Source organism: Gossypium raimondii, chromosome 1 (assembly GCF_025698545.1).
Source record: "Gossypium raimondii isolate GPD5lz chromosome 1, ASM2569854v1, whole genome shotgun sequence".
Lineage (NCBI taxonomy): Eukaryota > Viridiplantae > Streptophyta > Magnoliopsida > Malvales > Malvaceae > Gossypium > Gossypium raimondii.
In genome coordinates, this window is record NC_068565.1 from 20,027,168 (window position 1) to 20,099,256 (window position 72,089).

The following is a 72,089-nucleotide window of genomic DNA, read 5'->3' on the forward strand; positions in this document are numbered from 1 at the left end:
GAAAAATGTTTAGCATGTTATAAAACATAAGAATAAGAGATGAAGTTTAATTTTTGAGCTTTGGGGCAAAAGTGTAATTATGTAAAAGTTTAGGGGTAAAATCGTAATTTTGAAAAATTTAGAGTCGATAGATGTTTTGGTAAATGTGAGTATTAAATAAACAAAATTTTCTATCATAGATCAAGAAGAACAGAATCCGAGGTTAGACAAAGGAAAGAATAAGGTTGAAAACTAAGTGGGTGGATTTGGCTATATTTTTTACCGAGGTAAGTTTACAGTAAATAAATGCAATATTTCAATATTTATTATTAATTCTGTTATTTTCCAACAATTATATATTTATTTCATGAATTTATTTGATGTTGACTCAAGTATTAGACGATAGAGAATTAGAATTAAAAAGTCCCGTTGAAACTTTTGGAATGTATCGGATACAAATGTCATGACATTTGGGTGATGAGATCCCATGTAAGACCATGTTTGGAACATGGCATTGGCATCATTGAGATTATGAGAGGTCTCATGTAAGACCATGTCTGGGACATGGCGTTGGCACCGAGATGAGAGGTCCCCCGTAAGACCATGTCTGGGACATGGCATGGGCACCGATATGAGAACTCCCATGTAAGACCATATCTGGGATATGACATTGGCAGTACAAGAAACATCCCATGTAATACCATGTCTAGGACATGGATTTGGGATGTTATTATCAAAAAAGAGACCCAATTATCCTTATTATTCCAATGTGGCTCAACGGGCTAGTAAACAAATTATGTTCCATGAAAGTTCAAGTAAAAGCATAAATAGCAAATTTAGGTGAGTTATAAGAGTTAAGATCATATTATGTTATCAATTGAGAATCAAAATTTCAGCAAGAGAAGAGTAAGTTATAATCATGAGTTAGCTAAGTAAACAAGCAAGAGAACGAGTAAGAGATTAAGTAAAGAGGAAATTAGGGATCATGTTACTTGAGTATAATTATTTGTGTTAAGTGTTGTTATTTATTTACTTGTAACCTTACTAAGCTTTATTCTTACTTCTTTTATTTTTCTTTCTTTTATATTATTCCAAAGCTTCTTTAGGGATCTTAAAGACGTCGGAGAGCGTTCACACTATCAACCACAACAACTCGGTATTTTATGATGATCAATGTTGAACTATGGCATGTATAGGGACTTAATAATTTTGAATGTATGTCGTTATGATAATGCTAAAGGATGATGTGTAAATATGTGGTAATGTTTAGCTATTAAAATGGCTAAGAATATGTTTGGTATTATGTATGCCTAGGTGATAGTTTATACCTAGAAATTGTGAAAAAGTAAAAATTTGCAATGAAACAGATTTCAGACAGCAGCAGTGACGTGACTTTGAAAAATCACCAAGGATAGTATAAAATGAATTATAGGGTTAATGATATATAGAATTAAATCTTATTGAGTATATTTTCATAGAAAAATAACGGTGTAGAAAAAGGAATTTTATATTCTGAGATATGTGGATTTTAATTAGATATGGTCGAACTGTTTTTGAGTCCCTATTCTAACTTTAGAAAATCATTAAAATTGTGAAAAATATTTATGAGTTGTAATTTATATTTCTAGATTATTTAATGGGTCTATTTTTTGTATAAATAAGTGAGAACACCATATTAAAATCATACAATGAGAAAATTGAATTTTAGTGACAAGAGGTCAGGACAGTCGAATAGTGAAATAGGGAATACTTTAACTAATAAACTGTACTAATTGACTAAACTAAAAATTCTGAAAAATTTATGGTAAGAAGATATATGAGTCTAGTTTCAGGGAAAATTTACGGATCTAAATTTTGAGTTTCGTATCTCGAGTTATAATTAATTTAGTAACTGCTACGTGATTGGACAGCTTTGTTGTAAATAGTGAAATTAATTTTAAAAGCAAATTTTTATGCCTCAAACTAGTAAGTTAAGTCAAGTAACGCCTCGTGCTTAACTCCGACAACGGTCTCGGGTAAGGGGTGTTACATAGGAAATTTTGGTTTTAGGGAGCAATTTTCGGCACTACCTTTGTTGAGCAAACCTTTGAAACTCGAACAAGTTTTGAGAGATAGAAGATTGCTGATAACTAAAGTATATATTGTTCTTTGAATGGGCTGGCAGTACAAGGTGGTTATGTGCGTAGGTAAAAATTGTTGCATTCATGCATTCATGTATATTTTGCTTGAGAACAAGCATTAACTCAAGTTTGGGGGTGTGATAACTTTTGAAAAGAGTTATATTTCATGCCTTTAGATCTAGCTAATTGTCTATACTTAGGTACATTTAATTGCATTTTAGGACATTCCATTAGTAATTTTCTTGTTTTAACATTACATTAGAAGCTTGGACTGTACTTAAATTATAGTTATTTTTAATTGCTTGTGGAAGGGTTGTGTGCGGTGGTAGATTGGCAGGTGCAAGATGAGGAACAAAAAGTAAATGAGTGAAGATTTGTCGGGGCAAAGGGTTGGACAATTTGGCAACACGAATGTCGTGGCAATGCTGGGAAGATGTTTAGTCAACACTTAAAGCGTACTGGTCTTAGGCCCAGTTGAACTTGTACCAGATATATCTAATGAAAAAGAGGGAAGAAAATTATGGGCGGTTGGATTTACCCTAGGGAAAATTATTATAAAAGCCAAAGGAGGAAACCCTAAAGGGGGCGAAAAAATAAACGAGAAAAAATAAAGGGTAGCGACTAAGCAGAGATGGGAAGAGAAAGAAAAAGGTAATCCCTCTCAGCCACCACAAGACACTGCCTCGCTAGAGTGTGGGCTGGATAAGTGGAAGTTATCTTCTAAAAGTTCTTCCATTATTTCTCGATTACTCTTTGTGAATTGATTTGATGGAAACGATGTTGAATGATACTTTGGATTTGAATTTTAATTTCCAACCCATGAGCTAAATCTCATAGGGTTGGGATTACTTAATGAAACTCTTATTTTCTTTAATAACTGAAGCGTAAATCTGCTTTAATACATTTTTTTCATTCAATGGTTTTTTTACAAAATTGCATGTTTGCAAACTCTAGACATAGATGGATGTATAGCATATTCATTAATTTAATCTGAAAATGTTAGGTTAATGAGATTGAAATTGAATTATATAAGCAAGTGTTCGACCAAATATTTGTAGCAGCCTCTAGACATAGAACATCATTCATACGGAAAGAAAATAAAACGGTGCAAGGTACAATGCTAAAGGCCTATAGACATATATCGCTTAAGGCAAGGTAACTTAAGGTCTTGTTCTCGAAAGAAGTAGGCCATTTTAGAACTCTTCTGAGCAGTAGATTTAGTATGGTTTTCCCGAGGCATTGCTGTCAGTAAAGGCAGATTCTTAATAATCCCGACATTCCAAATCAACATCATAGACCCTCTATCCTTTGCTGTAGTATCTTCGCCATAGCATTTTTAGTTGTTCACTTGTTCGTTTGCATATTATTCACGTAATTATTCTCGAATGTTACATTGCATTCTTACTCTTGTCTTGTCACATCATTTTCCATTATTTATCAGTTACACATATTGCACACACCATTATTCCTTCAAATTACCACTGCATTCTTAGCATTATTTTATCGTAACATTAATCATACTTCATTATAATAACTCGACCAATTTATACCGTTCTAATCCCTATGGAGACGATCTTATTTATCACTTTATTACTTGATTCGACGTGTATACTTGCACAATTTGCATATCACTTCACACCCGACACTAACCTATCGAGCATTTGATCAATAAATGGAAGAGGAAAATGATACTTCTTTGTCACATCATTCAATTTCTAATAGTCAATACATAGCCACCATCTAGTTACGATCCGAGTTGGGATTAATTCAATCATCTCATTTTCTACTACTGTCAATCCTCCTTTCTTTGATACACACTGTGTGGGGCTTACCCATTCACTATCGAAAATAGCATAAGCTATTCCTGCATCTAACCATTTGATCATTTCTTTTTTACTACCTACGTGGTTGGATTTAATCATCTATGTGCATCCACGACTGATTTTTTTCTTTCTTCCAACCTAATTTTATGTTGGCATAATATTGGATTGATTCCCTTGATATTTGCAATCGTCCATCCGGTTGTTTTCTTATGTATTTTTAAGACGCCCAATAATGTCTCTTCTTGCTCAGTAGACAAATGAGTTGTGATTATGACAGGCAATGTGTTCTGTTCTCCCAAGTACTCATATTTAAGATGGTTAGTGAGGGGTTTAAATTCCAAAACAAGTGGTTCAACAATGAAAGGTATCATTTTCTTTGAGGATGAGCTCACCGGTTCTAAATGTTCCTTACAATGGTTCCACCAATCTAGTTGGAATACCATTTTGTCATTTTTTTTGTTTTAAGTCTGTGTCGATTCCCTTTTCTTCCTCATTTTCCTTTCCTAATTCTGGCATATTCTGATCAAGTTCATCCGACACCCCCTTTGACTTTTCTTGATTGTTCGTCAAGTCCTCATGAGGTACTCTTTCCACTGTGTTCACAGTCTCCAATTGTCTACTTATTCCCCATGTATAATTATTGATGCTTACCTCTTCTAACAATATGACTATTTCTGGACCAATTTTAGACCAAATACTTCCTCTGTCTATGATATCAAATTATTTTTTGTTATCCTTATCAAGACTGTCATAAAAATGTTGTAATTATATGACTAAATCAATGCCTCCTCTTAATACCTTTCTGAGAATTGTCTTGAATCTTTCCCATGCTTACCTCAACATCTCTGTAGCACCTTGCTTGAATCCAAATAATTCTTCATATGTACTGAACACTGTGGTCATTGGTACCACTCTGCGTAAGAATAATTGTACAAATTTTCCCAGGTAGTGATAGTTTCTAGGGTTAGAGCATTCGGCCAGGCTTTCGCTTGACCTTCTAAGGTAAACAGAATAACCAACAGTTTAATGGCTTTTGTTGGGATGCCTACATACACAATTGTGCTACATAACTGTTCAAATTATCATAGGAATAATATTGGATCTCCATTTTCATGACTATTGAACTTGAGATTTAAAGATAACCATGTCAATAGTGCAAAATTATGTTCAAACTGTGAATTCTCAATTACATGTCGAACAATGTTGGGTTTTAACCAACTCATATCAAAAGGTACTACTCCTAATACTTGTGTCATCCTACCAGTTTTCAGCAACAGTAAAATGATCAAAAGGAAATTGTAAGGGTATGATTAGAATGGAAATTAATTGTCACAATTAGCTTTGTAGACTTTTTTCGGGGCTTGTAAATGGCCTAACGAGAATATCCATGCATCTACTCATATTCTAAAATCCACAAAAGAATAGGAATAAGTTAGAAAATTAGATAAGTTAAAAATTAGCAATCGTATCTATAATTCACAAAATTTTCTAGTTATCCTATTATGCGTAAAAATTAAAATTAAATTAATGGCGAAGCCTCCCCAACAACGTCACCAACAACTTGATCGCCTCCCAGCGTATTACCGTCGGAAGTGAGAATGTTGCAACTAAAGATATGAAATAAGGCGGTGTCCACAAGTATACGGGTTAGGTTGTAATAGAGTTTGTACGACAAAGTACAGGAAGTACTCTAAGGATCGTACCCAAAGAAATCTTGATTACACTAATATTAATTTATATGCTAACAAGTCTAACTAGTACTCTAACCAAATTATATTACGATAATTCACAAAATGATGATAAAAATGAAATTTAGAGAAAAAATAAAGACAGAAACAAATTGCAAATACTATCAGATCTAAAGGCAGAAGACTAACTCGTTTCAGTGTTCATAGTTAACTCATATTGCAGGTTATCCAATCAGCTAGTCATTAACCTAGCAAGGTCTCTCGACCTTCCACTAACCTAATGAGTCGACAAAAACTACTTATCTCTCAATTTCACAATTCAGACTAGGTCATGGTAAGGTTTTCATGGTAGACCATATTGATTTCGGATTCATATCTACCTATATGACTTCCTAGGGTTGTCGATCCTAGGGTTTAAGTTCTTCATTTGCCAATCAATAAATCCTCTAAGAAATCCTACATAGTCGTCAACTAATCCCACATCCACACATTAATATTCCTAAGGGATTAGTTACTCATGGATCTAACGAACATCATAGATTTGAATTGGAACTAAAACATTTGCAAAATCAAATAAAGAATTAGAAAGACCCTGAATATATATTAAAACTTGAAGCGTAATTCTTGACAAATTTTAATGAATCCACAACCCGGATCTCTCGAAGAACAAAACAAGAATAGAAATAAAAACAAAAAGTAAAAAACCTAAAAACTAAGAATGAAAATGAAACTAAAAGGGAGGCAAAAACCCCTTCAACAGTTCTGAACAATAATATTTATAGGCCTAGGCTCTTCTTGACTTAAAATGATTGACTAATCTTCATTAAAGTATGTTGTACAAATGAAAACACCCTTGCTTCATTAAGTGGCCACGTCGCATCGGTGTCGCAACACCCTCAAGCCTATGTCACGACACTAATGGTAGATTGCTTCTTTGGGTGTGTCTTCAGGGTTGTGTCACGACACCCTATGGTTTGTGTCACATCCTCAACAAATTTCTCTTTATGTATTCTGCTTGTTGTGTTGCGACATCCCAGCTCCATGTTGCAACATCGGGAGCAGTCTACTATCTTTTTGCCCTAAAACGATGTCCTGCACGCTCACCTATCATATTAGTCTACCTTTAGGCCTACTTCAGCCCACAATGTCATATAAAATGCCTAAATTGCTCATTTTATTACCTAAGTCCTAAAGATGAAAATTAAGTAAAAACATACTAAATTACTTTCCAACGAGCTCATTAAGTACAAAAAGGGGTTTAATCTGCTACAATGAATTGCGACAGATTAATAGGTCTCATTGAATTAGGTGTAATTGAAGCACCCCAATTACACTTTCCAATTCTTATGGGGTTGAAAATTGGAGTAATTATGTGGGTAATTACACCCAAATCCAATTACCCTGTGACTTTCTAAACACTCATAAGTGATTTAGCTTTTAGAAAGATTTTTTATACAATTTAAGTTATAAAATTTATATTATAAGGATGAACACATATGAGCGTTTGGGATGGTTATGGAAAAAACTTTTAAAGTTTATATTATAAATCCTAAAAAATACATTATGAAAATAATTTATGTGTATTTTATAAAGTTATAACAAAAATTATATTATTTAGATCCTAAACAAATTCTAAAATTATGGTCAAAAAGTATATTATAAAAAATTTACATATTATAAAAGTGTTATAATATACTTATTTATAAAAAAATTATTGTCAAAAATATAAATATAACTTATTTTTGTGCAAATGCTATGTATTATAAAAATAATATCCTTATTTATAAAAAATATTATATATTTTTGTCATAACTTATTTATAAAAGAATAACTTTCTAAAATTATGAAAAATATATATTATTTATAAGGAGCGTAATGAAAGTTATTAGACACTTTATAAAACTTTTTTATGAAGGTTATATATTATAAAATTTTATATTATTTTAAACCTAATTTATGTATTATAAAAGGGTTATAACTTAGCATAAGTCTTTTTTCTAAAATGAGTTTATATAAGTTTTTATAATCAATGTTATAGACTTTTTGAACCGTGAACCCAAATATTATGTAGTAGATGCTAATTATTCAAATGCAAAAAGTTTCTTGCACCATAAAATGTGGTATTATGCCATTTAAGAGAATGAAGTCAAACACAATCACTATAGATAGCTCGCAAGCTCTTTAATTTGAGACATTCAATGTTTTGAAACGTGATTAAGAGAACATTTGTTGTTCTAAAAAAAAGATTTATCATATTAACAATATCACTTTGGTATAATAAATAAGGTTAGATTGTATTAGCATGTTGCTTACTTTATAACTTTACTCGTAGGTAGGATTGAATGATCTATACTTTGTGAAAGAATGAGATTTTGATAATCTTTACGATACAAATTCAAATGATGAACTTGGTTAAAACCAATAAATAACGGTAAAGAGTATATGTTAAATGTTAAAGAGGAAATAACCTAACAAATATAAAATGGAATATGATGAAATCATATTATCTATTACTTTCTTAGACTAATATATTGTATATGATGGTTTGATTTTAATTTTGTTTCTCGTTTAGAAATTCTTTTATCGTATTAATAATTTCTTTATAATAATCAATATTTTTAAAATATAAATTATGTAACTATGTAGTACAGTTTATACTACTAAATATGACATAGGAAATTACTATATAATTACATTTTATCAACCAAATACATCTATGGAATTACAATTCTTTATAATTACTACTTTAGTAATTATATTTTCATCCAATTACTTTGTGCTATCCAAACAAACTCTCATAAGCTACTCTATTAAACGAAAAATGATATTTTTAAACAACAAATGTTAACTCCGTGAAAATTAACCTCATTTGATTCTATTTTATTAATACAAGAATTAAATTGACAAATATAATATTAGAAAGATTAGTTTGAGCTGATCCATATAATAAAACAACATTTCAAGTATATTCACCCTTAAATTATATAAAAATTAATCTACCTTAATTTTCAAGAAATAAAGGTGATGAAAAAACACTTTTGAAAAATAAAATTAAAAATGTGAAAATTAAAAATCAATAAAAACCTTCTGCTGAAAATATTTTGTAAAACTGTAAAGGTAATTTTTTAAAATAATTTTAAATATTAAATTTATTACCCTAATTAAAAATATATAAATATTAGACTTCTTTTTTAACTTTATTTTAATTTTAACTAAACAAAAAACAATCATGTATTGCAATAAAAATACAGTTTAATCACAGCAAAAGTTGAAAACATATGTTAGGTAGAGTTCGAAGAGTTGAAAACATATGAATGATTTGAACCTGACAAACGAGCTGATTTATGACAGGTGAGAATTGATTCAGTGTTTACCAGATTTAGCTCCAAGAAATGTCGAGTCGTATTCAAGAACGATACACTGTTAACGACTGAAACTCCTGCCATTAGACACCAAAGAACTAGGCTTTGATTAATTATGAAAATGACCTAATTACGAAAATGATCCGTTTTGAACAATAAATTTCAGTGTCGTCATTGTCATTGAAGGCACTACCCTTTATAATTGGCCGATCATTGGTTAGTCTAATAAAAACCTTTTTTTTTGGGGGGGGTGTTGATGTTGCTATTGGCGGCATCAATATGTATATTTGTACAGCCACTTAAAAATAGTGATATTTTGCGAGAAAAAAATAATATTTTAGTAGGTTTCGCTGTTGTCATTGCCGGCACCTATATTTTTTCTTTTATAAATTTGTGTTAGAAAATGTGACAGGGTAAGTAAAAAAATTTGGTGTTGCCTACACCCGTCTAAAAAAATTGAAATGAAAAAAAGAGAGGGAATCTGAGCCTCAAAAGAAATAGGACGAATCGTTGGTCGAGTGAAACAAAGAAAAGAGACTGAGAAACAATTAATTAATATAAAAAATGGAAGTTGCTGTATTTACTTCTCAATTTTCTTTCATTCCCAAGGTGCATCCCTTGTTTTAACTTCTTTCCTCTTTACCTTTCCCTATTGCATTCATCCTCGCTTTCTTCTCCCTTATTCAACAGTTTTCCCTTTTATTTTTTTTGGTTCCACGCTTTTTTCTTCACTTTTTTTAATTGTTTAATGGAAGATCAAACTGGTTCAAGTTCCAGAGAAGTTGCAATATTCAACGTGCCTTTCACTCTAGGAACCTCCATTCTTCGTTCCTTATTTCTGTTTCCCTTTTACTCTTCTCTTCAACTTTGCTCTTTTCTTTTTAATTGAAGCTATATTGAATTTTTAAAGTTTTAAACAACCGTAAACGGTGTAGTTTTAAGTTTTAGATCTAAATTTTTTATTAAATTAACTGGTACCGCTATTTTTTTTTTTTTTGACTGGTGCCATGGCACCCAAAACACTATTTAAAAAAACAAACATTTGTCATTGGCAGCACCTACTAAAAAGTATTTTTTGTTTCTTTTTTTCCCAAAGAATACATATTTTAAACAGGTGGGTACATGTATTTATACTGACGCTGCCAACGTCAGCAGTGGTCCTAGATTTACTGTTCAAAATAAGTCATTTACGTATATGATTTTCAAGGTAGGTTATTTTTGTAAATAATTAAAAATTTTATGTCATTTTTATAAATAAAAAAAGTCAAAGAACTAACATATTGAATCGACAAACTCAACAGGGCATGTAACAAATAATCATATTTTCTTTAAATTAAGAGTTATTTTTTAATTTCATGTATTATTTATTTATTTTATTATTTTCATATATGTCTTATTGAGTTAATTAAGTAATAAATTACATTTCATTAAAAATATTTCACAATTTCACATTATCGCTATCATTTTTAACGGTACTTTCATCAAATTTGTTAAAAAAACTATTTGAAAAAAAGAACAAATGTTGACAGCCAAGAAAGATTCAAAATACAATTAAAACTATTTTGACAAAAATACAAACTCTAATGGCCAAACTTGTCATTAAGCCTTAATTATTTTTAAAAAATTATTTAAAAAACTTACAAATAATGTTAAAGCCATACAATAAAACTTCTTTTTTCTCTAAATAAATCTAAAAATTCAAAACCCAAAATTATTATAAAAAAAAACATAAATCCAATTAGTCAAAAAGAACCCTAAAAGACTAACCCACATGTCTAAAAAAACTATTTTGTTTTTTTGTATCAAAACCACAACCATACACAAGTTCGAAAGACAAAGTCAAATAAGTTCCAAGACAGATTCCACAACAATAGACGGTGGTGACTGTAATGCGATAAAATCTTTTATTTCATAGTTATAATAATTAATTTTACCGTCACCGTTATTTTTAACCTTACTGAAAGTAAACGCACCTTAATCCAAAGAAACCCTTTTCCATTTTAACTGTTTTTCAGCTATATTTTTAATCCTTGGTTCTTTGTCCCCAGTCAAGTAATTTGAATTTTCAGCTCTCAATTCCTCCACCACATTCCAACTGTTACCTTTTGATGCTTTCTTTCAAAGACATTGGAACCGCACACCCATTCTACAACCAAAATAATTAAATAAAGAATTTCAATTTCAGCACTCATAAAAAGAAAAAAAAAGTTAATTCAATAAATAAATTTACAATCACATACCTCTTTGTAAAATTAGTTTATCACTGAGGTTCAAAAGTGTTTCTGAAAAGTTTGATAGTGTTTACCATTGTTGTCAAAAAGTACTTTTAAGAAGATAAAATATCAATTTTAGACATGATGTTGTAAAGTAAAAATTTAATGGAGAGATAAAAAGATAACTTCATTGAAAAATACTCCTCCAAAAGTTTCAAAAGCCAAAATTTTTAACTTTTGGCTTGGGTTAAAACCTTAGTTTAAAATCAAAGTTTGGTTTGAAAAACTGCTTGTTTACCAAATTCTTTTGTTTGAAATCAAGGTTTAGGCCTCAATGGTAAACATAACTGTATGATCACCGATAATTTTTTTTCCGCTACTTGAAGAAGTATCGGAAATGCAAATTAATACCCCCAATCCACAATAACCATGGATAACTCGAAGTATCGAGTGAATAACCTGAAAGTAAGAAGAGAACAAAATTTAACAACTAGGTTAAGGTTGAATGAGTAAGAACAAGAAGATTATATCAACACAATACTATCGTAGATGAATTGGGGATCAACAGAGCACTCGATGAATTGTTCATGTATAGTTTGGTTTTTGTTTGTTTATTAAATTAAATAAATGAACATGAACAAGATTTTGAATAAACAGACCGAACACAAACAAAGCTTGTTTAGTTCATTTATGTTCATAAACAAGCTCGTTTAATAAATCATTTAAAGGTTATTGATTGTTCCATTAGAATATATTAATAAAATTATTAATATTTATATTTGACAATTTTATATCTAAAAAATAATATATGCGTTATTTATTTGTTAGTTATTAATGATCATGATTCGTAAACATGCTTATTTAAAGTAAAAAAAATAAATTTAAAGACATATAATTTTAAATAAATGAAAACAAACCAAATAAGGATAAACTTAAAAAATAAATAAAGGAACATGAACAAGGTTTTCTTTCAAACTAGATTGATTTACATCCCATAAATCATTAAAATACCACATAGGTTCTGACGTGAAAAAGAATGCCATGTGTTAGAGTCATAATTTGCCCCTGCTGCCATGTTAGTTTTTTTTGTTTTTACATAAACTGCTTTAGCTTTTGGAATCAAGTGTTTGAGGGAGCAAAAGAAAAAGTAATTCTTTTAATATATATATATATAAAAGTGGGGAAAAAAATACTACAGGACTAATTTTATGTAAAAGTCACATTTATTATTATAAAAATAGTAATTTGGGTAAACCCAAATTATGTAAGACAAACTTTAGGTGGAATTTTAAACAGGTGTATTAAGAACATATTATTTTGAGAAGTCTTTTCTATGATTTCAATCGAAGAAAGACCCCCAAAAACTCACTCAACTATAAGAACTACTTCAGTAGCTATTGCACCTTAGATTAGTGCTAATATCTTTATTATACTTGAATCCAAATATCCCAAGGGATAAAGTCAATTTGGTCATAATTCATCTTCTATCATCTTAGCACACACTTAGCCAACGGTCAAACTATCCCTCCAATTGAGTTGGAACTCACACAAAGCTCTGAAATTTTGAGCAGCTCTCCTGGCCCCAATTCCTATCTTATTATAAATATTTTTTTTTATTTTTATTTACTTATACAGTAATTTTGTAAATAAATAATACTTGAATCAGGTAAGAAATTTAAGAAGGCCCAACTCATGGACAGCCAGACAGCAAAATCTGTCTTGATTCATATTTTCCATTTTATTTTATTTACTCATTAATATATGTTCTGAAGAATTTATTTACTGATGAAACATTAATATACTGAGAATGCATCAAATAATGAAATATGAATAGAAAATGCAAGTAATTATTGTTAATTAGAGTTTTGACTGAAATAAATGACAAGTTTTACAGTGTTCAACAATAATATATGTTTTAAATTGTCTATTAATAGTTGCTCTTTCCATGTTATGTTCATCTATTTAATGAGATTTATGGATATGTAAGCTTCAATTAGCTATGGTTTAATTTCACATTTGTCAACAATTAAAACAATATTGAGTAGATTGTTAGCTGTTTCTCTTCAAAAATAGCATCTAACTTTATATAATATTTATAAAATTTAAAGAAAAACTGACTATTGGATATTTCCATTGCATTTCAAATAGTTCATTTCTCTTAGTTTACTATCTCTTGAATCTATTTCAAATGCCCATATTTAAGTTAGCACTATAATTGAGAAATTTTTAAAAAAATGCAAGTAAATTATAGATTTATGGTTAAAACATGTTTGCCCAAATATTTGAAAGATGACTACTCAAATTTAAAAAATAAAATAAAACTATGAGATAAATTAACTGGACCTATAGTAAAATAACTTTTATTGATAAAATGGTACAAAATTAAATAATTGTGTTAATTAATTTTGACTATATTGGTGGGACCTTCTCTTTAAAAGAGAAAATTTTTTATTTTATTTTTAATATGAGTCTGGCTCATTAAATGAAAATTAAAATAATTAAAATAATCTTTTAATTAAATATAAAATGTGTTAGATCAATTATTGATTTTATTAATTTTTAAAAATATAATTTAATCTAAATTATACGTGTAAAATAAAAATAATTTAATATTATCTTAAACATAACTTTAAAGAAAAACAAATATAAACAAAACCTATAAGGAGATCATCTTACATTACAGCAACATGAAATGAGAGAATATAGTACGTAACATCATGCAGGCAAGCATTTAAAATAACTTTTATTATTATTATGGTTTTTATTTTAATGTGGGCACCCCTTCTCTTTTTGTTTGTTCCAGTCCAGACTCCGGCAAGTAAAAAAAAAAGACCGGCCGGTTCAGTTCAAAGCTAAATCACGTGTTTAGGTCATGTGGACCAAAACCACCACGTGTTCCTCTTAAAACTGTTGTCTTTTTGGCAAGTGACATATAAAGTAACTAAAACTACAATTTTTTTTTAAAATAAAAAATAGAGCTTTATTATTATAACCATCAACAAATATAAATCTATCAAGTCAGGCCTAAAATCCATGAAATTTCACTACCTGCCGTTTTCATATAGATTTGCTTCTAAAATCTATAATTCTAATTTAAACGTTTATAACCAATTTCTTTATTTTAACACAAAAATAAAATAAAATTATATTTACATATTTGAATGAAAATTGTACGGGACCAACAAAACTACTGTTTTAGACCTGTCTAATTTACATAGATTATTGTTATTTCCACAAGTAACATGTGTTTTTATTTATTTATAACAGTAACTTCTTTTACCTCCACTAAAATGGGTTAAATAATTTCCCAATTTTAACATTCAAAACAATTTTATTACAAAAACATGAAAACAGATCCATCATTTCCAATGCTATTTGTCTCATTCTAACTACATTCAAATCAAACATATTTTTCTCTTTTTCCTTATGGAACACAAAAAAGTAAAAAACTCAACACGGACCAGAGTTGCCTTGGATCAAGGACAGCAAAGGTTTAGAATTTCATTGAAGTTAAAAATAAATAAATAAATCACCACAAAATTTTAGAAATCATTTACCTCATCAATAATTCTTATTTTTTGAAAATGCGAAATTAAAAATTCACCACTTAATTTTCAAGGAAAAAAAAAGTTAAAAGAACAACTAATATTCCTTTCTTCATCGCCAATATTTTTTTAAAAAGTTAGAAAAGCAAGAATACATGCTTTCAAAATATATTAAAATCATAAAAAAAAAACATACACACTTCATGAGGTTGTTTTAATCGAACATCATATCAATTAAATCCGGGTTAAATTGGCTGTCCTATGAACTACTTGAAACCAACCAATTGAATCGGACAAAAAAAAGAACGAACCAAATTTTTCTTTATTTTATGAACTTTAAATAATTTATTTAATTAAACCGTACTAACAGAAATAAAGTAAGCATTAATACACTAATAAATAATTTAGGGGTGCCCAGTTTTGTAAAACACTGCGTGGAGTGCCCAAAGTGGTAGTTTTAAATTTGATGAATTAAAGTTTTTCATTTTTTTCTCTCTCTTATTTTTTTCTCCTGGTTTTACCATAGAAACTGACTGGTTTTTTTCCGGCATTGACTATGCTCTGAAACCAAAGCTGACCCAGAACAACATAACGGTGAGATTACGCTAAGCATTATTATGTATTTTTTTATATCAAATTTTGGACATTGATTTATGGTTTTAGCTTGGTTCATGTACATTGGCATAAACTCAATTCAGCTGTTATTTCTTTAATATCATCAACAAGAATCTTCGAAGATATTAGCAAGTTCTTTTAGTTAACAAATCCTGATTTAATTATGTGAGTAATACAATTTATTTTTGTTCACAGAAATTGAATTACATGACTTTTTGCTTTTATCTAGTTTCCCATTTCGTTCATGCTTTCCATATTTTTCCAGGACAGAAATGGTATGTTAACTTTTTATTAGTTGTTGGGAATTAATTTGGAAATGGCTTTCTAAATCATTTATTTATATCTTAGATGCTGATTTGTTTTGCTAGTTTTCTACCTGAGACATTTCTTTTATAAATTATTTTCAGGTGTTTCTGGGTTTTTTTTATGTTGAGGATGTTAGGTGGAGATTGGGTGATTTGGGAGGAAAGGATAAAGCAATGGGGTGGGAATTTTTTCTTGAGAATATTGGAATTTTGGTGATTTTCCTGGAAATTTTTCAGGAATTGGACCTTTAGAATTTAAAGTATTTTTTTCCAAGAATAAAAAGTGGAAGAAAGAGCTGGTTCAAGGATTTTTGCGTTACAATCCAAGATGAATTTTGGTGAAGATTTTTCAATTCCACAGGGAAAAGAATTCGAGTTTACGGGTTCTTGGATACCGGTAACCCCACAAAAGCCTATCCCAACAGGATCGAATCCGATCCAGGTGAGTGGCCAAGGGAACCAGTTTGGAAAGGAAAATTGGCAGGAATTTGGTGGATTTCCTACGGGATATGTTCAAGATATCCTAAATAACAATGGAGTTGCTCACAGTTTCAACCAGGATCAGTATTTTGGCAGCATAAATTTAGCAAAGAATAACAGGATGATCAATAACATTGCAGGTTCTTATAGACTTGTTCTTCAAAATGAAAGCTCGAGTTGGAATGATCATACCTGGGCAAATCTTCTGGCAACCAGAAATGCCGCAGATGGTTTTGCCTCTGCAAACAGAATCGCCAGCTTAGGCAGCGGTAATACACTGCCAATTCCGAGTTTGCATTCTCAAGAAGATAACTGGAGACGTTGCAGCTCACACCAATCCTCAAGTTCACACTTCATGAGAAATACCGACGGCTTCCTCCAGATGCCGCAATGTAAGTGGTTAAACCTATTTAAAACAGAAAATGGTGCAAATTTTCATTTTACTTCCAAATACAAGTATATGGCAATTGATTTTTATGTTTCTTTTACTATAGTAGTTTAGAGTTCACATGTAACGGACTGTTTGCGCTTATCCTGCAGAACTTTGTAATTTTTCATTATTGCAGATTCTCTTTATTAAGCTAATAGAATTCAATAAACTTTATATTCAATAAACTTTATATGAAATTGTGCAAGTCCGTTACAATGCCATGGAAAACGCGTCACGACAACATTGGTTCAACCAAATGTGCTTGATTCTCATCATTAGTAAATCTGTTTATTGAATGTTACTTTTACAGATGGATTTCCAATACCTTCTATGCCAGTCTGCAATTTAAACTCACCGGCAAGGACAGAATTCGGTGCACCCTCTCATTTCAACACCTCATTTCAATCCTTGCTAGCAACACCAGATCAAACAGAGAAGACAAGGAATCAAAATCCTGCAGCAGACGAAAACTCAGTTTCTGAAAAGGAGCAGGAAAGTTTAATTGTATGCAATAAAAAGCAATTTTCTCAACAGAACCGTGATCTCTTACAGAATATTGTCGATTCATCATCTGTGATCATTTCAGCACCAATGGAGGAAAAGGACTCTGAAAGGGGAAGTGTCCAAGGTATAGATCTGAATAAGACTCCCCAGCAAAAACCACCTAAACGAAGAAAACACAGGCCCAAGGTTATTGTGGAAGGCAAACCCAAAAGAACTCCAAAGCCGACCACTACAGCAAACGTCAACTCCAAGGACAACCCAAGTGGGAAGAGGAAGTATGTACGCAGGAAAGGTCTGACAGAACCAGCAACTCAACATGCAGATCCAACAAAGGCGTCTGACTCAACTGTTGGAACTCCAGTGAAGAGGAAGTATGTACACAAGAAAAGCCTGAAAGAACCAGCCGATGAACTGATAGATTCTGCAAACAAATCTGCTTGTGATGCTGGGATAACTATTAGGGGGAAATGCATGCACGAGACCAACCAGAAAGAACCAGCAACTCCGCAAGGAGATTGCATAAGGGACTCTGATCCTAGTCCCGTTTGTGCTCCAAGATCCTGCAGAAGAGCATTGAATTTTGACTTGGAAAACACTGGAAATGGAAGTCTGGCTGGTATACTTAATCACCAAGAGATGCTCAGTAGTAAGTCGTCTGAATCTCGCTCCATGGGATTTTCCAGTGTAGGAAATGGTGGGTTTAAAACAAGATTCACTACACAGTCTAATCAACAGAGTGGATTGGCTGTGGAAAACCTACAACTACAAGCTGAATGTAGTCACTCCCCCTTCTTGAAGAAAATGATGCCAATTGATTACATGTCCCTGCCAGGTATCACAGCTGCTACAGCCTCCCGACTTCAAGCAAAGGAGCTGATGGAAAATGTAAATGTCATGGCAAGGAATGCAAACATGTACGACGTTGATTTGAACCAAAATAGCTACAGAAATGGGTACACTTCCGCACAGCAAGCTATCCAATTTGTTTCACAAAGAAGAAACTGGGAAAATATTGATGGAACCAAGGAATTCATGTTTGAAGGACACCCTCAGTCAGTAGCAACAGTTTTGACCAACTCTAATGAAGGTAGGGGATCCAAGAGAGATCACTATCATGCCATTGAGCAGGGACAATTCAGCACAGCAGGTACAATGAGTTCCTTGCTATCCCAAGCGATATTCCAAGCGGATGAAGGTTATAGAAATGGCTACAGTAATGAGGCAGCTTTTCCCCAGGTTTCGAAAAGAAGGGTAATTGAGGATGAATTCCATGCATATAAGTATGGAATGAAGTGTTCAGTGTCACATGCTGCAGGACTACTTCAAACAAAAGGCACAAATGATGTTAATGCGGGACAATTTACATCACTGAGAGATTGTGGAACATCTGATCCCCATGTTCGAAGTGATAACATAGACAGGAGAAAAGGTGGCGTGTTTAGCCAACTCACAGGGAACAGGTATGTAAACTCTACAGCTGGTGATCTGACTTCTTCAAAGCAAAATATTTTGTCCCAACTGCATTCAGGCATCGAAAAAGTAGGAAACATAAATGGGTTAGCTCTAGTCCATAACTTAGCCACAATTGAGAACCGCAATCTTCTTCTACCAACCACCCCTGAGAAGGTCTCTACACCTCGAACTGGATTGGTTGGCCAAACATTCCATACCAATGTTTCAGAAAACAAGAAAAGAGAACCTGGTCTGCCCAGAAATGTTCCATCCAGAGTTGGAAAGATGGTGCAAGAAAAGAAACAAGTGTCTGAGAACCAGCAGTCCACCAAAGCAAGAGGTACTAACAAACCTTTATCTTTCATCAACTGTAGTACCTTGAAACTCTTGTCTACAAATTTTTCCCAAAATGTTCTACTGACCACCACTTCATCAACTGTTCTTGGTAAAATATGCAGGGCCATCAGCAAAACATGTATCTCTCAATCCAGTCGAGGAGATGATTAATAGATTCAAGGGTCTCACTCTTGAAGAAAAGAACAACAAACCCAAGGCAGAACTGCAGAATGCACTTGTTCTATACAATGGAGCTGGAACAGTTGTCCCTTATGAGGGGTTTGAGTCTATCAAGAAAAAAGTACGACCTAGAGTAGACCTTGATCCAGAGACAAATAGGGTATGGAATTTGTTGATGGGAAAGGAGGGAGAAGACACTGAAGGAACAGATAAGGAAAAATGGTGGGAAGAAGAAAGGAGAGTTTTTCATGGCAGAGTTGATTCATTTATAGCAAGAATGCATCTTGTACAAGGTACAGCCTATTACATGTTTGGTCCCAATATTCTGTAGTACAAAGACTTCTGCATCTGCTCCCTAGATTAATGTCGTCCTGGACCTTTTGATACATGATAAAAACCATTAGGAGTGTGTTTTTTGTGCATTGGGGTATAAGAAACACCGGTATGCCTGCATAAACAACAAGATGTTACAGCATGATAAAGAAATATTTCCAGCCATATTCATCACAAAATTGCCAAGCTAGCATAATATTCACAGCTCTAAAACTACTGGAACTTTTTTTTGGTAAAATAGCTTTATGGCATCTGAAAATTGAAGTTCACTCAAACAAGATAAGAACTTCAAATAATTGAACTACCATTATAGAAATTATATATTTATACAACAGCTTCCCACTAAATTTTTCTGGCCTATTTACCTAAGTTCCTGCATGAGAGAATTTGGAATTTTAGTGCCTTTTGTGTAGCCCACATGCAACAAATTGTATCGATCAAAATTACCTTAATATTCAGCATAAACACTTCAATTGAGTCTTATAGATTGTAGCATGTATGCTGACCAGTGTCATAAAACCTTGCAGGAGATAGGCGCTTCTCAAAATGGAAGGGATCTGTGGTGGATTCTGTAATAGGAGTCTTCCTAACCCAAAATGTTTCCGACCACCTGTCAAGGTAAGTTATTGTTCATACTGGAAGTACATATAAACATGAAAAATTGGAAGCAAAAAAACATTTTCCCACTTTCCTACCGTGCAGCTCTGCCTTCATGTCTCTAGCAGCAAAGTTTCCTTTGAAGTCATCATGCAAAGGAGACTGCAATGCGGAGAGAACAACAATACTAATTGAAGAACCAGAAGTTTGTGAACTGAATTCAGTAGAAACCATCAAATGGCATGAAAAGCCATTCAGGCATCAACTTGACAGCCAAAGCTCCATGACTCCCAACAGGTCAACAGATTACCTGAGGAACAGTGAGTATTCAGGTATAGAGAGAACAAGCTTTATGGGAACATATAGTCAAAGCTTGGAGGAAGAAGTGCTATCATCGCAAGGTTCTTTTGATTCCTCAGTTATTCAAGCAAATGGAGGAATTAGAACCTACTCAGGCTCCTACTCAGAAACAGAAGATCCTACTATGAGCTGCAAATTCCTCAGCATTCATGGTTCAACTCTTGACCAGATAGAGAACAGTGCCTCAGTTGAGGAATTTTACCATTGTGCAAGTGGGAGCTCACAACTTCATGAAGGAATAAAATATAAACAGTCAGAAGTTACAGAAGAGGGGCAGACATCAAGGCTGGAAAGAACAGAGAATCTCAAATGGTCTTCCTCATTCAATCAAGATAACAATTTTAGAAATCAACAATTTCGGGTACAAGCGTTTGGAGCGAGCAGCCATCCCCTACACATGACTTTGGAGTCTGAACCATGGGAAGGAGAAGGCCTTGAACCTTTCAGAGAAGAGTGCATGTCTTCCTGGGCTTCAACTGCTTCTGGACTCAACAAGCCAAAACAACCAGGTCAAAATGGAGGTAAAATCATGGTCCAACACAATGGACAACCAATAAGTCAAGATATGGCCACAACAACCTTGAATACCTTATCAGGTGAGCACATAATGCACCAAAAAGAAGTCCATACTAGAAGTAATCAACTTTGCAACAATCATCAAGAAAAGAGGAAGGACTTCCAATCAGAAAGTGCATCAGTCACAATGCCTCCAACCACTGATGCAGTCACTAAGATGCAGAAAAGTACCTCATTATCTGCTGCAAATACCCACAAGCTCACAGAAAGACCTTCTGATATTGAAAGGATGACTGCATCAGCTAAGGACAAAGCTACAGAAAACAGAGAGGTTCAATCCAATGCAAAGGAACCAATGCATTCTTCTGAAAACCAGCTTGGAGAAAATAGCAGCTTAAAGCCCAAAAGAAGAAAGGCTCAGGAAGGGAAAAAAAATGCAACTGACTGGGACCAGTTGCGGAAACAGGTGCAGGCCAATGGTTTAAAAAAGGAAAGAAGCAAAGATACCATGGATTCCCTGGATTATGAAGCAATGAGAAATGCTAATGTTAATGAGATTTCTAACACCATCAAAGAGAGAGGGATGAACAACATGTTAGCAGAACGAATCAAGGCATGTGAAATGAATTCAATTTCTAAGTAACTAATATTAGCTAGGAGTAGCTCGAAGTATTTATTAAGCAACATTTACAACATATTTAAAAGTTCTTGAAAGTTTTTGCAGGATTTCTTGAACCGACTGGTTAGAGACCATGAAAGCATTGATCTGGAATGGTTAAGAGATGTCCCCCCTGATAAAGCAAAGTAAGCCATCTCAAGTTTCACAGTTAATTCTTCAGTGTTACAGTTATTACCTTCATAAATAACAAAAGCCTTCATGGCTTCAACTAAATCAGAGTGAATAACAACTGATCTCCTGTATCTATGAAGTTTATGTTAATGGCATCATAAAATTGTTTATGTTGTAGGGATTATCTTTTAAGCATACGGGGATTGGGGCTGAAAAGCGTGGAGTGTGTACGGCTTTTAACTCTTCACCATCTTGCTTTTCCAGTAAGACTCAGAATAAAAATTTACTTACAATTCTAGTTTTGACAAGATCAACAACACTGCTCATCCAATTTGTAACATTTACATTTTCTGAAGGTTGACACAAATGTTGGACGAATAGCAGTTAGGCTGGGATGGGTTCCTCTCCAACCACTGCCTGAGTCACTACAGTTGCACCTCCTAGAATTGTAAGTAATAGACATTTAACCACTTAACATCATTTTGTTCTCATTGTCTCATTGCTCACAGATGCTAATAAGTTCCTCTTAGGTACCCAATACTGGAGTCAATTCAAAAATATCTCTGGCCAAGATTATGCAAACTTGATCAATATACATTGTAACCTCATAACCCCTCTTTTAGATATATGTGTATTCATAAAAGACTTTTACTTATCTATGCACTACTGGTACAGGTATGAACTACATTATCAAATGATTACATTCGGAAAGGTATTTCACTAGGTTCACTTTTACATCAATGCTTCATAAATTAGAATCATGTTTTGAAGTCAGGCCTTTAAAGAGCAGCAATATGCTCATGCACTAACATGTTATGTAGGTGTTCTGCACAAAGAGTAAACCAAATTGCAATGCATGTCCAATGAGAGGGGAATGCAGGCACTTTGCAAGTGCTTTTGCAAGGTTAGTGTCCAGCCTATTTCCAGCTTGCCTTTATAATGTCACAATAATTCAGGCAGATAGAAATAAGCATTGCTCAATCAGCATACATCTAAATTTCAGGCATGAGCATCAATATCAGAATCTAAGTCTTTAAAGTGTTCTTTGCTCAGTTACTGATTAGTAATCATTTATTGATGTTTTACTTTTGTTATCTGCGTAATCATATCTAAGAAACATATATGAGAAACACAACAACCTTAAAACATGCCAAGCCACTAGCTTCAACTTCTATTGGCGTCCAACATTTGTCTTTGTTCCCTAAGGCAGTAAAGGTCTTGGAGCATCCAAGAATAACTAGTATTCAATTTGGTATTCAGTCATTTCAATTGACAACTACCTGGATCTAAAATCACATAGATACTTAACATAGCCATGAATTAGTTGTGTGGTAGGCATCCTCATTGATGCGGAAACATTAATTGTGTCGTGTACATAAAGGGGAGTCCAAGATATTCCACTATAAAACAAAAAGGACCTGTCTTAAACCTTTCAAATTCCCAATAGTGTAGATGATTCTTTCCACTATGTGAAGTTGGCACACACATCAGCCAAGGAATCCAAGTCTCCGAAAAACAAAAACAAACTAATATCCCAACAAACTTTAAAGTAATAAGATAAAAAAATAAATGCATATAGTGATAAAAATGCAATACATCCACCTTCAAGACCCAAAGAAGACAACTTAGGAGGATTAAATCAATGGTAAAAGTAAAAACAGAAAGGTCAGGAACTCTTAAAACCACCTACCTTTGCTTCCAAAAGTCTAAACTTTATGTTTCACATTTGTGCCGACTTTCCTTCATGCAGTGCAAGGTTCGCACTACCAGGACCTGAAGAGAGGAGTATAACAAGTTCAACTGCTCCAATGATCTCTGAGACAAACCCTACCAGGGCTGTGAATCAAATTCCATTACCTCCGCCAGTGCATAACTTGCTTAAAGTAGGGCCTAATGTTGGCAACAACGAACCTATCATTGAGGAGCCGGCAACACCAGAACCAGAGCACGCAGAAGGATCAGAGAGTGATATTGAAGATGCATGCTATGATGATCCTGATGAAATTCCCACAATAAAACTCAACATTGAAGAGTTCACAGCAAACCTACAGCATTACATGCAGGGCAATATGGAACTCCAAGAAGGGGACTTGTCAAAGGCTTTAGTAGCTTTGAATCCCAATGCTGCTTCTATCCCTACTCCAAAATTGAAGAATGTGAGCAGGCTACGAACAGAGCACTATGTGTAAGTGGATATTTTCCCCATCATGTGACCAAAGTACCAAACACCAACCTATGATCATGGAAAACCCTGTTAATATAGTGGTCAGAAGGGGCTAAATTATAGAATGAAAATGGCTCATTAAAGTTCTATTAGCCCAGCAAATGTATCAGTAGAATACACTCTAGATAAAAATGTGCTCAACATACTTAACTTCCTGCTCCCAAATTTGGACTACAGTTATACTTGGAAATTGCTTTAAAAAGTAGACTTGCTGGTATAGAGGGAAAAAAAAGTCTAGGTCAGAGAACTTTGATGTCAACTAATCAGTAGTTTATAATTGTGACCGTGTGCAATAAACTACATTATATTCTGATACTAGCTGCAATGATGCAGATATGAGCTTCCAGATAAACATCCTCTCTTGAAACAGGTAAGTTATTCTTGAGTTCTCCAAAATTCTGCAATTTCAATGCATAACATACTATTCTAACTTCTATCTTTCAATATTTATAGATGGAAAAGCGGGAACCTGATGATCCTAGCCCCTATCTTCTTGCAATATGGACACCAGGTAAAAGGAATAACTTTGAATGTCAAGCTATATAAAGCAGGCTAAGAGATAGGCACAACACAGCTCATGCCGTTTATGATATACTTCTGTAAATAGGATACAATGTTAAGATCACACCATAGATTGCCGTTGCGTTAATAGGATATGTCATGATAGTTAGAATTCAAACTACACATTGACAAGTGCTAGTCAAAAAGATGTTGTCTGCTTTACTACAAATTAATTAGATGAGCTTCTGTAAACATGTATTTAATAGGTGAAACTGCAAACTCAATTCAACCACCAGAACAAAGTTGTGGGTCCCAGGAACCAGGAAGACTGTGCAATGAGAAGACCTGCTTTGCTTGCAACAGTGTAAGAGAAGCTAACACTGAGACAGTCCGAGGAACCATCTTGGTGAGCAAGATTTACACATATATAAATGTTATGGAAGCACAATTCGCAAATACCTCCAAGATTCACTGACATTGGCATCACAATGTGTACAGATACCTTGTAGAACTGCAATGAGAGGAAGCTTTCCCCTAAATGGGACTTATTTTCAAGTTAATGAGGTAATCTTGTTCAGGCTATTGCCAACTCTAATTCTTAGAAGCCTCAGAAGTCAGAAGAAAGGGTTCAAGTGGGATCTGGGAAACCAGAAGGCAAAACCTTACAAATTATCTTTCAGTATTCAAGAACTAACATTTTGTTGATTCCTACACTCCCTAGCACGTATAATTTATTTCATTATTAGATGTTTATAAAATTAATTTGCTATTACCACACAGGTCTTTGCAGATCATGATTCAAGCCTCAATCCAGTCGACGTTCCAAGGGAATGGATTTGGAATTTACCAAGACGAACTGTATACTTTGGAACATCTGTATCATCAATATTCAAAGGTAAGAAATTACCCACCAAGCTTTTGAACATTAAAATTGTTGTCCTGGTTCAGTAGTAAAGGAGAATGGTTACTTACAAAACTAATCTTTGTCTACTAGGACTTTCAACCGAGGGAATTCAATACTGTTTTTGGAAAGGTATGAAATTATACGTCTAAGTACTTGAATATCATATCTGCATGCAACAAACACAAGCTTCTCATTAGGCACACAAAAGAATGGTTATTTAATACAATAAGTTCATACACTTACGAATAATTTCCTACTAGAAAACCAGGTTTTATCATTTTTTTTCTTCTCTAACATTTTGAACACTCTAAAAAGGTTTTAAAAAGCGACCATGCATTTATTGAAGAATAACAGCTATTATAAGACATCCCTAGTTCAAAATCCTTCCAGAAGCATTGCAATTAATATGGAATGAAGTTCAGTCAAGCCAATTTCACTCTTTTGAGAACTAGCGATGAATGATGATCTTGCATGGATTGAAGCTTTAGCATGCTTTCACCCATGCACCTTTAACTGATTCAAATTATTTGCAGGATTTGTTTGCGTAAGGGGATTTGACCAAAAAACTCGAGCACCCCGGCCACTAATGGCCAGATTGCACTTTCCTGCCAGTAAGCTGGCCAAGATGAAGACTGAAAACAACAAATGAACCAGCTATAATACAAAGATGATTGTTACTGCAAGGTACCAACTAGTGTTGATCCATAAAGGTAACTAAAATAGCAAACCAGTATCTGCCCTTACAGAGAACAAAAATTTGCAGCCGTAGCAGAGAAGAAATTTTTTTACTGACATTGTTGTACACAATTGTTCTTTGTCTAACATGAGATGCATTTACCCATGTTAGCACTTCAGAACGAACTGTTTGTTAGTGAAATTTTGAACCCCATGGTAAGTGGACTAATGTAGTCTGTCAATTTAACAAAACTGTGATGTTATTTAAATTCATGCTCTAAAGAGAGCCATTTTTTCAATAATAGCCAGAAATATTTTTCCCTACTCATGCTCCAATCTATAATACAGTCTAGACTTGGCAATTCGTGTATCTATGCCGTGTGTTGTGTTGGTATTATTTTTCATGTCATATCATGCTTAAGGTGTTACATGCTTTCAAAAGAGTTGACATGTTAGAATTATATAATTACATACATTTTGACAATCGTGTATTCATATCATGTTACTTTTTCATGTCATGTTTGCGTCAATACATACGCATTACATATGCAGATAGAAATAAAACAGTCACGATAATTGTTACACCCTGCAGTGGACTTCATCTCTGCAATGATCACAACTAAGGTGTAGTTGAGCTCCATTACCATCTGTACTCAGACCTTTTAGTGCTTCAACAACTATTGAACTTCAACATCTCATTGCTAATTTCAGGTTCATTTAGAGGACAGAGAGACATTTCTCACAAACCTTATTTACCTAACTCTTTCTACTAAAATAGAGAATGCTTTAACCTTTCAAATGGTAAAATATTTCAACAAGCTGTGAAAAGCCTTATGCTTATAACATGGTAAAAATAACATGAGGTGTAAAAAGCTTTCTTACCAGTTAATTGCTTCATTGACAAGAAGTCACCCTTCATTATATTAGACTAGGACCTGGTCCATTACTTTGTAACAAGCCCATGGTTAACAGTCATAAGTGTAGGACTGACATACTTCTAAACAACTTCTGACATCAATGTTTATTAGAAAAGGAAAAGATAGGTACCTTCTGCAAATACTTCTCCATTCCATTTGTCCTCAAAGACGAAGAGAAAGACATCAACCACACAATAGCTTCCATCTTCAATAACACATTTTGGTAACCCACTTCTCAAGGCTAGAGTAAATGATTTGATTTAGTAAAAATGTGACAAGTACAACCACAGATAGACCTTCCCAATCTCAGCAAGCCTACATACATTCATGCAAAAACTCATTAACCGAATTTCAAAGCCAATAATGTAGTATTGAAAAATAAATTGCTCTTATTGAAATTGGGTTCTCAAACTTGGCCCAGATTTGGCATTTAGACTAAGATACTGCAGCAATTCATGGTGGCACATAAAGCAAAATATGCATAGTAGTATATAATATAATTCCAAAAACAGTCAGGGGCTTGTACATATACACGATGAAGGGATAAATAGCTTTTTCCTTGGGTACGAATACACCGACAATAATAGAAAGTTGATAAAATGCGTCTTGCGTACACGTGTGCTTAAAACCTTTCCTAGTACGTGTATGCTTAAAGTCTTTCCCACTAAAGGGGAAATCTTTTATATGTATATTTCATAGCAATCATCCAATTATCGTGCAAGAAAACTATATATCAAAATATGTATTTATTACAAAAATAAGTTAAAATTGTGTGGAAGATTCATCATAAATAGCGATCCAAACAATTGTTTAACAAACAATTTACAAGCACTTCTAGAATATCATAAAAGTAGAAGAAATATTAGATTTAGCACTTTTACTTCATCTTCAAATTCTCACTATTTATCAAAAATTTTGATTTAATTCATTGCAATATATTATACAGCAATAAATAAATAAATAAATAAATAAATAAAAGAAATCTTAGATATCAAACTCACAGAGCTCCATTCTTCTCTCTTTTAAAACTTTCTGAATATCAAAACATGTATTAAACTTATACATTTGAATTATCATAAAATTTTATTGAAGATAATAAAATGAAGTAAAAATTAATCTTAGAATTTATATTCTTCGATTCACTTACTTCTATTTTCTTGTAAACCAAATAACAATTTTATTATATACAGTTTAAAAGATTATAGGAACAAAATGAACCATAGATTCTTCACTTTCTTCCATTTTCTCAACAAACAAACAAGGATGAACAATTTAAAAAAAACAATATTTGATCGAGAACAAAACATATACCAAAAAGAATCTAAATCATTACAATAAAACATTAAAAGGAAAATGAATCATAGATATTAAACTCATGGGATTTAACTTTCTTTTCTTTTCTTTGGGTTTTTTTTTCTTTTAATTTTCTCAAAACCAAAACATGAATTAAACTTAACGCAAAAGGAATACATTTGAAAGATCAAAAATTTCATTGAGAAAAAACAAAGAAAAGAACAATGGAATCTTAGAATATATACTCTTCAATTTGCTTTCCATTTTTCAAAAAGCAAACAACAATTTTATCATCATACACAATTTAAAAAGATCACAAATAAATCATAGATTTTTACCTTCATTATCTCAACAAAACAAACAAACAAGGATGAACAAAGGGAAAAGAGAAGATCTAAAACAAAATTTGAAAAGAACATAAATTAAACAATACCTTCGTTGAAATCATAAAAGAGATTATAAGAGTGAAAGAAATAAATGAAAGGGGAATCCAGCTAGGTATAGATGTGAGATAATAATAACACTTATCATCATTATTATTTATTTGTTATTTGTTTTAATTAATTTGCTGCCATTTGTTCTTCCCTCCTCTACTTGGTTTACTGTGATAATCCGAAGTAACGCATGAATTTTGTTAAAGCTTTATACAACTTTCCTATGTCATGGATACGTGTAACATCACTTGGCTCTAGTTTCAATAATTAGGCTTATGGAAAGTGGCTCATTCCCTCGTAATTATCGCGAATACGTTACATTACCTTATTTATTTTATTTAAGATTTTGATGTTTGATTCGCAATACATAATATTATCTTAAAAAAGCAACATAATGCTACCAAAAAAGAAATAAGCCTTATGTGGCACACTAATCTGATGACAATTATAATTAATAATTAATAAATTTCATTAAATAAATCTAACAAATATTTCTATATTAAAATAATCAAAGATTATAGTATTTTATTAAAACAAAAGGCTATGGGTTTATAAGTGTTGAGTTTAAATTATAAAATCTGTATAGTGTATTATTCAAAATTAAATACATATTATAATTACATTGTTTAAAGTAGAGTAACCATAAATATAATATTATAAAAATTAAATTTAACAATTTTAACATTAAAATAAATTAATTTCATAATATATATAATAAATAACCTATTCAAAAGTTATTAATAACATTATTTAAATTATAATAAATTAATATTAATATTCAAACCATGGTTTTTAATATTAATATAAGCAATTCTAAATTCATTATATTTTTAAAAAATTGAATTATTTTAATTCTTTTATGAAATTCATTTACAATATTAAATAAAACTAATTTTATAAAAATATATTATAAAGGTTCACACATGGATACAAACTAATATGCTACTAATAATGGCGGCATCTGAAGTTGTCTCCGATTATCGCTTTGATACACTACTATATTACTAGCAATGGTAGAAACTGAAGTTATGTCTAGTTATCGCTTTTATACTGAATTTATTTTATCAATTTAGTACTTAAAGTTTCAAATCGTTATACTTGTTATTCCAAAGCTCAATTCCACTAAAAAATTGATATGGTGCACAGTGCACTCCCAGTAAGCCGTATTTGCTTTTTGAATTGAACTAAAAAATTTTAAACAATCAAAATTATAAAAAGTTTTATGAAAATTTATTTAAAATTATAAAGTATACCTTTTTTAGAATACATAAAAAATATAAAATTCAGAAAATATAAAAATTCCAAAAAATTAAATTATTTTTAAAGGTTAACATGTTGTACACTGTCAGTGCATTTTTTTTATCTCACAACCAATCTTAAAAAATTTTCATGTGTCCTTTTTTTAAAATAATTATTTTTAAATATTTTATTATACATATATAAGACACTTGTCATCCCTTTGGCATTATTTGTGGAGTCTAAAAACTCCAATTAAATTACCAAAAAAATGCTGAATTTTTTTAAATTACCGGAATAGACTGATTTAGGGAAAACGCTTTCAGGGGAAATCCAAAAAAACACTTCCAGCTAGACATGTTCCCCCCCCCCCTTACTCACTCAAAATTCTCAAACCACTCTCAAAATTTTCTCTTAAATTTGTTACTTAAATTCTATTTCTATCTATAATATATTTTCTAGTATATTTTTTATTAACATTTTTAAAAAAATTAATTCGTGTCTTCTTAGCAATGGCCGATTCTCAAAACCGTCCTGATGACAAGCACATTTCTGTCATTCAATTACAAATGGTAAGAATAATTTTTAATAAATTTCAATTTTGTTTAATTTTTTATTTCATTGTTCTATATTAACTTAATATTTTGTATATTTTTTTACATAAATAGACGAAAGATCAAAATTTACAATGCCATATTTGTAATCTACCCAATCCTCCATCACCGTTGATTGAATCATACCTGAGGAAAGCCAATTTTTGGCATGTAGCCCTTGTAGGCCGGGGCTATAAGTTGGATCTGAAACTTGTAAGCATGTTGGTGGAGAGGTGGAGACCCGGTTGACATCTTTATTGTCTCCAAATAAGGCTCGAGACATGCTGGACGATCAATCCAAAAGATATAAGCCATCACACAATCTACCACTGCCAATCGTCTTTCCTGTCTAGAGGTCTTGAAAGACACAATGATTGATAAAAAAAAATTCAAGTTTACAATTTAAGGCTTTAGTGATAGTACTAACAGATAAAAGGTTAACTAGGAATTTAGGAACATGAAGGACAAAGGATAAAGTGAGATTGGGAATACAAACAACAAAACTTGTTTCAGAGATGGAGGTAAGGGAGTCATTGGCTATTCACACACTATCTTTAGATGGACAAATAGTATAGTTAAATAAGTTTTTGTTTGACCCTATCATATGTCTATTCGCACCAGAATCAAAAATCCAAGATTCAGAAGTAGATGGAGCATTTAAAACAATACTTAATTTCACATTATTAAACTTAGCAATTGAGGTAGAGTCCAATTGAGACAAAAAGCATCGAAGATGTTGAATCTCGTCCGAGGTAAAACTCCCAGCAGAAGTAGACTTGTCCTCTGTTGTCATAGTCTGAAAAATTTGCTTGAGGCCGAGAATTTCCCCCTCGTTTTCCACCACGATCTCGAGTGGGGTGACAATGCAACTTCTAGCACGAATCTTTAGTGTGCCAAGGCTTACCACAATAGTCACACATCAAGTGATCATTGGCAAACTTACCATTTGATGGACCATTCTGGTTAGCAATGAGACCAGCTTTCTCAATAGGTGAATCATAAAGCATAATAACATGGTGACTCTTCTCCTATTGTACATAGGAGTATGCCTCATGGAGAGAAGGGAACGGAGTTTTGCCAAGAACTTGAACCTGAATCTGATCATACTCAATATTCAACCCAGCCAAGAAATAGAAAATGCGCTCCTTTCCACCATCTTTTGAAATTTTAATTATTGAGAAATCGTTAGCTCTCCTTGTTTTGTACCATGGACCTTACTACAAGTCTCAAAAATTTGTACATCATCCCCAACACGAGAGTAGGTGAGAGCAGCAACATTCCAAATGTTTTCGACAATATCAAGCAGCAAATAAGTTTTGGAAATATTGGGTTGCATAGAGTTGATAAGCCATGCCATAACAAGAGAGTTCGTTGATTCTGACTGACTAAAAGTTGAATCAGTGAGTTCAAGTTTCGACATTGTACCGGTGATGTATCCCTACAAGCCACGAGCCTTGATAAACAACAAGCACGACCTTGACCAAGTAAGGTAATTATGTCTATCAAGCTTCACAAGACTAATTTGCAACAAGGGATTATCGATTGAAATCACGAGCTTCTCATCATTAAACATAATGCTGGAAAGAAACAACTAATACCCAAAAAAGCTACTTGGAAAATTAGGGGAAAAAAACACCCAAAAAGAACACAAAAGAGATCCTAAAAAAAGAGATCCCAAAAAAAACTTAGCAAAAAAAACACCACTTAGAAGAGAATGACCGGAAGGGAGTAGAGAGCACAGCGACGGTGTCGGAAAAAACATGGGGACAATAAGTGAAGGCCACGCGCGACGCGTGAAACAAAGATGCAGAAGCTTGTGACGGCGCATGAGGCCCACGCGCTGGTCTTTTGGTCACTGGATTATGGGGTTTCGTCAGTAAGTGGATGTCAACTCCAATGGTAGGGGTGGTGAGAGAAAAAAATAAAGCTAGGGTGGAAAGTACAAATTTTGTATTTCTAGGGTTTTTTGGCATAAATTTTAAAATTATAAAAAAAATCCCATAAAATCGGATAAAAACTGATACCATGATGAAATCAGAGATGAATACGGTAATATATTGAGGAAAAACTCTCTTAAAAGTATGTATTTCCTATAAATATGTACAACTATATATACATGAAGCATTGAATCAATTAAGGAAAGAATATCTCTAAATAAAATCCCTAAAAATCAACTATAATCCCTAAAGTTAATCAGTGTTATCAAATAATTAAAGATTCTCAGCACAAATATATAAAAAAATGAAGGAAAAGGTTATGCTAGAGGGTGTGTAACTAGAATAGAGGTGTTCATGGGCCGGGCCGTGCGCGAAAAAAAATTTCAGCCCGATTGCTAAGCCTGGGCCCGGCCCGGCCTGGCCCGGAATATGGGCCTGAGATTTTGCCCAGGCCCGGCCCGTGGAGAAAATATGAAGCCCGGGCCCGACCCCTTTTTTTTTTTACTTAAAACTAATTGTTATTAAAATTATATCAAATATCAAATTATATTTTTTGTATATACTATATAATGAACAAAAAATAAAATAAGATTACTTATTTGAATTTAATTACAAACAATCAATTCTTAAAAAGAGAATAAAAATAAAAATGATTATACAAGTAATTACAAAACAATTAACTCAATTTAATTACTTTTAACTTTTAACTTAAATATTTTAAAGTTTATCATATCATTACATTTTATGCTTTTAAAGGATAACAAATTAACAATATTATACTAAATCATTAATTTATGGCCAATTTGCATTTCCCAAAGGTAATTTATGGCCTCACAATTTTATACTAAATCTGTTTGTTCTTGGCTATATTTTGTCTTAATTATTTATGGCCAAATTAGTTATTCTGAATGGTATATAGAAAGCATTTGAAGAAGACTCTCTTCATTTTGGGATTGTTAAATAGACTTGATAAATCGCTTATGGCGACTTATAAAATTTCTCACCATTTTAACAAGGATTTGCACTTTCAAAAGTATAATTGCGGAAGAATCAAGTGAAGAGAAACTAAAACTTAAAACTTTGGGGCTTCATAATAACAAAAAGATAACATTTTTCAACAGTTCATAACATAAAAATAATACCTTCGAACAGTACATAACATTTAAAAAGAAAACAAAAACAAATCTTTGGACAGCATAAAACATAAAGCATAAAAAATAATACCTTCGGAAGTTGCAGAAGATTCGAAATGAAGAGAAGTAGAGAACAACAACAATGCTAGCGTCGTGGAACTGGAGCCTGAAGGTGGAGCCGTTGAGGACCGTACACCGGAGGTGGGATGGTTGATCGGTGGAGGTGGAGGTGGGGTTTTTGATTTGGGGGAAAAAAAGGAGGAGGGAAGGGAAGGGGTTAGGGATTCTGAAGTTTGAACGGGTGGGGGAAATGGGAAAGGTAAGTAGGTAACTAAAATTGTAAATGTAATAAATAATAAAAATATCTATATTAATTATAATCGGGCCGGGCCGGACCGGGCCCGGGCCAAAAAAGTGGTACCCGAGGCCCGGCCCATATTCTAAACGGGCCTATTTTTTTGCCCAAACCCATATTTCGGGCCTATATTATTACTCAAACCCTCTCATATTTCGGGCGGGTCGTCGGGCCGAGCCGGGCTGCCCGGCCCATGAACACCTCTAAACTAGAATTGCTCAAACATAAAAAGGCAAAAACACCTCAATTCCTTATTTTCACAAGAGTCACTATTAACAATTATTGTCGCTTCCTTGGTGAAGTTTTGTCACACTATACAATTATATATTCAAACTTGTTTTAAATAGTTTATATGAACATCATATAAAGAGAAAGGTATAAACATCGATTCACTTCAGTTGACGTGTGTGAATATATCGATAGAAAAATAAAATCAAAACCAACATGTAATCGCCAAGTGTAAATCCTACAATGATTGCAAATCACCCTACCAAACTTCAGCAGAACATTATCATCGAATACACCGACGATAACATAAAGTTGTTACAATGCATCTTGCATGTATGTATATTTCATAGCTATTATCCAGTAATCGTGCAAGAAAACTGTATAGCGAAACACACATTTATTACAAAAATAAGTTGAAGTCGTAAATGGATCCAAACACACAATTTACAATCACTTTGAGAATATCATAAAAGTACAAGGAATGTCATATTTAGCACTTTTACTTCATCTTCAAATTCCCACTATTTTATCAACCAACAATATAAAAGCAAAAGGAATCTTAGAACAAGAACTACTTTCTTCTCTTCTTCTTCTTTTTTTTTTAAAAAAATTTCTTGAGCATCAAAACATGTATTAAACTTAAAGGCAAAAGGAATACATTTAAAATATCATAAATTTTATTGAAAATAATAATAAAAGTAAAATGAATCTTAGAATTTATGATCTCTAATTCACTTACTTCTACTTCTTTTCCTTCCATTTCCTTGTAAACCAAATAACAATTTTATTAAATCTTTTTTAAAAGATCATAGGAGCAAAATGAACCGTAGATTTTTACTTCCTCCATTTTGGGTTTTTTACAAAAAGATTATAAAAAAAAAAAAATTTACCAAAATGTTATAACTTTTTTATTTACCAAAATATATAAAAAAACAAAAAAAACCTGCAAAAAAAATCAGATCGATGTGACGGGACCCTAGTCACGCCAATGGTATTGGCGGCGCCAAAGGTGCCAAAACCATTGGCGGCACCAGTTAATAATAGGGGGGTCGGTGGTGGGGGGCAAAAGGAGAGGGAAAGAAAGAAAGAAAGAAAGGAGAGGAAAGAAAGAAAAAGAAGGAAAGAAAAGGAAAGGAGAAGAGAAAAAAAGAAAGAAAGAAGAAGAAGAAAAGGAAAAGAGAAGAAAAAGAAAGAAAGAAGGAAAGAAAAGGAAAGGAGAAGAGAAAAAAAAAGAAGAAGAGGGAAGGAAGGAAAAAAAGGTAATTTTATTTATAAATTTAATTTTTTGTAATATTTGTGTATTTAAAATTTATGTTATGTACATTATAGCTATTTTATTATTTTATTTAGCATATATATTTTATGAAATATATTTAGAATGAAAAATAATGGTATGTACATTGTATGTTGATTAGAGATTTTTTATGAAATTTACTTAGGAATTTGAAATTAAAATTTTAGGAAAATAGCATTAAAAGTAAAATGACAAAGAAGTATGTTTAAGAAAACATAAAATACGAAAAGAAAAATGGGAATTGTATATTTATCGAAAATAATAAAATACGGAAAAATGCGAAAAATGCACATGTAATAGATTTCAAACATAATAAATTGAAATAATGTAAATTTATAAAATAAAAATTACGATATTTTAAAAAAATAAAATGCGGATAAAAAATACGAACAAATGGTCAAGTAAGAGTGTATTAGTAATTTTTTTTAAAAATTCAGAAATAATTTATACAAATAATTGAGACAAAATGTACTGAAATAATATAAAATAATAAAATACGAAAATAATATAGTTTTATTGAAAGTAATATTTGTGACATCTATTCTATTTCTATATCTTACTCACATGTTATCAGTCGAACTCGTTACAATGTTATTACTCATGCAGTTTATATGGATGCCATACCGGAGGCCAGAAATTACAAATGTTGTACCCTCGTCCGCACTTGTTGATTCCCACATATGGTGTACTAACACACCAATTATAAATTTCAACGTCGTCGAGTGGTATCACGACGATCGGGTGCTTCGGCAGTTTGGCTGCATCCAACCTATCCCGAATTTGCCGTGCCAGTTGAGGGATGATCACGGCTTGACAAAGAGAGGAAAAGTTCAATTGGACTGGGGAATTAAGCACCGGAAATACGTCGCACTGTGGAACGATCGATTGCGCCGAATTCCTTAGATGGTTATGGCTACCGACCTGCAACCATCATTGAAGTATACACAATGGTACCATAGCTGCGGGAAGCTGTATTTACTTGGAGGGCAATCGACTGTAATCCCCCCTACGTGCAGCAAGTTTGGGGATCGGACGCAGCAAGCGCGCTGGATCCGGATCCGACGGCATATTATTCTCCGCAGCAAGTTTGTCTGCCCCTCCATGTCACTCTCAAGTCGGATCATTCTTTGCCGGAAAATATGTGGCTCTAACTCGTACGCTGCATACGAAAAATAAGTTCTAGTAAGTCGATAACATCAAACATTACAACTTATATTGAAAAGATAAAGTTATCATTTACCCATTGCCACGACTTGTCTCTTCCAGTCTGCATTCTTATATTCTTTATGAAAGTTAGACGCAATGTGACGAATGTAGTAAACGGATCTCCACGGCACACCGGAACGCCTAATAGCTGCAATTAAACCCTTCCCTCTATCGGAGATGATGCAAATGTTATCGTACCTAATAACATACCTCCGCAGATTTGTGATGAAGAATTCCCAAGACTCCATGTTCTCTTTATCTACGATAGCAAATGCTATCGGGAGCACGTTTCTGTTACCATCTTGAGCAACTGCAAGAAGCGATTCGTATATTTTCCATACGACCGTGTCTCATCCACTGCATAAGTGGCTTGCAGTGGGGAAATGCCCGCATACATGGATCGAACGTCCAGAACATCCGATGGAAAATCCTTTTTGCCTACTGTAACTGGTCATCTGGGCCGTAATATGGACTTGTCTGCAACTCAATCACAGTCCCCGGTACGTACTCCCTCATAGCAGCTATCCAACCTTGAAGCTCGTTATACGACGAATCGTAATCCCCATACAGTTGCTCCATCGCCATCTGTTTAGCTATCCATGCCTTCCGATATGAGACTCGATACTGGAATCGTGCTTGCATTTCCGCAATGAGTACTGAAACTTTAATGGTCGGCATGGCCTTCACCATTGGCATGATACACGTACAAATATTTTTCAAATCAAGTTTTCTATGATCTTCTGTCATATGTGTTGATGTGCATGTATGAGGACCAACAAATTTTCGTATCTCCCACATTTGAAAACTTCTAATGAATGCAGCTCGTACCCGCCAATTGCAGCCTTCCGCTGCCTTTCAACACTCCCCAATATATATTGTCGGAGTAGACACGGAGACTTAATAATCCACAGATATCTTTATGTTGTACCGTTTAATGGCATATACGCACTCTTCTTTACAGCTGAATCTCTGGCCTATGAATAACTCATCATCATCAGATGTTACGGCCAGCCCGTGAGAATGAACTATTTCAGGGTACTCCGGAAACTCAGCTACATATGCTGCGTTGGGGTCTATGAGTGACATGTGTGGCCCAGGATTATTGTGTATCACAATACGCCGCATCTGCTCCCCGACCGAAGAAGCGTTAATGCCTTCATCGTTGTTGACATCTTCATCGTCAATATCATCGGTACATCGTCCACATCGGGATCAGCGTCACTATCGACCTCTTCATCCCAATGATCGCCACCACCTTCTTCTTCGTCGGCACCTTCTTCTTCACCACCAACCATGTCAACATCGGGTGTAATATTCAGGTCGATACCCATCCCACCCATAGTTGATTCACTATCAACGTATGATATTGGAGCCACCATCCACGGTTCTTCAGCCCCGTATTCTTCATCAGATGCATTAACATCTTCATTTTGCTCCATACCGACTAACTCAGCAAATAAGTGAATCGGTGCATTCTTCTCACTCCCATTCCCACAGTAGAGATCGACCATTGTCTCCACGTCTTCGTCGTTTACAAGTTCTATTTCGACGAATTTGACCAGATTTGTCGAAACTGGAAACTTGTAGAAAATTTTTGATACCCTTCTCCCACAACGTCTATGAATTTTTGCATTAATCATTGCCTTCATTTCATCGAACGATACATTTCTATTAAATCTCATTGCTATTTGTTGCCAACATTCAAATACACATCCAACACTTGTTGTTAAGATGACTCCATCAAAATAAACGCATACAAGAAACTTAGCATCCATCTTCAATATTTAATCTGTCAAAAAAAAATCTCATAAAAATTCTTGAACGGTAACTAAATTACTTAAAAAAAATTTAATGTTTAACCACTAATCCTTATAACTAACACACTAATAATATTAATAATTTTATACGAAAAATAATACACACTAAAATTATTAATTTGGTAAATAAAATAATAAGTAACCATAATAATAATACTATTTTTTGCTAACAATAATATTACTAAGTTACATCTTAATACATTAATAACATCTTAATACTAACAACAACAACAACAACAACAACAACAACAATAATAATAATAATACTACTAATACTATTATTTTGAGTTTTATTAATCTTAATAACTAAACTAAAACAAAAATATTACAAAATATACAAAATAATAACAACAATATAATCAAAAAATTTTAAAAAAATACCTTCTTTTTCTCTTCTTTTTCTCTCATTTTCTCTTCTTTTCCGCAGCAACTCTTCTTCTTCTTTTTTTTTTTTTGATTTTTCTCCCTTCAGCTGGACAGATCTCGGATTTATAATACGAATAGTGCCGCCAATCAATATGGCACCATTGGTGCCGCCAATGGTTTTGGCACCTTTGGTGCCGCCAATGCCATTGGCGTGACCAAGGTACCGTCACATCGGTCAGATTTTTTTTTTTGCAGGTTTTTTTTGTTTTTTTGATATATTTTGGTAAATAAAAAAATTATATATTTTTTGGTAATTAAAAAAAATATAATATTTTGATAATTTTTTATTTTTTTATAATATTTTTGTAAAAAACCCCTCCATTTCTCAACAGATAAACAAGGATGAATAATTAAAAAAAACAATATTGATCGAGACATATATAAAAAGAATTTAATTCATTACAATAAATATTAAAAGAAAAAGGATTCTCAGATATTAAACTTAAGATTTATACTATTCAATTCACTTTCTTCTAAAATTTTTGTTCCATTTTCTTATAAAAAAAACAATAATTTTATCATCGTACACAGTTTAGAAGATCTCAAGAATCAAATTGAACCATAAATTTTTGACCTTCCTCTATTATCTTTACAAACAAACAAGGATAAAGAAAATTATCAATAACATAAATTACAGAATACCTTCATTGAAATCATAAAAGAGATTATAAAAGTGAGAAAAATAAATGAAAGGTGAATCCACTAATAATAACACTTATCATCATTCTTTATTGTTGTTAATATGGCATTTTGGGGTTTTGATTTTATTTAGTTCCATATTTTTAAGATCTCTTTTCTCTGAAATTTAAGAGTAAGCGTTCGATCGAATCGAATAAAATTTTTTTGAGTTAATCGAATTGATGAATCATATTTTATCATCCTAACTCGAGTTGAAATTTTCTTGAATCGATTCGAGTGAGATGGAATTCAAATCGAATATATATGTTTGAGTTAAATTTAAAAAAAAACTTTGGATCCTTATAGTCACTATACCACCCACCGTAATCAAATTTGTTATTAATTTTCATCCCTCATAATTTTTTTATTAATATTTTATATACGGGTTAACTTCTTTGCTTGCTTAGTTGTTTCAATTATCGTTTGATTCTTGTCACCATGTATTTTGAAATTAAAAATTATATTAAATATAAAAATTGTGATCTTTTAATAAAAGTTATTTTAAAGATAAAATGTGAAATTGATGCTAACAAAAAATTTAACATAAAAATTTTATGTCATCATCAATAATTCAATTTTAATGAAATTAATAAAGATTTAGCATGAATAAACAATGCAATAATTTATTTATTAAAGATAAAAGGGTTTGATATTTGATTTATTCAATTCAAAAATTTAACTTGATTTAAACTCAAATTCAAAAAAATTGAGTTGATTCAATTAACTCGATTAATTCGATTCGAATAATTGAAATTCAAACTTTTTTTATTTTTCGAGTCAAATTGAGTTTTGCTCACCCTAATGAAAACCATTTTTTTGTAGTAATGCATGAATTTTTAATACTTTATACAATTTTCTTATGTCATGGACACGTGTATTATCACTTGGCTCTAATTTTAAGTCTAATTAGGTTTATGGATGGTACGTAACATTACCTCGTGATTATCAAAATGTAAATTTACTTATATAGCATCTTATTGAAAATGTTATATTACCTTATTTATTTTATTTAGTTGGAATTTAAGATTTTATGGTTTGGTTGATAGTAAATAAGATTTATATCTATAATCTATACATGGAAGATGCAATGACAAGGAAGATGGAAAATTTGTTGTTGTGGTTTGACACAATATCTATGTACAGGGATGTTGCCACCGTGAATGACTTTGAGTATAGGGTGATACATACACGGATGTGGTGAATTTTATTAAATTCCATTCACCAAATGTGCCAATTTTTAAGTTCGGAAAATTAGTTGACTTGCGATGAGTTTTTGGATGGGATCCAGACATTTTTTGGTTGAGATGTCTTATAGCGTTTGAAGATCTATATCTTATCTTCGAAACACACTTTGAATCACTTGATTTAAAGTTTAGGAGCTCAAGTTATGACCATTTTAGTGAAGACTGTGTAAACAAAATTTATGGATGGGATTATTACGGAAATTACAAGTTTCATATTTTTAATTCGAGTTTAAATCATATTGGTTTATATTTTTAGGCTTAATTTTTATTATATATGATATTGATATTGTGCTTATTAGATTGTATTATTTTATAACTTATTTATTCGAATTTTGGATTTTTTAAGTATTTTGAGTTATTTAAGAGTTTTATATTTTTAGTCAAAAGAAAGTTTAATTTAAAACTACTTCTTGTTTAGATTAATTAGAGTTTAAGTATACTTGAGAGTTTTATTTGGATGTACTTAGCTAGCCTATATAAAGGCATCTTCATTGCTCATTAAATATACAATTGTTTTCATGAATAAAGTTTTCAACTCTAGGAGTTAGTGCTTTTGTGCAAGATTTTTTTTTTGTGATTTTTAAAAGTAGTTTTCTTCTCGATTTTCTTGAAGGAGTCGTGAGAATTTATTCTTCATCCTTCAATTTGTCAAGAAATTATTTCTTGGAGAGTTTATTAGAGTTATTAATTGAATTCATTGGGATTTATGTTTCAATTAGACACTTATCCATCTATCCATCATATCCAACAATTTACTTGTTCCATCTTCCACTTTGGTTTTTTTTAATTTTTGTTTCTTTATTTCTTTATATTTCAAATTTTTTTCTTTTAGTGTTTTTGTTTTCTTTATTTCTAAATTAGTTTATTTATTCTCTACGGGTCAAATCTAAATCCTTCTTTCTCGAGACAAACAACTTGAATGTGATCTTCTTTTTTTGCTCCCTCCTATCATTGGGTGACTTGCAATCTTAATAAAGACATTTTTGTAAGGAAATTAGGTAGGAGGGTTGAAGGTTGAGGGTATTTAAGGGAGGAGAGAATTTAGGGTTTAGGGTTTAGTATGAAAAAAAAAGTACATAGGGTGTGGAGGTGTAACCACTTTAATCAAATTCAGGTAGTTGGGCGTGTCGGAAAACAGGGGGAACTCGATTTCATAAACCAAAACCACCTTGATTGGTTAAGAATAATAAATTAACAATAATCTAGTAGTTTGATATATTTTTATTGGAATTGGTTAGTTGAAGATGAGGATTTGAGATTTACTTCACACTGCCGCATTACTTCCATAAAACAACTATGAACCACTTATCTTAGATTTGGCTGGAAGGCCTTCAAAAGTGTCGCAACAAGTTCCCAATCTTCGCTTTCAACCATTCTATTTTTTCCACTCATACACTGCACAATATGTAGACAACAACACATGCAAACATTGAACAAAACTCTCTCTCCTCCTTATTTTCAGTCAACAGTAACTTAAGGAGAGCTCATCGGAGAGGATTACTTCACTTGGAAGAATTATGAACAATGTCCATCCTTACTTGATCGACCACCCTGATCCTTAGGGACTCTTTAATAGCCTCTTGCAAGCCCTAATGGATAACATGCTTATTTTGGGTCAACAGTAGAATTAATTTTAGTTTCTCCAATTCAAATTAGTGTCTAACCCTATAATTAAAATCATAACAGCTTTAATGTATTAGAATTAATGTGTATCATTGTTTAATATATAATCATTTCATCCCAAATAACTGATGTCTTAATTTAGCTCCACTCTAAATTCACTATTTAACAAAAATAAATTCACCTTATATCAAACTGATCATCAACTTGTGGAAACACATATGACTATGATAAATAAATTGAGTGGTCTACTTCTCTTTGTCCAGTAATTTATGGTTTCAATTAAGTGTCCATATTAAATGTAACTTGTCAACCCAATGGATATACATAAGTTGAGTTATAATAACTTATGTAATTGAGTTCCAACTCTACATCTATCATTTACTCGAGTAGTGTAAAAGAGTGTTTGACATGAGATTCTTGAATCATTTGTGATTCAATCAAGATATACAAAAACAATGATGGTGATATGCAATTTTCAACTTGCAAATGCATTCGCAAAGAATCCCAAATACTATCCAAAAATCAAATTACCAAATATAATTATCTGAGAGATATGATTATACAAATCAATTTTCAGAGACCGCATAATAAGCATGTCAGATTTATAGAATTGTATAATATCTTATGGGCTTGCTAAAGTTGTTGTGACTCTCTGTTGTTGTGAGTGCAAGGTTTTTTGTCCAGCCGCTTTCTGTGTTTGGATTTTGTCTTGCCGTTAGTTCTTGGTGTTCATTTGTTTGTTTTGCATGATTGTTGTCTCGGCGTTACTGCTGAGTTTGTAATGGAGTCTGATTTTCAGGCATTGTCAATCCGTGAGAAAGAGGAAGAGGAGTTGGGAGATCAATCATTATGTTTATTTGGTAGGGAGATTCTTGGGTGATCGGAATATAAATTTCAATGCGATGGAAAGAACTCTCCTTAGTTTGTGGAAACCAATCCAATAGGAAAATAATAGGGTTTTGGGTGATTATCTATATCTTATTCAATTTTACCATAGGGCAGATCTGAAAAAGATTATGAATGGACGGCCCTGGTCTTTCAACAACTGCATTCTCCTAGCTTATCAATTGGCTATATAGAATCTCGAGGACATTGATTTTCATTTAGCTGATTTTTGGGTTGAAGTGCACCATCTTCCGTCGAGTTTTTCTTCCGAGTCTCTAGCGAAAAATTTGGGAAATGTTTTGGGTTCTTTTCTTGATTATGGTACTGAGGTGAACAGGAATCGATTGAATAGTTATATGCGCATACGGGTCAGATTGGATATCCGTCAACCATTATTGCGCTGGAAAAAGATAAGGAAACAAGGCAAAGGTTGTTTGGATGCTAGTTTCAATAATGAACGTATCCCTACAATCTGTTATTTATGTGGCTTGATTTGTTATAGCGAATCAAATTGTAGAAAACTCATTGATATTGGTGAGGGGGAAGTGGTGCGTGCTTGGCTGGAAACTATCCGTGCGGAGGTTCGACAGGCGTAGAAACAACGTGCATTGCCATGGCGGAGGGAGGGTCAACTGTTTTCGAGGGCTAATCGAATGGCTACTTCTTAGGGTTCTTCGAGTTTTAATAAGCAGGAAAGGCGGACCTCTTGAATAGATAAGAGATATGCGTTCTATCCTAAGCAATTTTAGTTCAAAAGTTGGTATAGGGGTTGCTAATAAGGAGAATATTGTTGGTGATGATCTTGGGGATAATTCTGTAGGACCCGTTGATGAACTAGATGTCAATATAAAACATACTGAAGCTTCTGTTATAGAGACTGATGATCTGAAGAAAAGGCCACGGTCTACTGTGGATGATACTGTCGATGGGAAGCCTTTTGGTGGAGATGCTGTCTCTTCGATCAACACTTCTGTTTCCACTTCTTTTTTATCGGCTGGACTTGCAGACAACAATGATTTGCCTTAGTTGGAACTGCCAGGGACTGGGTAATCCCCGAGCAGTATGAGCTCTTCAAGAGCTTACTTGTACTGAGGCAAGTGAAATAGAATTCTTAAGTATTTTCATATTCTATTCTTGAGCTCTGGGTCTAATGATTTTTCGAAGTTTTCACATGTTCAATCTCGAGTTCTGATGAGGATAACAGGGCATTTTTAGCACCATTTACAAAGATGGAGATAAAGACTGGTTCAGTATGCATCCAAATAAGGCTCCAGGCCCTGATGGTTTTAACCCGGCTTTCTTCCAAAAGTGTTGCCATTTGGGGGAGGTGGACGTAGTCCAGCATTGTCAACAATGGTTAAATTGTGGTGAGTTCCCTAATAATTTGAATGATACTATTTTGGTATTAATTCCCAAAACTAGCAATCCGATGGCTATGAAGTATTTGAGACCATAGCTCTTTACAACGTCATTTATAAGGTTGTCGTCAAGGTTCTTGCTAACAGATTGAAGGTGTTTCTGCCGAAAATCATCTCGCCTGTTCAGTCGGCATTCATTCTGAATCGCCTTATAATGGACAATGTTCTAGTTGCATTGGAGATAGTTCACTACATGAAAGGAAAACAGTGAGGTAAAGTGGGGGAGGCAACACTTAAAAGTTGATATTAGTAAAGCATATGAAGGGGTGGATTGACATTTTCTTCATTTTATGCTTTAGAAAATGGGTTTTGCCAGTCATTGGATTGATTTGATTCTGTTAGGTGTGAGGACGGTCCAATACAATGTCTCGTTTAATGGTAGTTTGCTTGGTCCTTTTTGGCCCCAGTGTGGTTTAAGGGAAGACAATCCTCTTTTGCCTTGTTTGTTTATTATTTGTGCTGATGATCTTTCAAGTCTTCTTCGACAGGCAGAAGAGCATGGAGATTTCCATGTTATTGCTGTTTGTAAGGGTACTTCGCGAGTTTCTCATCTCTCTTTTGCTGACAATAGCTTTTTTGTTTTCAAGGCAACTGAGGAAGAAAGTTGTAAGACAGCCTAATATGAATAGTGTGACCACGGGTATTATTCAGTCTATTCTAGGTGTTGAGTCGCCTATTGACCATGAGTGCTATCGTGGCTTGCCTTCGCTTGTTGGTAAAAATAAAAAAGTGCTTTTGGTTTGTCAAAGAGAGGCTTCAGCAGCGGCTTGACAGTTGGAAGAATAGATTTTTAAGCAAGGTGCTCATTATTAAAACTGTTGCACAAACATTGCCTACATATACTGTAAGTGGTTTTCTTCTTCCTAAGTATGTGTCACGAGTTGGAAATTATGATGAATTCTCATTGGTGGGGATCTAAGGGTAATGTTCGAAAAATCCATTGGGCGAGCTGGAATAAACTGTGTGCTTCTAAGAAGTTGGGAGGGATGGGTTTCTGCATCCTTCATTGTTTTAATCTTGCCATGGTTTGTAAGCAATGGTAGAGAATTATTTCTAATCCGGATTGGTTGCGAAGTAAATTGTTATGAGCTTGTTACAAATCCTAGGTTTTGTTTGTTGAGGCAAGCAAATTTGTCTTAAAGGGAGTGCGATGGCGAGTTGGTGATGATATAACCATTTGAATGTTTTATGACCCTTGGCTAAATGATGATTTGAATTGAAAGGACGACAATTAAAATAAATCATTAAGATAAAAAAGAATAAGGAGTCCAAATTAAATATTAGAAATAATTAAACAAGAACATAATAGAATAACATAGAAATGAAACAAGATAGAAAGAGATAAAAGTGACATGTAGAAATCCTAAGGAGTCTTAGAAATTAGATGAATCCATAACCTCCTTCAAACAGTTCCGGTGAATAGAATTTAATAAATTTCCCCTCATACGTCGTTGTTTGCTGCAATAGGTTGTTGTTGCTCCTCTACTATAGGCAGATGCGAGTAGTTAGGAAGAAGCACCTGAGGACGGTTAGCTTAAATGTAATGTGGACACAACAACGTTTTCCACCAAGAACCAGACCAGTTTTGCTGGTGTTATTAGAGATGCTACAAGTAGGTTTATTCAGGCTTTGTCGAGGCATTTTCAAGGAGTCATGGACGCTCATGTGGCTGAAGCTATTATCATGCGCAAGGCTCTTTCATGGATCAAGGATTCAAACTGTGACCAAATCGTTATTGAACTCGATTGCATGGAAGTGTTCAATGCTTTGGGTCAAGCAAGTTCACGAGTGTCAGAGTTTGGTTTAGTTTTGAACGATTGCACTAAATTAAAAGATCGGTGTCGTAATATATCCTTTCAATGAATTTGACGGAGTGCCAATAAAACCGCTTATTCTTTCGTGAGGGTAGCTTTATTATATGCAAGTCGTATTGTTTGGGATCTTATCCCCTCTTGTTTGAATTCTATTCTCTTTTTTGAGTTTCTTATTGCTAATGCTAGGATTAGGATGGACATTAGGAACGGGAGTAAGCCTATTGGCTTGGGATTAAGTTGGTCATCTTACTTGGTTTTTGTTTAAGTTTTGATTTTATTAAAGCTTTTTTATTTTGAAAAAAAATATTTTTAAAAGATTTAATATTTACTTGCATTTAAAAAGATGAAAAATTCTAAAGATAAATAGCAAAAAATAGATTAAAGCGGAGCAGAGTGGGACGGAGATAGATGATCCAATATATTTAGAGGTGATACTGGATCTCAAAACTATACATCCATAGTAGAAGGGATGGGTGGTGAAGCTGAGTGTGTCAATTGTGGAGCAATTCATTTACTTAAATTTATACTTCAAAAAATTGTTTTACTGAATTGGTGCTACGAGTCAAACTCAACACTAATTCGACTAGAAAAGTATTTAAAAGCTCTCTTCAAATAAAGAATTTAATACTAATATAACAATATTTTTATCTTTTACTATTTTATTACGAAATGTTTCACTAAAACGACTAAAAATACAATGTTTAAGGATTCAACCTAAACCTAGAAATTATTTAATTATAAACGCTTACCTCAATTTTTTAAAATATAATTTTAATATTTTATTCTCCTCCATTCACATGTCAAAAATCTAATGATAATTAAAAATTTTCATATATTAATACATTAAATAACCAAATATGGTTTTCTATTTCTAACTTAAATAAAGGGTTGTTTGATAAATTTAAAATTAATGATTAAAAAATAAGTGTTAAAAATAGAATATTAAAATTTACATGTTAAATTTTATTTGATATATTATTTAAAATTAATTACGAAAGATAATTAATTGTTTGATACATATAGATTTTATTATGATAAAAAATTATATTATCTTATTTTGAGAAGTAAGTCTTGTCTAGTTATCATTTTCCAACTTTTTAAATTTGTTCTAATTTTAGATTATGTAAAAAATTAAATTATTATTTTCCACACTTTTTCCTTGGGATGTTGCGTTGAAGCTGGTCCAGGCACCCTCACACCGCGCAAATCATTCCTTCTATAAATTCAACCTTCGCCGATTAACGCTCAATCTTCTCCTTTTTCCTTAATTTTCATTTTAATTTCCAAACCCAAAGCAATGTCTCAGGTAAATTTCCCTTCTTCTTCTTTGCTTTTTCGTTTCCCAACTCCATTTCTTCATTATCATATTTCTTTGATTGGCTGAATCGTCAAAGATTTCTGCTTAATTATTTACATACATTTCATGAAATTTATTGGTTTTTTTGTTCTCGTCTGGGTATTTTTTGGTAGAATGCATTACATAAACAATTGACATATTTAGATTTCCTTTTCGTGTTTTTTTGCACTTTTAGCCTAATAAAGGGGGGAAATGCGAGCTTTTGGGCTTAAATACATCTGAATTTTTCCATATATGTAGTTGAAAATTTCAGGGTATTTGATAATTTAGCATAATAATCATGTAGGACAGCAAATATATATACGGTTTTAGTATGTTGGTCCATGTTCAGAAATCTCTAATTAATGGTCATAATCTTAGATTATATGTACCCTTCCTACTTTTTTAATTGAGTATATATGGATGCATAAAGTTATGCCATTGATACTGAGTTGGGTTTTTTGATGCTTTAAGGAAAGGATTGAAATTGACCAAATTTCTATTTTGTTGTTGTCTTTCATGATTGTTTAATGTAGTTTTCTAGGTTGGTTTCTTCTTTTTTTTCCATGATAAAGTTTTAGACCTTTTTATTCATTTTGATTTGCTTGCAGACTGTTGTTCTCAAGGTTGGCATGTCATGCGAGGGATGTGTCGGAGCCGTGAAGAGAGTTTTAGGAAAAATGGAAGGTCGGTATTGTATATCGAGCTATGTCTTCGATACAAGCATATTTTGTTTCTTTTAAAAGGTTTTTTTTTTAAATATTGGGCGGTCCTTGGAGGGTTATTCTATACTCGTATCTGAATATGTGTCAGACATGCATACTTTAGAAAAATAAAATAGCGGAGGGTTGGTGTATGAAAATAAAGTTTGCATTCATCATCTTCCTTTTTTCCTTTAGAATGATAATTCTAGATATTTCCCCTTGCTTCGCTAGTAAATCGGTGAAGGATTTGCTTCTTTTTTACATTTAAGTGGGGATTTTGTCATGATCGGGTTTTAGGACACCTCTCTTGCGTCTCTCTACTTACCGAGATTTGGATGTTGCCCCTGCGTAAGCTTATGGGCATCCATTGATCCCGTCCTTGAGTGAGAAGTCCGTAGTTTGAATCAAACGAAGCACATTTGCAGGTAACAAATCCTTAATACCTTCGATTTAAGCGTGATGCGAGGGAAACATTCAAAAACCCGGTTATTTCAGATTGTCTGAGAATCTCTGTCTTTGCATTTCACCATGAGACATGTCATCATCCAAGTTCGGTTACTGTTGTTATATATTTTGTCATAAAAGGAGTGTTATTTCAGGTGTGGAATCATATGAAGTAGATTTAAAAGAGCAGAAAGTGACTGTGAAGGGACAAGTCCAGCCTGATGCGGTACTTCAGACCGTGTCGAAGACAGGAAAAAAGACTACCTTCTGGGATGCTTAATGTTCACTACAATTATGAGATATGGAAAAATGGTATGCTCTCCTTTTAACATGTACTATTTGGTGCTCTCTCATTTTTCTTTATTTTGACGTGTTTGTATTGTGCTGTAATGGAAAAAGATGACCTTCTGGTGATATTTCCCTATTCATTTGCTGATTTAGTGGTAAATTTTGGAGCTTGAGATGAACTCGAGATTTAAAGCTCAATGATGGAGTTTCTTTTCCAGAGCTCAAAATAAATATTTAACAATTGAGTTATCAAAACATGTAATATGAAATGTAATGCTTAATTAATTACAATATATATGATTTTTAAAAATTTACAATATCTTCCCCGGTTATACTTTATCAAACGGTCTGATTTTTTAATCACTGTTGACAGCATAAAGTACCTCAATGTTCCAACATCCAAACATCAAAGTTTTAAAGAAATTCACTATATATGTATGCAACGGTTTTACAAATGAACAGTTCCGATCATTCGTAGGAGTATTACAATACAATCAAGTACTACCTATTAACCTAAGTCAGAGGAACAATCTTTACATAAGTATTACGATATGCAAATCCAGTAGTTGTACCTATTTGAATAAATAAAAGGTAAATGATATTCATTTCAAACTTTAATAGCCAATTCCAAATTATGGCCGTTAGAGATGATAAAATGTAACCATAAATCAGTTATGCACACGATTTAGTTACCTCACACGATGTATGTCTGTTTCGATCTCTTGGGACCACGTTTTCTTCTCGGGTTGGCACTGATCATGCAGGAGAAGGCATTGACAAGCTCAGTATCCTCTTCGGTTGTCAAAATTTTCGCTGCATTTGGGTCTGCAAGTAGAAGTTTTGCCACAAGAAATCCTGCAATAGACCAGGTTTGGAACAGTCGCGATTGTTTTCCAATGAACCTTGCCTTTTTAGTATCATAGTACTCGGGCCATTTGTCCTTGGATATGCGTTTCTCAGCAACTGAAACAGCTTTTGCAGCAAGTTCCGGTCTATTCATCTTCATGCATGCGACAGTGAGCTGTACGATGGGATTCAAGTATCAGAGTTTCATACTTCAATTGCCAAGCTTACACTCAAAAGCAATCTCTTTCGATATGCAAAACATGAATATTTGTTATATACGTGTGAAACATTGATAAGCTAAAAGTTGGCCAGACCGGTATCTATAAGCTTCAAGCCACAATGGACCAAAATGTCCTTAGCATCTACATTTTTCCTCAATATAAATATAAATACAGACATACACATAATTTGGATAGTCATCTACAATTACTTAGGAAAGGCAATCGGATTAATAGGACCTTGAAATCAACAGAGGAATATAGAGCAAAACCCTCGAAATTTATAGACTTCGAATGCAAACTTGAACATTGGCTTAACAATGAAATTTGGAGAAACTAAAAGAAGAATGCCACAGTTACTAACCTGCCAGAGTAGAGTTGGCCAGGAACCAGCATTGTGGTAAGACCAAGGCCTGCATTAGATATATATATATACATTGAGAATAAAATACAGATATCGACCAAAAATAAGAACACTATTACATTTAACGGAGATAGATTACGTGTTCTTCGGATCACAGCCAGTTATGATCTGCCACTCCTGACCTTCAAGAGCCGGGTAACATATCTTAAATGGCATTTCTGCCACCAAATCTGCCCACTTAGCTTCAATGAGATCCAATATAGCATGAGACTGATCAATCGTTGCAAGACCACTCACAACGGCCCACAAATTTCCTAGAGAAAAGAATCGAAAATCCATATGTGCTGGTTGTAAATTCCCAATCAGGTAGCCTCCTTTATTAGGCATCCATTCCACCAACCAAGGAGAGATTTGATCGGGATAAATGTTGAACTTATTAACTGCATCATATGAATACTCTTCAGTCTTGTAACGGTAAATTTCATTAAGTTTTCTCATATCAATCCAATAATATTCCCGAATATGAAACGACAGAGCAACCAGACGGTTATTCAATGCTCGAATAAGATCAGCTGATCCATCCCCCGGAGTAAGCATTTCACGTGCACATAACAATGCTGAATAGAAAAGTGCCTACAAGAATGCAAAAATTATCTCAATATCAGATTTGATTTTCACTCAATATAAATTCCTCATGTATGCAAAGCATATAAACCTTATTATTTTAGAAAATGTTGCCATGCAAATAAAACTAAACATTGTATCAGTAAACTCAACCAACTTGCAGCATAAATCAAACAGAAGCAAATTTTGAACGACTTTTTCTCAAAATAACAGAAATGTAATTTTCTAATTAACTATAGTTTTTCTATTTTATCTTATAGGAACTTTTTATAAAGCAAAAATCAAGTGTCAAAAGGAATTCCAAAATTGTTCTTGGGATTATTTTTATTTACCTGAATTTCCAGAGGGTGTCCATGAATTCCCATGCGGCGATCTATCATACAAGAACCATCAGTAACCAATAATGTAGGAAACATATCGAAACCATCAGCAAGACATAGCCGCAGGATCATCTTGATTCCAGTTTGGACGTCAACTCTCTCCTGAACTGAAAGGTCATCTGAACATTTACCATATGCCCGTAATAATATAATCCACCACAATCCTGCAATTGGAAGAGGTTGTTATGAAGTATTTCAATAAATAAAATAGAAAACCCTTTCTAGATTCTTTTTTTACCAGAATCAACAGGAGCAACACGGCCAATAGCTGCCTCTCCAAAGTCGGGATCCAATACCTCCTCCGTTGCTGAATCATCACCATCGAGAGGAACTGTGCGCACTTTAAAACTAGCAGGCATCAATCCCTGACCAGGGCTATGACAGTCCATTGTTTTCTCCCAACTCTACAGTACAAGAAAGTAAATAATATATTAAATAAGAAAAACAAAGAGGGGGGGGGGGAGCACGAAATTCTTATAAAAGTTGGCATACATTCAAAAGAACACAGATCCAGATGCATGATGAACTGCATGTGCACATATGTGGAAAGAACAATTTGCAAAAGATCTCATTCACAACCACTAAAAAGGAATAGTTCATTTTGCTGCATTATCAAATTTTGCCATATAATTCTATTTAAAGACCATATCTAAAACAAGATCATTAGAGCCGAGTCCTTTAAGTATATTGATTATGCTATCAGTTAAAAGATTACATGATCATAATGTTGACATGTTTAAACCCAAGGTTATAATCTTATGCCCATTTTAGCTATTTGGATAGCCTCCATTGCTATCTAATACTAGCTAAATTTAGGTAGACAAGAGGCGAACTACCTTAACTGTAGAAGTAACAATTGAAATGTTTATGCAACCAGACATTTCTTTATCTATCAGAACACAAGAGTTCATCACTAAATCTATTTCACCAAGTAGTGCTGATTAGAAAAGTATATGCTTTCTACTATGCATGTAACCAGCAAGGTAATGAAGCATTAGGAATATGTAAACCACTTGTAGATATATACTAGCAATAACTCGGCAATTAGAAAGGAAAGTGAAATATCACTGAATTAATCATCACCAACTTTATTACTGAAGTATACTTTAAGTTAACAAACAAAACATAAAATCACCATTGGTATTGGATATGATATTACCTGTAACTGAAGAGTATGAAGTATGAAATTCCGGACAATGTCATACTCTCCTTTTAACAGGAAAGCAATGCCAGAAGGTATGAAATCACGAATAAAGACTTGATCGTAATTCAATACATTGGAACTTGTGGGATCATTGGCAGCAATTGTTCCAACAGGACTTCCACAATAGTAAACCATAGAAGCCCGGAGTAACTCCCATGCTTCATCCTCGACAGAATCTACACCACCCGTGAAAATGGTGTTTGTGCCTGTTCCCACTTTACCATTCAACATTGAGACTTCATTTTCCCTCTTCAATTGCTCAACAGTCTTGAACTCCAGAATGTCTTCCGAGTTCATCGAACCATTAAGATTCAATTTCTTTGCATTATCCACAAACCACGCCCCATTTCCTTCGCCTGTATCTACTCCACTTACACTTTCAGCTTGCTGGCATTTGCATCTAAGAAGTGTCAATCTGTCAATTGCCGTATTCCCATGCAAACCACCACCTAGTCGCTTACACCTATAGCTTCCTATTTGACATCCCGACATACTCGAACACTTCAAGGACGGCAAACGCCTTGACCCTTTTTTCTTCACAGACTTAATGTGGCATTTAGAATAGAAAACTAAATCCGAATTGCTAGAACACATATCACTACTTAAAAACTGAGGGACAGCCCCCGATAAAACGTGCAGAACAGCCTCCGAAGTTCCCATTGACACGATGCTAATCAAATTAAAGGCACCTAATTAAAATTGAGCTCCTTCTAATCAAACAAATCCAAAAGCTTCACTTCACTTCAAGATACTGAAACCTTAAACCAAAAACAAAAGAATCAAAGGATACAATCAACATATTAATTCAAAAAGAGTTCACATAATACCAATAAGAAAAATAAATAGACTAACAGGAAAAAATTGAAACTAATACAAACCATAGCAAAGTTGATTAATTGATCCAATAGAAATTAAAACCAAAAAAGAAAATCAAACTTCTGTACAAAAGCGCAGGAGCAAAATTCAAATAAAATCATGAATAGTAAATATGCGAAAAAAAAGTACCATAAATTTAGATTCTTCAAATCATTTTTAAAAAAATTCCAAAATGCTGGAATAACATATAAACTGACTGATCGGATAGAAATTAAAAGAAAAATCATATAATCAAATTACTTTGCATTCTATAAAAGCCCATGAGCAGGATTAAAGTAAATTATAAACATCCAGTGCAAAAAAAGTAAGAAAAATTTATATTCTTCGAAGCATTTTTAGTTAATCCAAATCAAATGCAAACCCCTTCATGGAAACAACAAAACCCCAATAGGATTATAAAGAATTACAGAGAAATAAGAAAGAAATTAGCTAACCTTAGTGGGTCTGTTACTCTGTTTCATAAACGAGACGAAAGATATCCGAGACAGTTAGTTTTGAAATAAAACGAAAATAAGTAAACAATACAAATAAAATAAAAATGGGGAAATGTTTCTTTCTATTATTTTGTGTGGTACCAAAAGCAATCACATAATCATTTCATTTTTTTGGGTAAAAATGTCTCTCCAGTCACTCTCAATTTTGATATTGAGCAAATTGGTCCCTTCTAAAAAACTGAAGCAATTTAATTCTTGTCAATTCCGAAAGTGAGCAAATTAAAAACAGTGTTGATGCTTTTCGTCAATTTTGATTGATATAATAATAAATTCAACTCTCAAAACTTACATATTTTGTCAATTTGATTTTTATTTAACAAGTTTAACTCACAATATTTTTGTAAATGTTGAGCTAAATTCATCGACTATTTTTAGAATCAAGGTCAAATTAACAAAATATGTAAATGTCAACAGCTAAATTTATTATAATGCCAATTAAAATTATATATGATTAGTACAAAACATTAACATACTTTAAAAATTATTTCGATTTTTAAAGAGATTAACCGAAAGGGACTGCACAGGTCTTTTTACCTTTTCCTTTTCCTTTTCGAAGCAATCACGCAATCATTTCGACTGTGCAATGGATAGAAATTTGACATGGCCAAGCTTCCACGTCTCTTTTGCGTTTTCCTTCTTTCAACCAGTAAATATCAAAGAAAAACATGTTAAATTATTTATATTTTAAATTGGTTTAAATTAATAAAAAAATTTGGTGAATTAGTTAATTATAATGATAGGGCAAAGTTCGAACAACAAACACGATTAGTGCGACTCAGATTCAAGGCAATGAACATCATGGACTATCAGGCCATCTCATAGGGTTTATTATTAAATTGATTCTTAAGTATTAATATCATATCAGTTAAGTCTTTCAGTCGATTTTAGAGATTACATGCCAAATGATAAATTTTGATATGATGTATTAAAAGAATATCCTTCGGATATTATCTTCTTTCTTTAACACAATAAGTTTAAGTTGTTGATATATAAATACATATGTGTGTATAAGTATATTTAAAATGCCCCACATAATTTCAAACTAACATTTAATAATGGAGACATTAATCATTTAATTAAAATATTTTAAAACCAATTTAAAATTTAGGTGATAACTTGATAAATTAAATTTTGATAAAATTAAGTAAAATTTCTTAGATAAAAGTTTTGAGAGCTCATGCTCCTGACTAGGACCGTACACTCAAGATATTTATGTATACGGTAAATTACGTTAACAGTCCTTAAACTTTATTTAAAATTATATATCAATTGTTTTACTTTTAAAAGTTACGTAATAGTCATTAACATTATCGAATTAATACATTCGATCACTTGTCCGTTAATTTTTGTAAGAAATGATGTGGCACATTAATTTAAATAATTAATAGCTAATTTGACCTCTGGAATATTGTTTTGATTCTTTTAAAAATATTTGAACAAAAATCTTAAAATATATAAAATTTAATTTATAATAGAAAAATAGGAAAATTATAAACAATTTCCAAAATAATAAAATCATTATCAAACAATCCACTTCACAGAAATAATAATTTCATCTTCACCTCAACGTCATTAAAAAAATTATTATTTTGAATACCTTAATGTTAGAGTATATGAGAAAATGATTCCCCACGTTGTTAAAGTGTGCCTTATACAACTCAAACCAAATGGGTTTTAGGTTTTCTTTTTGGAGTTTGGTATATTTAACACAACTAATAGATATAATAATATTAATTTTGATATAACAAATTTAACTCTAAATTCTTTTAATCAAATTTGCATAAATTATAACCATCACATTCAAATATATTTTCAATTTTTACAAACTCAAAAATAAAATTTATAAATGACTTACACTTTCGACAAAAGTTTTTTAAGATCTCCAAATTTTTTCATCTTTTTCAGTATTGTCTCGAGACAATTGGAGTCTTGTCTCGAGACATAGGCTATTTTGTCTCAAGACAAAAGCCCATTTATCTCGAGACATTACAAAATTGAAGCTAAATATTGCTTCAGGGGTGCCCTATCTGGAGACTTGTCTCAAGATAAAAGCTCATTTGTCTCAAGACAAGCCAACATCAAAAGCTAAGGTTTGCTTCAGGGGAGTCGTGTCTCAAGACGGTCGAGTATTTGTCTCGAGACATATGCCAAATTGTCTTGAGATTGACCTATTGTGTATTGAGACCACAGGCTCAAGCAATTATATTTATGTTCTTCTTGTCTCGAGATAAGGGCATTATGTCTCAAGACGCACTAATGTAGGTTCATTAAATGTGCGAAATAAATACTCTCAACGACTAGAAAAACTCTCTCAAACGTCAAAAACTCTCTCAAACATCTCCAAACATCCATAAATTAATGAAAAAAATATAAATATCATTCAAAGACACTCAAATGGAGACAAGAAACAAATTTACAAAGATCAAGACCTAAAACCCAATCAATTCTCGTTGTTGTCCTTATTTACAAAGACAACATACCACTTTTTGTAAAATGATTTAAAACCAAGTGGGATATTCAATTTCTAGTATAAGAAGTGATCATGGAAAAGAATTTGAAATTTTGACTTTGACAATTTTTGTAATGAACATGATATTAACTACAACTTTTCAGCACCTAGAACTCTGTTGGAAAATTTCAATTTAGCAAACTGAGCCAGTTTGTGATATTTATAGCAATAAATTTTATCTGAAAAAGTACTTGTGCTTTGTGCGAGATTTATCCTAAACGTACCTAACCTTCAATCGGATGGCCTTCTATACTATTATCGTACCAATAATTGCTTCGAGTATGGGCTCAAACAATCACGTGCCAAACACAAAATCAGAAATGGTTTATTACTTTTAGTAGGAAAGTAATTATCTCTCAATAAAAATCAGTAGAATTATAATTTCCAGAAAATAAAATTTATTCTTAGAAAATAAATTCTTACTATTTTCTGGCATAAAAACAATATATCAAACTTATATAAAACTTATGTGTTAATAGCTCTACTAATGCCATCTATTTATATGGAGAGATAGGAGATTCTTGGTTGAATTAGTAAAACACAGATAATATTTATTTAATAGAAAAAATATTCTACTATAAGTAGAATGGGGTGGGCGGCACACCCTAGTAAATAATACTAGAGCTGTTGCCCCTCGCTCCTATGATGAAGGGATTTAGGCCTCTCCTATATTTGGTCAATTTATATGTGCTTCCTAGACTTTTAACCCATCACTTTTTAATTTGATCCAACCCAGTACATGTTTTCTATTCCTATAATAAATATTAATTAATTAATTTAATTAGATAAATTAATTTTTCAATTAAATAATTTTCTCAATTCAATTCTAATTCTATTAAAGTCATGACAACTTTAACGTAATAGAATCTATGAGGAAATATATTTAATTTTCATATTCAACAGATTCACAATTACTAATTAATTTAAATCTATTTTTGAACTTCAAGTATTTAACTAAATAAACAATAATTTGAAAATCTTAAATTAATTTTCAATTCATTTCTATACTCAATGAGAAACACAAATTTATTTGTGAACATGACTCATTTCTCTTACTTCATCATTTTCATCCATCTATGTTCATTTGGTTCCACAAGTAATTCATTTCTAGTTTCAACGAGCTAGCGGAGGGACCAATTTAATTAGGTCTCAAATAATTTATAATTAAGTTCTAGTTTTTCGCATATTAATTATAAACTTTGTAACATCCCGATTTTGGGCCTAGTCGGAACAGTGGTTTCGGGATCACAAATCTGATGAGGAAAATTTTATTTTTTCTTATATTTTTATGGTCTACGATTTCACAAAATTATTTAGTGAAAATTTCGTTCGAAAATTTTGACGTTTGGGCACTCAATTTAGTCAAAAGGACTAAATTGTAAAAAGTGCAAAAGTTGATTTCTACATGTTAGATGTGTCCAATTGTTATGAAACTTTAAATTGGAGGTCCTTATATGGTAATTAGACCATTGGTTAAGTTGGTAGACAAAAATGGACATGAGATAAGTGAAATAGAAAATTTTTAAGTTAGGGACAATTTGGTAATTTAGTAATAAAAAGAATTAAAAAGGGAAAAAGATGGCAAAATGTGCTCATCTTCTCCATGGTGAACGAAAATAGCAAGGGGGAAGCCATAGTTAGGGTTTTCAAGCTTCCAAGCTCCATAGTAAGTGATTCCAAGCCCCGTTTTTAATATTCTTTACATTTTCGGAGTCTCGGTAACTTGATTTAGCTTATTTTAGCAATAATTTAACCTAGGGTTTATATTTGGAAAAATACCCATAGGTGAAATATTTTTATTTTGATGTTTTATGATAGAATATGAAGCTAGAAATTATGTTAAACAACTTTTGTTAGTCAATTTTAAGTGAAAACGAGTAAATTGACATAATCAGTAAAATACCTAATGTTCAAGAAGAACGGAATCCGAGGTTAGACAAAGGAAAGAATAAGGTTGAAGACTAAGTGGGTGGATTTGGTCAAATTTTGTATCGAGGTAAGTTTACGGTAAATAAATGTAATATTTCAATAATTATTATTAATGCTGTTATTTTCCAGCAATTATATATTTATTTCATGAATTTATTTGATGTTGACTCAAGTATGAGACGATAGAGAATTAGTATTAAAAATTCCCGTTGAAACTTTTGAAATGTATCGGATACAAATGTCATGACATTTGGGTGATGAGATCTCATGTAAGACCATGTTTGGAACATGGCATTGGCATCATTGAGATTATGAGGGCCCCATGTAAGACCATGTCTGGGACATGGCATTGGCACCTAGATGAGAGGTCCCCCGTAAGACCATGTCTGGGACATGGCATGGGCACCGATATGAGAACTCCCATGTAAGACCATATATGGGATATAGCATTGGCAGTACAGGAAACATCCCATGTAAGACCATGTCTGGGACATGGCTTTGGCATGTTATTATCAGATATAAGACCCAAGTATCCTTATTATTCCAATGTGGCTCAACAAAGCTAGAAAAGCATTATGTTCTATGGAAGTTCAAGTAAAAGTATAATTAGTAACTTGGTGAGTTATAAGAGTTAAGAATATGTTATGATATCGGTGAGAACCAATATTTCAACAAGAGAAGAGTAAGTTGTAATCTTAAGTTATCTAAATAGGTAAGTAATGTTAGAGTATGCCCAAAGATCTATCATGAGATGGTTGTAATAACATACTTGATTTATCATATTTATTAATATATAGGCGTTACCATTATTATTTCAGTTTCTTTTCCGTGTGTATAAATAAACTGTTTTATAATAATGTCCTAAAAATAATGTGATTATTCTTAAAAGATCCTTAGTCAAGTATTATTGGATAGGACAACGATAATGCATTAAGACTAACATGTAGTTGATTGATGATAAAGAGTTGTCATTGATATGGAATGTCAGAATCGATACATGAATTTGTGTGTTAGAGAACTAAATATTGGACTGACCCATTATGAGTATGTTTCTTGGATTATTATGTAATTGTCACGACATTACTCATAGTGATTAATATGTATATGATCCTCAGACTTGAGATCATCATAATCCCAACATCATGAGTAGTACATTTTGATACAGTCAAACGTACACCGTAACTGGTTGTTCTATAAAGGCTGATGCTGGATATACCACAATCGATGTAGAGGGATATGGTTGGTCGATATAGAATAAGTCTCTCCTACATAATGGGAGTAATATCTTAGGCCACTTGATTAAGTGAGACTAGAAATGCATGGCCATGCTCAAATAAGTTGATATGAGATGTCATACTTATTTGTATATCGTAGTCTACTTAAGATATCAAGGAACATGGAATGGACTATACAAGTGTGACTATTCCATGACTTGTGTCCAATCCAGAGATAAAGGACTTAAGGATTATTGCATAAAAGGTTAATCATAAAAGGTTATGTCGAATCATGATCTCTTGTGACTTAGGTAGCAATGATGCATTGCTAAATGCCACTCATTGTTTGTAACATTGGAATCGTTCTAGTATTACTGCTAACGTTACAGGAACCTACAAGGTCACACCCTATAGTTGAAATGAACGGAATAAACCATAGTTGGTATTGTTTTTGGGTGTCGCTTGAATTAAATTAATTATAGAATTAATTTAATTCGGTAATCAAATTTCCAACACATTATGTACAAGGTTGTTGTACGCATAATGAGGACATGAATTTGGTTAGCATATGAATTAAAATAAATATATGGTTTATCGAAATTATATTATAATTAATGTAATTATAATTTTCGGTTTAAAATATTATTATATTTATTTAATTCCTAAAAACCCTAAAAATTAAAAGGATATATAAAAATCTCGTTTTTCTTTGTTTAAGGGTCTAGCAGCCGTAAAAAAAACCACTTTTGAAAACTATTTTTGGATTTCTTCCGTTCTAGTCAACTGGGTGGATTACATAGAGGTCGGAATCTCGATAGATTGCGGCTTGGTTTGACTATAGATCAGACTACACATGGTTGAGAAGTTGTTGTCTACTCTGATTAAACATTAGGTAATTTCGTAACCTTTTCACCCCGATTCATTCCTCACACATGGATCCGTGGTTAGGGTCGCCGATTATTATTATTATTTTACTGCGCCGTAGGGGTGCCGGAGATCCAACAAGTAAATAAACAAGAAAATGAGAGTAAGTAAAGAGGAAACTTAAGAACATGATACTTGCATATCATTATTTGTGTTAAATGTTTTTATTTATTTACTTGTAAACTTACTAAGCTTTATGTTTACTTCTTTTACTTCTTTTTCTTTCATATAGAATTATCAAGCATAGTAGGGATCTTGAAGACGTCGGAGAGCATTCACACTATCAACTACCACAACTCGGTATTTTAAGACGATAAATGTTTCGAGCTATGGCATGTATAGGGACTTAGTCATTTCGATTGTATATTCTTAAATTATGACCAAAAGATGATATGTAAATATTTGATGATGAATAGTTATTAAAATTGTAATGACCCAAAACTTCACGGGCATCGGAAAAGTACATTATCGGGCCTCCGTCTTAGTAAATTGAGTTCGAAAATAATTATTAGAAATATTTATTAAACTAGTTGTGTGTTTAATTAGGTTTTAGATAGGTGAATTTAGCTTAATTAAGAGTAATTAGTAAAAAGGATTAAATTACAATAGCGGTGAAAGTTTAATTATAGATTAAAATAAAATAAGAGGGACTAAATAGGTAAATAAGCCAATGGCTTAAGATTAGCTGACAATACATGGAAAAATCTTAGATTTTTCTTGATTTATATTATAAAAATATTATTAAATTAAAATATTATAAATTATATTAATTAAAATAAAAATAATATATTATAGGAAACAAATAAGATAAAGACAATTATGTGGTGATAAATAATACATGTGTAAAATATATAAAACACACTTGTAATAAAATAAAACATTTTCTTATAATTTAAGTAGAAGATATTTGTGAATAAAATATTATTATATGATTATAATAATATATTATTATTATTGACACCATTTTTTGGATGAAAACGGGGTCGACTTGGATTTTGAAAATGAAAACGAAAACGGGAGTCGCCACCAATCCTTTTTGATAAGGTGTGATCGGGTCCTTGAAAAGTGGTTGTTTTTAATAAACGATTTGATCTTATTAAAACAACGGTTTGGTCCACGAAATTCAGAAAAACAGGTTCGGGAGTCAGTTACGTACGAGGAAGGATTAGCACCCTCGTAACGCCCAAAATTGGTACCTAGTTGATTAGTTAATGTCTTAGTGTTGAAAATTGAAAACTTTGAAGAGATTTAAAGTACGATCCTTAAAAAAAATCGAATGACATGGATTGAGATTTAAGAGGATATTTGGCTATTTGGTCAAACGAGAAATCGAAACCCAGCACATTAGGGCACGTTTCCTCGAATTTCCAAACGCAAAATATTGTCTTACTTCGAAATTTTAAAAGGATATTTGGATATTTGGTCGAACGAGAAAAATCGAAACCCAGCACATTAGGGCGCGTTTTCTCGAATTTCCAAACGCAAAACATTGCCTTTATTATTTTTTAGAAAAATCTTCATCTCGGAAAAACAATGTGTCATATCCAATGCGTTAGGACACAACATATTGAATTCCCGATAATGAGCCTTATATCATTTTTAAAAAAAAAGGTAATCTCGATTATTTAGATTCAACGAAGAGAATCGGAACCCAATACGTTAGGGCTCGATTCTCTCAAAGATCCCAAATACCGAGTATTACTTATATATATTTTTTAATTTCTTTTTTGAAATCTAAGAAAAATGGGTGTAATGGAATAACAATGATAATGATGTAAGTAAAAATAATACAAGCAAAAACAAAAGATAAATAAATAAGAAGTCACATGTATATAAATAAAATCAATCACATATGTACAATAACGAGCAATAAACAAATAAAAATTCTAAAGCATAATAAATAATAATAACGGACATACAAATAAATAAATAAATGAAGAAAATAAATAAAAGATATGTATATGGATTATAAAAATAAAAGCATAAATATTTACATATATAGGTATATAGATTATAAAATAAAAAAAATTATAAATAATATAAGTATATACGTTATAAAAAAAAGTGTGTATGTACATAAATTTATAAAAATATGAAAAATATATGTATATATGTATTTCAAAATTATTAAATATAAAAGTTTATGTAAGTATGTATATATGTCACGGGCCGCAGTTCAAAGCCCGTGATTAGCGCACCAAATGCATCCAATGGAGGTCTGTTGCTCAGATGGGGATCATTTGGCCCACAAGAACTGGCCCGATTCAAAGAGATATTGGACAAGCCTGTCAGATTGAAGCCTGGTTGGCCCGATAGCGAAGAGATGCCAACTTAGGCTAATATGGTAACTAATCTTAGAAGATGAGGGAATCATATCTTGTAAAGATTAGATTAGATTTGATAAGGCTTATCTTGTAAATCCCTAAAATTAAGGGATATGGTTAAATCTCATCCGTCGATGTAATTGTATCTTGACCGTCGGTTTTGGGGGAGCTCAACTATAAATAGAGAGCCTCCCCCTCATTTGTACTCACTCCTGAATTGTTTCATTATTCTTTGTGAATAAGAATTGAGAGCATTTACTCAAACACTTTGCGAGCGCTCTTTCTGTTGTTCTTTGGCTTAGCTTTTTTTGGCACAATCGCTTCCGCTATACAAGTTGGTGCCTTGGAAGAGTTCTAAGGAATCCTCACTTTTGGGCGTAAAGGCTGACTTAGGCGAGTTTGGAGCAAACGGATCGCCTAAGGCCGCACGGTTTGCGAGACGAAAGGTCTAGCCCCGTGACAAGTGGTATCCGAGCCAACGTTTGAGCCAAGTAATATTCGAGTTGTTGGTTCAAAGGCACCGTTGGGATGTCAAAAGAAGAGTTCGAACAAAGGTGGGCGAGGAAGTCTTTGAGGGAGACATTATCGGCAGTAGAGGAACGTGTGGGAAAACTCGAGGGATCCATGGAGGATGTAAAGGAGGCACTCGATGGGGTCGAGGATCGCATAGCAAACTGGAAGGAGCAGTCCAGAGACTATGTAAAGATGTCTCTTGGTTCCACCATGGATAAGGTAAACGAGTTGTTTAATTCACACAGGGATAAGCTGTCGGATAGGAGCGATGCTCTTGAGGCCATTATGATGGCTTTGAAGGAGGAAACAATGGCCACTACGAGGGCTTTGAGCACAAGAATAGAGGAGCTCGAGGGAGAGCTAGCTTTGTGTCGTGCAGCCGTGGGGAAAGGAGTGGCAAATGCAAGACTTTCGATGTGAGGATGTCCCAAAGCCGAAAGAGTTTGTGGGGACAAGGTCTGCATGTGAGGTGGACAATTTCTTGTGGAGGATGGAAAACTACTTCCGTGCCAAAGGCATTATGGAGGATGCGGTTAAGGTAAATACTGCTTCAATGTTTCTTACTGACATTGCGCTTTTATGGTGGCGAGGTAGGACCACAGATAAAAGGCATGGTGAGATTGGGACGTGGCAAGAGTTCCAATGCGAATTGAAGGGACAATTTTACCCAGAGTTTACCGAGGAAGAAGCTTGGGCAAAGTTGCAAGGGATAATGCAACGGGGCACAGTGGGGGAGTATGTTCAAGAGTTCAAGGAACTCATGCTCCAAGTTTCAGATGTGACCGATGAAGAAGCATTGCTTGCTTTTCAAAAGGGATTGAAGCCGTGGGTCAGACAGGAGGTGGAACAAAGAGGTGTCCAAAAGCTGTCGGAAGCCATGACGGTAGTTGAGTCTGTGGGCAAGCTTGGTCTAGGGAAAGACAAGCTTGGGTCTTCCAAGTCCGAGGAAAGGGGCGTATGTGAAAGGGATCACAAGGAAGATAGAGTTGATGGCAATGGCAACGGCGACAATGGTGGTAATGGGAAACCACGAGTTGGGAAGAAGAAACCCAAGAGGAAAAGGGACAAGCTGAAATGCTTTCTTTGCGACGGTCCACACATGTTAAAGAAACGTCCGAAGAAATCCGCGCTTAAGGAGAAGCCGGTGGGTAAGGCCTTGGTACTTGGTTCGAGCGCAAGGGATGTCGAAGCCAAGGAGGCCGAAAGCGAGAAGAAGCCAGTGGAGTGCTTCTTGTGTCATGGTCAGCATAGGTTGCGGAAGTGTCCGAGGAAGTCTGTCATTGAGGGGAACGATGGAGCAGACAATGAGCCCAAGAAGCTTGGTTCGAGCAAGGGAAAAGCCAAAGCCAAGAGGGCAAAAAGGGGCCAAAAGAAGCGAGTTAAGTGCTTCTTGTGCCGTGGTCCGCATGAGTTGCAGAACTGTCCAAAGCAAGCCGGAGTCAAAAGAAAGGCAACGTCTGAGCTTGGTGAGTCATCAGAGGGGCTTCCACCCAAGGAAGAGGTGAGTTTGTCATTGGACTTAGAGGAAAAAGTTGCGATGAAAACAGTGAAGCTGGGACCAATGAGGCTCAAGTTAAGTGAAGCGTCAGAGTTGGCCGAGTCATCGATAAGGCTTCCACCTATGGGAGAGGTGGGTGGTGCATCAGACTTCAAGAAAAAGGAAGGATGCATGTGGGACAGTTGACCAGAGTAAATGCAGCGAGTAGGACGGCTCGAGTTAAGAAGCGACGTAAGCCGAGGCAAAAGTCCCAAAGGAAGGGAAAGGCTAAGGCGCCGAGACGAGACCGAGGCGAATCAAGTTAGTGCCATTCGGAAGTCGCAACGAGGACGTTGCGAGAATGGGTGGGGGAGAATGTCACGGGCCGCAGTTCAAAGTCCGTGATTAGCGCACCAAATGCATCTAAGGGAGGTCTATTGCTCAGATGGGGGTCATTTGGCCCACAAGAACTGGCCCGATTCAAAGAGATATTGGACAAGCCTGTCAGATTGAAGCCTGGTTGGCCCGATAGCGAAGAGATGGCAACTTAGGCTAATATGGTAACTAATCTTAAAAGATAGAGGGAATCATATCTTGTAAAGATTAGATTAGATTAGATTTGATAAGGCTTATCTTGTAAATCCCTAAAATTAAGGGATATGGTTAAATCTCATCCGTCGATGTAATTGTATCTTGACCGTCGGTTTTGGGGGAGCTTAACTATAAATAGAGAGCCTCCCCCTCATTTGTACTCACTCCTGAATTGTTTCATTATTCTTTGTGAATAATAATTGAGAGCATTTACTCAAACACTTTGCGAACGCTCTTTCTGTTGTTCTTTGGCTTAGCTTCTTTTGGTACAATCGCTTCCGCTATACAAGTTGGTGCCTTGGAGGAGTTCTAAGGAATCCTCACTTTTGGGCGTAAAGGCTGACTTAGGCGAGTTTGGAGCAAACGGATCGCCTAAGGCCGCACGGTTTGCGAGACGAAAGGTCTAGCCCCGTGACATATACACGTATATGTATATAAAAATGTATATAAAAATTATAAAATATAAAAAATATATAAGTATGTATATATATATAAATAAATAAATTACAAAAATATGTACGTATAATATAAAAAAATGTACGCATGCACATGAATATATATAGCAAAATTGGAAATTGCAAATATATGTGTGTATATATATATAAATGAGGAAATAATGATAATAATAATATAATATTAAGAAAATAAACAAAATAACAAAAGGACTAAGTTAAAAATTTAAAACGAAATTCGGGGTTAAATCACAAATAAATAAAAGGGGAGGGACTATTCTGAACACGCACGAGACATGGAGGGACTAAAAAGGCAATTTGTCCTTCTCCTTTAAAACGTCGTAGTTTCAGAAGGGACCAAATTGAAAACACAATAAATTAACGGGGTAAATTTAAAAATATAAAAAACCCTGATTGCGAAAACTTTAAAAAGCGGAAGGGCTAAAAGTGCAATTAGCCCTTCCATTGAAAACACGCGATCCCCAGAGGGCGAATTCGGGTCACACGTGGTCGGCCTTAAACGCGCCGCCGTTTTGGTGCTCGAGAAGGTCGCCCAAAACGACGTCGTTTTGGAAGCCTATTTAAGTCGATTTTTTCTAGATTTCATTCATTTTTCTTTCTTCAAAAAACACAACAAAAAAAGGAAAACTCTCTCAAATCATCTCCCTTCTCCTTGCACCGCCTGAATCCGTGAGGAGAGCCATCATCAACGCCATTCTTGCCACCGTACACCTGGCCTAAGATCTAAAAGGTACTTCTTTTCTTTTTCTTTTTCTTTTTTTGCATATGCATATATACATATATATTTTGCACAAAACAAAATAAAAAAATGAATAAAATAAATAAAAATGAACAAAAAAGGATTTGGAAACTAAAACCTTTTCTCCGTTTTTATTTCTCTTTGTTTTTGCTATTTCAAAAAGAAAAACCCCCCGTTACCATCGTTTGCAATCGGTTTTATCCCGATTTTAAAATAAAAACTCCCCCTGTTTTTACTTTTTCGAATGGCTTTTATAGCCAATTTTGTTACAATGTTTTTTTTACTTTTGTTGCTACTATTTGCTACTGTTCTTTGCGTGTTTTCTTCCTTGCAGGTGTCAGAGGAGTTGGTGGCAGAGAGCCGGTGGCGTCGGTGGCAGAGGGTTGGTGGCTAAAGACCCTAGGTGCGGCGCACCTAGGGTTGTTGCTGCTTGTTCTTTTTTCTTTTCTGAACATGGGCTAGGGTAATTGGTGTATTGGGTTTGGGCTTTTAGATTTTGGGTTTATGGTATGGTTTTGGTATTGGGAGTTTGGGCTAGGGCAAAATGGGCCTGTACAATTATTATTAACTAATGCATAAAAGAAATAAAGTAAGTAAGTAAAACAAAAAAGAAAAAGAAACAAAAGAAGAACAGAAAAGAAACAGAGAAAGAGAAAGAGACGAAAACAGGGGAAGAAAAAGGGAAAGAAAAGAAAGAGGGAAAATTGAGATTTTGAAGCTTGAAGTTTAATAGCTAACAAGGAACTCGAGGCATCGACACACAAAGGAAAGGAGAAGGTTATTGAGGAATAATCGAGCAAAATTCGGGTTTGTCAAATTATTTATTATTTGATGTTAAATTTAAATTATGTGTATGGTAAGCATATGATAAGGTAAGTGACTTTATTGAATTGAATTTGGAAAAAAAATTTAAATTGAATGAGAAAAGTATGTGTTGGTATTGAACTGTGTTTAATTAGTGAATGGAAAAAGTATAATTGATATTGAAAATGAATTTTTGAAAGAAAAGTGAAAATTAGATTGAGAAATTTATATACCCTATTAACTAGTCGGGCTGAGTCGGATATAATTGGCATGCCATAGGATTTAGAAGAGTACGGGATTTATCGGCTTTGCCGATTAGGCACTTTATGTGTCGTATCTCAGGCACTTTATATGTCGTATCAGGCACCTCGTGTGTCGTTTCAGGCACTTATGTGTCGTATACTGATCAGGTACTATGTACCGTTTTAGGCACAATGCGCCGTATTGGTGTGTTTGGGTTGGAATCCTTGTATCCGTCAAAGTCCAGATTGTTAATAGGGTGAATAATTGAAATAAGAAAATTTAAAATTGTGGATTGAAATTTGAGATTGAAAATGAAAGGCATGAATTTAATGTTTATGTAGTGATTGAAATTATTACATGTGATATATGATTGAAATTGAAGAATAGCTAAAAATTGTATTGTTATTGTTAGTTAATGAAAGTTTATAAATTAATTGATATTTAAGAAATCGATAGTTACATGCTTGGTAATTATAATTCTTTGTTGTTATTATAATTTGAATTATGGTAATACCACTTGAGTATACAATACTCAATGCATCGGTTGTTTCCGTCTTGCGAGTTGAAAAAGGATCGAGTCTCGGTTCAAAGATCCGGGACAATCCCGACTCGACATAAAGATTTTGGTGATGTTTTCTTCCTTTAAGAGAAAGTGGCATGTACATAAGAATTATAATAGTTATTTTGGTATGTTATATAGTTTTGTTGTAAAGTAAGATATTATGTATTTTGATGATTATATTAGCAAATTGGTCCTTTATGGCATTGGTATCGAATTGAATGACTTGATTAGTTTTATGTGTTAATTAGAAATGATAATAGGATTTTTATTAAATAAGTTGTTATCTCAATATGTCAAGTAAGATTTAAGTATATAAATTCCTTGGTTGAAATACTGGAATTGGGTTGGTTATGTCTGAAATTTTGTAGGGGGTTGTATGTAAAAATAAGCAGAAATGCTGCCGAAATTTTTATAGAAAAAATGAATGAAGTCAATTAGTAAAATTTATATGAATTATTTGTAAATTGTTTGATTTGTCATGTAATGCCTCGTAACCCTGTTCCGGCGACGGTTTGGGGTTAGGGGGTGTTACAAAAATGGCTAAGTATGAAGGTGTTTGTTGTTATAAAAGTCTAGGTGATAAATTATGCATAGAAATCATGAAAAAGTAAAAATTGGCAGTGAATCAGTTTTGAGATAGCAGTAGTAACGTGATTTTGAAAAATCACCAAGGATAGTAGAAAATGAATTAGAGGGTGGATGAGAGATAGAATTAAATCTTATTGAGTCCATTTTCATAGAAAAATAACAGTGTAGACAAAGGAATTATGTATTTTGAGATATTTGCATTTTAGTTAGACAAGGTCAAAGTGGTTTTTGGAATCCCCTATTTAGACTTTGGAAAATCATTAAAAATTATACAGAAAGAATTAGAAGTTATAATTTATATTATTTTATTCCTTGTTGAGTCTATTTTCATTAGAAACAAGTGGTAGCACCATATGAAGTCTATAAAATGAGATAATTAATTTTTAGTGATGAGAGGTCAGGACTGTCGAATAGTGAAATAAGGGAGATTTTAACTAATAAAATGTACTAATTGGTTGAATCAAAAATTCTTAAAAATTTATGATAAAAAGATATATGAGTCTAGTTTCAAGGAAAATTTACATATCTAAATTTTGAGTTTCGTAGCTCGAGTTATAATTAATTTAGTGACTGCTGCGCAGGTGGATAGTTTTATTGTGAATAGTGAAATAAATTATTTTTATTTGTTTAAGTAATCGGAAAATTTTTAATGTTCCCGGTTGGGACCCGAACCATTTTTGTTTCATGTTTTAGGGTCTTGAGGGTTCTTTTAGGGACATATTGATTGAATGTGAGTGAATTAATTTTAAAAGCAATTTTTTTATACTCCGAACTAGTTAGTTAAGTCAGATAACGCCTCGTGCTTGACTCCGGCAACAGTCTCGGGTAGGGGTGTTACAAACTTATTTAGTTACAAAGTCATTCCACTATAGTATTATGACTGAGCTCTCCCTAGTTAATATCATTACGAAAGCTACTCAATCAATGCTCGTCCAATCACCTTGTCATAACTGTGTTACCCTCATAGGTTATCTTTAATCTCTTGGGGATAAATCCGTTCTCTCAATATGATCATATTTTATCTCATGGTAACCGTTACATCTTCTTTCATGAAAATTCAATTGCTATTAAATAGTAATTATGACATGTATCACAAAGATAAACGACCCGCATGTTGGATCTGGTGCCCTAAGTGTAGTATTTTCGTCTAAGTACACTTGTAACTTTTCGAAAAAAAATTGGTTGATAAAATTATTTATGAATTACATTAATACTATATATAATTGTCCTCATATGGTTTTTGCATGCAAAGCAAAATAGAAGTAAATGTTGCTCATTAGTTATCTAATGTTTAACTAATACTAAATGGTATAAAAAGACAACTTATATAAGTAGACGAACTTAAACATGTCCTTAGTCTAATAAAAAATGAACAAACCGACTGAAAGATTAATATGTCGTCTATCAAGTCCAATAGGGGAGATGCTTTGTCTTGGGCATCGAAAAGATAACTCCCAGAAGGTAGAGACATATGTGACTGAATGGACTTGCAGTACATCGGACTAGACCCAAGGAGAATAGATCCTGAATTCGTTTATGGGTTTATTCACTTGTGACGTTTATAGTGTGGCATATTGATTTGTTGTAATTTAATAAGTCAAATTAGGCTTTCCATTACATTTAACAAGCTTATTCTCGAGCAATTTGAAAGTCTTTTTTGTGTTTTTGCTTAGTTTTAAACCGTAATTTAATAAGTGATTTAGTGTGTTTTATACTCTTTTTTAGGCCTAAGTTGGCCAAATGCATCATAAGGGACCTAATGGTTTAGTGAGTGTTGTAGGGAGTCAACGGTGACCCGAGCATGAACGAAAACATCGCCTAGAAGGAGGTATCGTATTATCAAAGCATGAAAGTCGTGATACCTCTGGCAGTGCTGAATTGAAGAGAAAATAGGCCATCTATAGTGGTATTATGATATCGACCTTCGGTGTTGTGATCCCAAACATCTAAGGACCCCCCATTTTTGAAACTGCCAATGGTATCACGATACCAGACCTTTGGTGTCACGATACCTCTGTCGAGCGGGGACAAAAAATAACTACGGAGGTAGTCTTTGTCCAACTGAAGCACCAATCAAAAAGTACATGCTAATGGGCATTTTGGTCATCAAAGATAAGGTTTGATGCTTGTTAAAAAAGGTCAAACTTTGGCTGGAGAGAGAAGACTAGAGGTGCTTAGGGTCGGGCCGGGCCCAACCAAAATTTTAGGCCTGTCCTGAAAAATGGGTCTAAAATTTTGCTCAAGCCCGACCCAAATAAAAATGCTAAAACCCGGGCCCGACTCAGCCCGTTCGTATTAATTTTTTATATAATTTTTTAAAAGATATAATACATCAAAAATACTAAAAACATTAAAATAAATATTTCCCAACAAATTGAAAATAAATTAAAAATATATACTTAAATAACACTAAAATAGGTGCAACTTAACAAGCAAATGCCTCTAAATTAGTAACAAATTAATAATAAAACAAGAGTTATAAAATAACAACAAAATAGTAGAACAATAGTGAAAAAATAAGAAAATAGCAACAAAACAGTAAAAAAACAACAACAAAAATAGTAGTTTTTTTGCATATTCAGGCTGGGCCGGGATTGGGCCAAAAAATCCTTCCCCGAGGCCCTGTATTTTTTTGCCCAAGCCCATTTTCTGGGCCTATATTTTTATCCAAACCTCCCACTTTTCCAACGGGCCTTTGAGCCAGGCCGGGTGTCCCAACCCATAAACAAGTCTAGAGAAGACACAACACACTTAACATTTTAGATATTTTTTGTTTTTCTCTTCATCTTTTGGGGTTTAGTTTTCTTTTTCATAACTTTAGGATTTAGTCTTCTGCTTTTCTCTGGTTTTTCCTTTGTATTTGGGTAGTTAGTTAAGTTAGTTACCACTATAGCTAGAATTTATTTACTTGTTTAGTCCCTTCAACATATTGTATTTTCAGTTTAATCTTTAGTATTA

At 33.2% G+C, this 72,089-nt stretch overlaps 2 protein-coding genes and 1 long non-coding RNA gene across 5 annotated transcripts; 2 read left to right on the plus strand and 1 right to left on the minus strand.

The window, feature by feature from the left end:
• The first annotated feature begins 15,179 nt into the window (after nt 1–15,179).
• On the plus strand, nt 15,180–26,256 carry LOC105785327 (transcriptional activator DEMETER). The gene is made up of 20 exons (XM_012611372.2): nt 15,180–15,324; nt 15,753–16,522; nt 16,871–18,856; nt 18,975–19,325; nt 19,893–19,983; nt 20,068–21,451; nt 21,563–21,642; nt 21,807–21,891; nt 21,985–22,076; nt 22,159–22,227; nt 22,304–22,340; nt 22,450–22,532; nt 23,379–23,813; nt 24,186–24,222; nt 24,306–24,363; nt 24,620–24,759; nt 24,852–24,917; nt 25,134–25,248; nt 25,348–25,386; nt 25,791–26,256. The coding sequence occupies exons 2-20, from the start codon at nt 15,979–15,981 to the stop codon at nt 25,904–25,906; spliced, it is 5,808 nt and encodes a 1,935-aa protein (XP_012466826.1). The 5' UTR covers nt 15,180–15,324; nt 15,753–15,978; the 3' UTR covers nt 25,907–26,256.
• A 16,545-nt stretch (nt 26,257–42,801) lies between these two features.
• LOC128041916 (uncharacterized) lies at nt 42,802–46,707 on the plus strand. The gene is made up of 2 exons (XR_008197004.1): nt 42,802–45,493; nt 46,117–46,707. It is a non-coding gene; the product is annotated as an uncharacterized LOC128041916 (long non-coding RNA).
• Nucleotides 46,708–49,647: 2,940 nt separating this feature from the next.
• Nucleotides 49,648–54,300, minus strand: LOC105785329 (neutral/alkaline invertase 3, chloroplastic). Of its 3 annotated transcripts, none has more exons than XM_052632789.1 (7): nt 54,182–54,300; nt 52,827–53,629; nt 51,906–52,071; nt 51,620–51,831; nt 50,803–51,296; nt 50,664–50,712; nt 49,648–50,256 (listed from the first exon to the last, which is right to left on the minus strand). In XM_052632789.1, exons 2-7 carry the CDS (start codon nt 53,529–53,531, stop codon nt 49,930–49,932), a joined length of 1,953 nt encoding a protein of 650 aa, XP_052488749.1. In that variant the 5' UTR covers nt 53,532–53,629; nt 54,182–54,300; the 3' UTR covers nt 49,648–49,929. The 3 variants fall into 3 exon arrangements, with proteins under 3 accessions (XP_052488749.1, XP_052488752.1, XP_052488753.1); XM_052632792.1 differs by having other exon boundaries at nt 52,827–53,622; nt 54,182–54,285; XM_052632793.1 differs by lacking the exon at nt 54,182–54,300 and having other exon boundaries at nt 49,648–49,807; nt 49,929–50,256; nt 52,827–53,628.
• Nucleotides 54,301–72,089: the final 17,789 nt, after the last annotated feature.

Excerpts from the sequence above, each read along its gene's own strand:
- LOC105785327 (XM_012611372.2), top strand. The coding sequence starts at position 15,979 with ATGAATTTTGGTGAAGATTTTTCAATTCCACAGGGAAAAGAATTCGAG. Across the intron at positions 19,326-19,892 it reads AAGAATGCATCTTGTACAAG|GAGATAGGCGCTTCTCAAAA; the intron begins GTACAGCCTATT and ends AAAACCTTGCAG. Across the intron at positions 22,228-22,303 it reads AAACTTGATCAATATACATT|GTATGAACTACATTATCAAA; the intron begins GTAACCTCATAA and ends CTACTGGTACAG.
- LOC105785329 (XM_052632789.1), bottom strand. The coding sequence starts at position 53,531 with ATGGGAACTTCGGAGGCTGTTCTGCACGTTTTATCGGGGGCTGTCCCT. Across the intron at positions 52,072-52,826 it reads TTCATACTCTTCAGTTACAG|AGTTGGGAGAAAACAATGGA; the intron begins GTAATATCATAT and ends CTTGTACTGTAG. Across the intron at positions 50,713-50,802 it reads GGCTGTGATCCGAAGAACAC|GCCTTGGTCTTACCACAATG; the intron begins GTAATCTATCTC and ends TATCTAATGCAG.